The sequence below is a fragment of the Calliphora vicina genome, chromosome 4 (genome assembly GCF_958450345.1).
Source record: "Calliphora vicina chromosome 4, idCalVici1.1, whole genome shotgun sequence".
In the NCBI taxonomy this organism is placed as follows: domain Eukaryota; kingdom Metazoa; phylum Arthropoda; class Insecta; order Diptera; family Calliphoridae; genus Calliphora; species Calliphora vicina.
The window spans coordinates 32804876-32876964 of NC_088783.1; the positions used below are offsets into that span (position 1 = coordinate 32804876).

At 29.8% G+C, this 72089-nt stretch overlaps 5 protein-coding genes across 5 annotated transcripts in view; 3 read left to right on the forward strand and 2 right to left on the reverse strand.

The window, feature by feature from the left end:
- The window catches only part of LOC135958330 (protein sisterless A-like), a 603-nt gene extending 39 nt beyond the window's left edge, over nucleotides 1-564 (reverse strand). Inside the window, exon 1 of the mRNA XM_065509235.1 lies at nucleotides 1-564. This exon is cut by the window's left edge and continues 39 nt beyond it. Coding sequence (XP_065365307.1) covers nucleotides 1-564 — 564 coding nt within the window.
- A 7252-nt stretch (nucleotides 565-7816) lies between these two features.
- Nucleotides 7817-8578, forward strand: LOC135958331 (protein sisterless A-like). The gene has a single exon (XM_065509236.1). The coding sequence runs from the start codon at nucleotides 7817-7819 to the stop codon at nucleotides 8576-8578; it is 762 nt and encodes a 253-aa protein (XP_065365308.1).
- Nucleotides 8579-34445: 25867 nt separating this feature from the next.
- On the forward strand, nucleotides 34446-35402 carry Spase25 (Signal peptidase complex subunit Spase25). Its single transcript, XM_065508347.1, has 2 exons — nucleotides 34446-34604; nucleotides 34741-35402. The coding sequence occupies exons 1-2, from the start codon at nucleotides 34566-34568 to the stop codon at nucleotides 35278-35280; spliced, it is 579 nt and encodes a 192-aa protein (XP_065364419.1). The 5' UTR covers nucleotides 34446-34565; the 3' UTR covers nucleotides 35281-35402.
- Nucleotides 35403-39433: 4031 nt separating this feature from the next.
- Nucleotides 39434-40278, reverse strand: LOC135957579 (selenoprotein BthD-like). The gene is made up of 2 exons (XM_065508356.1): nucleotides 40185-40278; nucleotides 39434-40120 (listed from the first exon to the last, which is right to left on the reverse strand). Exons 1-2 carry the CDS (start codon nucleotides 40215-40217, stop codon nucleotides 39632-39634), a joined length of 522 nt encoding a protein of 173 aa, XP_065364428.1. The 5' UTR covers nucleotides 40218-40278; the 3' UTR covers nucleotides 39434-39631.
- Nucleotides 40279-43723: 3445 nt separating this feature from the next.
- Nucleotides 43724-48770, forward strand: Tom40 (Translocase of outer membrane 40). Its single transcript, XM_065507800.1, has 4 exons — nucleotides 43724-44181; nucleotides 44360-44622; nucleotides 44691-45108; nucleotides 47543-48770. Exons 1-4 carry the CDS (start codon nucleotides 43989-43991, stop codon nucleotides 47680-47682), a joined length of 1014 nt encoding a protein of 337 aa, XP_065363872.1. The 5' UTR covers nucleotides 43724-43988; the 3' UTR covers nucleotides 47683-48770.
- The last annotated feature ends 23319 nt before the right edge of the window (nucleotides 48771-72089 follow it).

A 72089-nucleotide genomic window follows, 5' to 3' on the forward strand; every position in this document is an offset into this window, starting at 1 on the left:
AGTTTCATTAGCTTTGTCAATGTTGTAGTTATTACGCAATGCCAGAAGAGTATCTGCGTCCATGCCATTGCTAAGTAAATATGTCTCAGTTTGGGCGATTAATTCCTGGATGCAATCGTACATTTTAGTGCTTTGCATTAATTTCTGGGTCATGAATTTATGACGGTACATCGTTTTAGCTTTTCTGACTTTATTGTTGTAGCGGGAACGGCGGCAAGCATCGGCACGTTGTTGTTGCATGTCCCGTTTTGAGGTGGAGGCGACAGTTACGACATCTACCATCTCATCGTCACTAGATGCTGGCTGAGGATTGTTGTTGCTGGTGCGTCTCTCAATTGTTATGGGATTTTCCAGTAGCATTTGCTCCACATACTGTTCTTCTTTGCGTAAGCAGTTTTCCTTAATACGTTTCATTTCGACCCCAACGATGTAGCCGATATTGTGTGGTTTAACAACCCTGACATTTTCCATTGATGCTGGATTGAATGGTTGCATCTGGAAGTCCTTTGTTAACGATGAATAGACTTGTCTTAGGAAGTATCCGGCCTCTGGAGATTGTTCCATGATGAATGTTTGTTTATTGAAAATATTAAAATATAGTTTAGTTAAATAGCTGATGTCGTTTTCTCTTGAAGGATGTTGAAGGAATGTATGTTTTCCTCAACGCGCTGTTGGTTTTTATACAAATTCACTGTTGATACCTGCTACCTGTTTCCTTTTTTTCCAGTTTAGGTAAAAGAATTTTACAATTTTGTTTTTCCATATCCTGTTTTTATGACTTTGTTTTTTCTCTTTTTCGTTTTCTGGAAAACACTTAAGGATTAACACAGGCAACCGCAACTGTACAAATGTCTATTCTCTCAACGCCTAATTAAATGTTGGGAATTTCCTAATTTAGGCAACAGGAAAACAAAAACATGTTACAGTATTTTAGAGTTAGAAAACTGAAGCACCATAATTATTTCATAATTGTTCATACGTATACATATTTAAAGTATGTTCTTAGTTTCATTATTCCGATAGTAATTACGTTTCCATGTTAATTGACATAAATATAGTATCTAATAAGAATTTATGATTATACTTTAAAAATTCTCTTGAACTTTTCTAATAACTTAAATATCAAAATTGATTCATTATTCTTCAATTTCCTATTGTATCTAATAGGAGTAGATGATCATACTTTAATAATTATTTTCTAATAACCAATTCCAATTGCTTATTCGAACCATATTAACAGCTGCAACTTGAGAAGTTTTCTTTTGAATACCAATAAATTGTAAAAATAAAATGTAAGACAAATCAGACACACTGTACACGTACATAAAAAGCCTGGTTTTGATATGATCACAATATATTGTAATATGTTGCTCACAGATTATGATAACTAGAGTTTCCAACAAAAAGAAGAATTTCAAAACCGCGGTTTCGGGTTTAAAAAATTGAAAAACGATCGGTTTCGGTTTAGTGATAATTTATTAAATATTAAGTGTTATAGAAACAAAATCAGCTGATAATATAGGAAATGATATAACAATTTTAAATTCAAGCTTGACGGATTTTCAGGAGGATAAATGAAGATTGGTAATTTTTTCTTTTAATGGTACTTTTATAATATATTATTATAATCTGAAAAAGGGACACACACGTACTTTTTTCCAAACAATAATACTGTTACGTTTTAACCTTTTCAAAACGTTGGTTTATTTCCTTTAAATAAACCGGATACTTTCGATTGCAAATAAAAGCCGTTTAGTAGTTTAAAAATTGTAACAACTCTTTATTTATTTAAAATGTACAACAACCACAGAATTAAATAGTCACTCAATGTTTTTTATACACATTTGTAAATTCGCAGAAATAAAGACACACTTTATAATGTACACGAATTCACTTTAAAATACAGCACACTTTAAGGCACTCAGTTGATGTTTATTCAAATAGCGTTTCTGATAAACTCACTAACGACTGCAACCTCTGCCACTGTTTATAACACTGCCATCTGCACTCTAGATTGCTCTTTAGCTGTCTAGAGCTTTATAATACATACGCCATCTGTGAAGTACTTTCTACAATGTTCTTTAACTGAATATTCGAATTCGAATATGCGGTCGCAGCAAACAGCGTTGCCGTACTTACGATCAATGGTTAACTGAAAGCTTTTATTCAATGTTAATAATGCCCACAGATATGTTACAGTTTGCTATTACAGCACTGCTATTTGAAAGCATTATGCTACTTTTAAATCAGCCGTTAAAATCGTTATATTTGAATTCAAGTACAATTTCGTAACAATGCTTTTTGAATATATTATAACGAAACGCGAAATTAAGACTTATGGTTATTTCTTAATTGTAATTGTACTTTTTGAATATTTTATAATAATAAATTAGCACACATGATTCTAAATGAGTAAGAATTCACAAAAGGGGACTTTAGTGATACCTTTCTTTAGTATTTTCTATAGTAATGAACACAGATATATGAAATTAGACACTCATGATTCTGAGTGGGAATAGAAATTGTGGGTCTTTATGGTACTTTTGTATTCTAATAATACGTTTCGAATGAGCTAGAATCCACATTACAATGAACCAATAAACATGAAACTACACAGAAAAAACTATTTCTTAAACCTTTTCAATTCAAATATTTGTCACATATTGAACTGGTTTCAATGAAAACACATTTTTGTTATTTTTTGTGTTTCAATTACGAAAATTATATATTCAATAATTTTTGTATTTGAAATTCAACCAATAACGAAAATTGTATATTCAATTGTCAAAATAATCAAATTCAAAGCAAATGAATACTTGATTTAATTATGAAATAATTGAAACCAGTCCAATATGGGATAAATATTTGAATTGAAATATAATTTTTTCTGTGTAGAGACATGTTATACTGATGTGTAAGAATTTACAAAGCTTGACTTAATAGTACTTTTTATTTCTTCTAATTGGCTTGGCGAAGCGAACAGTGTCAGCTAGCATTCGATACTTTTATAGGTTATCGAAAAATAACTAAGACTTTTTTTATTGAAATTTTGCATTATTTTTTTGAAAAATTAAATAATGGTCAGGAAATACTCGTATGATCATTATTTTTAAACCAGTTTGTGTCATTCTTTATTAAAAGGTTTCCTAGCCTGCTACATCATCTGAAGCAATTATTGTAATGCAATTTAAAGATATTCACTGTTTTTTCCATACAAATAAAAAGTTTGTTTTTAAATTTTTCAACAGAAAATAGTTCACAATGGCATATCATTTAAACGCAGTTTTTGATTTCAATAACTTATCTGTCATTTAGAAGGGTACATATCTGTCATTTATTCTCACTTAGTGAAAATATAGTGTAAACAACAAAGTTTTTTTGCTTCGAAAATGTCGAATCGTGCGGAAAGTTTTGCTTTACTTCTTCAATTTTACAAAAAGTGCAGCTGAAGCCCACCGATGGCTCACCAAAGCTTATGTTGAATGTGTTCCATCAATTTCAACGTGTGAAAGATGTTTCGTTCAGTACATAATTGGTGATTTTGACACGGAGTTCGCCCAGACAAAAGGGTCCTATCTAGGGTTGACAGACGGGCTGGACTTAGCTGGATTGTCCAGCTTCTTTGATGCCTGTCCAGTTTCAAGCTAAAATTGAATTTGTCGAGCTAAATAGACAATAATAATAATAAATATATTTTTTAAGTGAAAAATGCTAATTTTTTTGTTTTAAACAACTCACGAAAAATCTCAAATGGCAGAAATTGTTCAGGTTTATTACTTTGTCGCAAAAACGTATATACATAATAGCAACAAAATAGTATATCGAACATAAAAATCGATTGATTCTTTTCAAATTTATTCACAATTAAGTAAATTCGACCATTTTCAAAAAAAAAACATTTGTATGATATACATAAAATTGAGTAGTTAATGTTCTTCTTTCGATTGCTTGAATTTTGAAAACATTTTTCCCATGCTATGTACAAATTTTCACATATATCTTGCGTTTCAATCGGCTTAGTAGTTTCGGAGTTGTAATAACAAATTGAAGCAAAAAATATATTTTTTTGCGTGAAAATAAAAATTTTTTGTTGTAAAAAAATCATGAAAAATCGAAAATGGGAGAAATTGTTCAGATTTATTGCTTTATCGCAAAGCCACATGTAATAGAAACAAAATGAGATTCGATCATAAAAATCGATGGATTCTTTTCGAATTTATTCACTATTAAGTGAATTCGCTCATTTTCCTGGTTTTTTATACTGCAGCACCGTGTACAATGGATATAAATATATGTTTAAAGAAATATTTACACAAAATCAAAATTAACATTGTCTCGGTCATATTTTTAATGTCCAGTTTTTTTTTTGATTTGTCCATCTTTTTAAAACCCAATGTCCAGCTTTTTTGCGAATCTGAATCTGGCATCCTAGTCCTATCTGTTATGAGCTGTTGAAATCTGACCAGACCATCACAGAGAACTTATACCGAATGCAACTGATCCATTTGAAGTGAACATTGCCTGAAAAATGCCCAGAATATGCGTCCAGACATGAAACATCATACACATGTCTGTTTTTTTCTCCTCTAACAAAATTTATTGGTCGGACCTTGTAATTTTGGAAAAAAATTGATTTTGTTGTATAGTGTAAGTCATACAAAAAAAACTGAAATTAAATATTGGAAAATAAGCTACAAAATATATTAAAAATATAGAAATTTGTGACCAAAAACTAAATTTCTTTGAATTCTCCTAATTTTAAATCGATCCTCACGCTATCCCATAATTGATAATCCTTATCTAGAATCCACAACTGAATAAAGTCTTAAAATTTAAATTTTTGGTATTTTTTTTATATTTCATGCAAATTTTAGGACTCTTTTCCACAAAATATTTTAAATTTTATTAACTTACGATTTAGAGCAAATTTTTGACTTCGTATTAAATATTAATTATATTTAAGTTCTATTTAAATACAAAAATTAGTTTTTCAGTGCTTTTTTAAATGATACTTAAATGACCAATGTTTGTCATTTAAAATCTATTTAAGTTTCATAAACTACTATTGTAGCGCTGTATTTTTTACAGCATCCAGCGAAAACTCTACTTCCGATGCGGGGAAATTGGGGCTTCTTTTGGTATTTTCTTACCAATAATTTTATTTTATTTATTGGGCAAACGTATCAAATTTTATTTTATGCAAAACTATTGATAATTTTTTGATATTTAGTAGTGCTACCATGCTTTTGGCGGCATGAAATAACCCCCCACGAAAATGAAATAACTCCCCAAACACAGTGAAGGTGATCAAAAATAAAGCTGACTAAATTAAAATCTTAATAATTTTTATTTATTTAAATGTGAGGAGATAAATTGAATTACTTCCTCGAAATGCAACAATAGGAAATAGAACAATATTTTTTAACTTACTAAAATACAACTCAAATCTTATTAAGCTCATTGGAGAGGTATGGCCCTTAATATTCCTGGAAGATCTTCGCATTCGTCCTTAATTATATTAAGAGCCTTTAACTCCTTATACAATTCTTCTTCGTTCTTGTGGTTGTGCTCAACATAATTATTGGCAAGTAAACAGTTACCAGCTGTTATCACACTTACTCTTGCCTTGCAAGTTTTATTCCGGTACTCTTATTTACTGGTACTACTATTGTATACCGACTCTTTGACATTCTGACCCAGTTTAAATTTCAAAATTAATTTTTATTCTTTACAACTTTCTTTGCACTGCGAAATTATCACGATCTTAACTCTGCGAAATTATCACTTAACATTTTTTTTTTTGTGAATGGTAAATGGTTGTTAATACATCGGGAAATAATTAACAGATTTTAAGTTTTCTTTATATATTAAAAAATGAAATTATCCCCCAAAATTTATATTGGGGACTTATTTCATAATGATTTTGTGGGGTATTATTTCATATGAAATAATCCCCCAATTCAAAAAATGAAATAATAACCCAAAAAATTAAATAACCCCCCAAAAATCGTTGTTGTTGCTCTCTGTGCTAATTTTTGGGGGGTTATTTCATTTTATTTTTGGGGGGTTATTTCATGCCGCCATGCTTTTATCTTATTTAAATAAGAAAAATTATATAGCACTTAAAAACTCAAACTGTATTTAAATACAACTTAATTTTAAGTAAAAACAAGTAAGAGAGCTATATTCGGCTGTGCCAAATCTTATATACCCTTCACCAAATTATACTTTAAAATAATTTTTTTTAAATATTAAAAAAAAAATTTATTATATTTTTTAATTTTTATTGAAAAAGTTTTTCCAAATTTTTTTTTAATTTTTTAAAAAAAGAATTTATGACAAAAATTTTTTGATGAAAAAAAATTCAGATTAAACAATATTCCCATTTGACCCATTGTAGGTCCACCTTACCATAGCCTTATATACATCGTTGCAATTGACTTTGAAATATCTATCATTAGATATCCATATTAATGACTTAGTAATCCAGATATAGATAAAAAATAGGCTAAAAATCGAGGTTGTCCCGGTTTTTTCCTTATATCTCAGCCATTTTTGGAGCAATTTTGTCGATTTTAAATAGCAATCGAGCCGGAAGAATTCCTTATACGATATTGATGTATGAATCATGTATGTAAGTTATTTAGGGGCTACATTAAGTTGATTTCAACATACATACGTACAGACGGACATGGCTATATCGACTTCGTTATCTATAATGATCCAGAATATACATACATATATACTTTGTGGGGTCGCAAATGAAAAATGTAGAAATTACAAATGGAATGACAAACTTATATGTATATACCAATGCCACTCATGCTGAAGGGGTATAATTAATAATTCATCGAATCATACATATTATGACATGAGACCATTTTAATTTCGTAAAACTTAAAAATTTCTATAAATTATTCTTACAAATTGGCCTGGAAAGTATAAAAAATATTATTTTTGTTGCTCCACTTAAATGGTCAAACTATCAAACTTCATACTAAATCCAATTGGCCTTTATTGGCTTAATAATATAGCATTTTTCTAACCGAAACATGGTTTAGTTATTAGTAAATTTCCATTATTAAAATACAAATTATACATTAGTAAATGCATACGTGCTGATAAACACGTAGTACAGATTGTCTTCTCAACAAAACAGGTATCAATAACATGCATGAACATGTCATATACAAAATTCATAATTTAACCCTATGCTAATAAACAGATTAATAAACTAAAATAGACAAACAAGGATTCGCAATGCCAGCATTCAAACAGCAAATAAGAAATGAAAATAAGCAAATAACAAAATCTTTTATTGTCCACAAAAAAAGCAGGTAGATACATAAACAGACAAACAGACGACTTATCCCAATTTCCAGCATCAAAACAACATTTGTCAAACAGAAAAACATTTTACAAATAACACAAATATGTACTAAGTGCAAAAATAACAATTGAACGGAAAATTTTTTTGTAGACAACAAAACAACAATCATAAAAATTCTTATAAATGCAAACAATACCTGCTGGGAGAGACATCATCATCATCAGATGTCTGTCTCATAATCTTATACAAGATACATTATCTAAATCATATAATGATGACAACAACAAAAGTCACTACATAACACTGGAAATGTTTGGAAATTGATTGAAATTTTATCAACTAAATTATGAAATCAAACTGTGCCCTGTGGCTTGGCTGTCTGGTTGCTAAGGCGATGATGTGTAAATGATAAACTACAGGCTACTACTACTACGATACTACTACATAGTAGCTGGTCAATTTAGATAAGAAATAAAGTCATATAAAATGCATTTACCAAACCCATTTGACATCTTAGTAATTACAATCAATTCAAAAGTTCAACACTTCTACAGCAAAGAAGAAAACTCTACTACTCGACAAACATACTGCAAATCGTACAAACATTCAACACAAATGAATCACCACCATCGCCAACAGCAGCAGCAGCAACAGCAACATCCTGTAGAAAAACCAACAGGCCTGATTTTACAGGATGCATGTTCAAGCTTAACACAAAATCTCCAAATGCAATCCATCAATTCCTATCAAGACATAAGCTCTCAATATATTGATCAGGTTGTGGAAATTGAAATGAAACGTTTAAAAGCCAATTGCATGCGAGAAGAAGAAAATTATGTCGAACAAATGCTTTTGGAAAATCCCATAATTGTCGAAAGACGTCCAACACCCACAACATTACCAGCATCATCTCTACTAACTGAGGCAAATAATGATGATGGTGCCACTGATTACTGCCACTCTAATGTAATGCTAGCTGATGCTGGCAACGACGAAGAAACACTATTCCAACAGCAACGTTCAGAGTCTTGTCGTCGTTCTCGCATCAATAACAAAATTAAAAAAGCCCAAACTAAATATCGTCATAAGTTTATGTCGAATAAGCTGCTGCAAAGTGCCAACGTGTTGGAATGCTTACAGAAGCTGATTGAACAAACGGAAAATCAACTCATCAATCAGGGATTCGATGCGTTGCAATTGCTTCAATTAAGAAAAGTTTTTTATAATGATTTTACGGATGCGGAGTAAATCTAATAATTAAATAGTGTGAAAGAACGTAAAAAAAATCTAAAATAAAAAAGTGTTTTACTATTGATATATGAGCTGTTAAAAAATATATTTTCTTGACTGTTTTATTTTGATTAGTGTTAAAGTATTTGACTAAAAACCTAACCATGAGCTCTTTTCTTTGACATTTAATAAGTGATAGTATTGTTTCTCAACATATATTTATGTATACATAGAAAAATTTTGCAGTTCTTTAAATGGATGGATCACTTTTTAAAATTTTACAGGAGAGAGAAAAAACTTAATAAAATTAAAAGTCGTTATTTTTAAAAATATAAAAATAAAAAAAATTGTGAAGACGTGTGCCTTGACGCGCTATACTAGGCTCTTAAGGATTAATATTATATGTTTCTTAAGTTTCATCAAAATCGGTCCAAAAATATATAATATTTCGCTATCTCTCCATTAAAAATTCCAAAAATTTTGACTCTCAAGATTTAAGGCTTAGCGATTTCCGATTTAAGTAAAACATTCAGACTATATTTAAATTCGCCTGGACTATAATATTCTGAATTGGTTTTACTTAAAATTAATACCAGTAAGGAAATTTGGCTCATTCGCCAAAATATGGCCAAAAAATTTGTTTTTCTCGAAAATCGCAAAATTTAAATCGCAGGTACGGAAAAACTATAGGAGGTATTGACATACTTTTTCCACATTTTTATTCCCTATTATGTTGTTAATAAATCCCCATGTGATGATCAAAAAATTCTGAAATTTGTTTAACAAAATTTTTAAAAATTTGAAATTGGAGTTTTGAAACTGCCGTTAAAAAAAATATTTTTTTTGGTTGTACCTGCGAATAGGTATCCTATGAAGACAAAAACTCATATACAAGTACATATAGATATATTTTAAGTAAAAATAAACTTTTGTTTTAATATTTCACAAAATATGTCAATTTTGTTCCTACATTTCTTGTTCTAGTGGCCTGAGACACGTTAATGGCCTGGCGATTTTTTTTTTAACAATTACGTACACATTTCGATTCTTTTAAATTAAATTGAAAAAGTCATTATTTAATGGCAAAATTTTTAAAAAAAAAAACTGAAAAAATGCATTTTTCCCCCTTGTAAATGCACCTCAAAACTAAATCGAAAGTCGGCACGGGTTGCCCTTCTTAGAACAAGCTAAAAATTTTTTTGGTGGTATTTTAGGTCATTATGAAAGTTTTCAAGGGGTACCGTTTCAACATTTCAAAAAATTTAATTCAAAGGGACACTCATACACAATTAAGTAAACAATAATGTGTTTGTAAAATATTTTTTTAATTTTAATAGAAAATAGAAAGAATTTCTAAACAGCAAAATTATGAAGATCAATAAAACGCAATTGTTATATTTTAGTATTTAAAATTGGTTTAGAATTTCATTCTCTGTTTTGGTTTTATTATAACTAGTATATCCCGGTGCACTTCGCTACCCCTATCCTAGTAAAATTAAACTATGTACAATGGTATGATAATAACACAAAATATTGAGAATCTCTCAATTACTGTTTACTTGATATTCAAACATTAACTAATTTGGTATGGTATTATCCCACCCATTTTTATGTATTTTATGTAAAAAAATAACTCATATTAAGCTTCACTTTAACTTTACTTTATATGGGAGGCGTCATTCCAACTAAGCCGATCATGTTTAGCTAAACTTTGTAAAAGGATCAAGAATAAATTCGTTTTTAATATGGTAATAAATTGATTGATATACATTTTAAATACTTTTAGAATTATAGTTCTCCAGATATTCGAAATTAATTATTTACTTTGTATGAGAGGTGCCACCACTAATGCAATCCCGACCACTTCCAGCCAATCTCTGTAAAATGGTAATAGAGCTATGCGGACAAAGTTTGAAGAATCATGTAATTATAACATTGTATGGGAGGTGACTCACATCATTTTCCGACTCTCCCATTTTGGTTACCCAGACATTCGAAATTAATATTTACTTTGTATGGGAGGTGCTACGTCCTCTAATCTAATTTCGCCTTTTTTCAGCTAACTCCGCACAGTAATAAATTAATTCGTAAAAAGCTTAAAGACTTTTATATTTGTAATAGTTCTCCAGATATTCGAAATTAAATATTTACTTTGTATATTTAATTCCAATCCCGAAAATTTTCAGCGAAACTATGCAAAATGATAAAAGAGCCATATAGACAAAGTTTGAAAAATCTTGAAATTATAGTTCACAAAATATTTAAAAATAACTATTTACTTTGTATGGGAGGTGACTCGCCACCTGTTCCGATCCATCTCATTTATGGTTAAACTTCATGCAGTGATAATAAATTGATTCGTATAAAGTTTAAAGCCCTTCGCAATTATAGTTCTGCAGATATTATAAAATAACTATTTACTCACAATTACATATTGAGAAAATAAAAAAAACCTTCAAAATATTTCTTTCGAGCGACTTTAAATTATTAAAATCTTCTTCTTCATTGTTTTCTATAACAACTCTCACTTAAAACAGAGCGAAATCAATACTGTTTAATTGTTTCTCTTATTTATTTACAACAACAACACGCATTGCTTTGTTTACTTTTTAGCTTAAGGTTCACATGTACACGTTTTTGCATATGTGTTAGTAACATCTTTAAACGCTTATAACTCTTAAAACTGAACCGATTTCAATAAAATATATATTCTGCACTTCTGTGAATAAATCCCTTTAAAATGGTATATTTCTTTCCCAAATTGAATGTATAATGTGAGCGTAAAAGGGGTCTAAAGAAATCGACTTGCCTATTAATATTATGATTTATTTCTTTTGTTGACGTTTCGCTTGCATTTGACACAAAATTACTGGAAATATTCCAGTGTGTTTTCGCATTCAAATACAGAAACACTTTTTTCTCACACATCGAGAAACGATGGAATTTTTTGTTTCACACTTCATGTGAGAAATTTTACGATTCGATAAATACAGAAACGGGCTACTGGTTCCATTATTGTCAAATATTGCGTCGACAAATATCATCGAAACACACAAATTTAGCTACATTCATATATGAAAACTAATTAACATTTAAAATATTAGCGTCTTATTTAATTTTTTTGGGAAATATTTCATTGGGCTTTATTTCCATATTTTTTGGGAGTTATTTCATAACGAAATAAAGCCCAATTTTTGAAAATTACATAGTATATTTCCTTAAATTTGGGTGATTTTTAATTTTTTTTTATTTGGAAGTTGTTTCATATTTATTGGATGTTATTTCGTTGGGAGTAATTTCATTTTCTTAATTGGGTGTTATTTCGTGTCGCCGCTATACTAATATCATTAAAAACTCAAATTTGAATTGTTTGGTTGTTAGTAACAACCAAACAATTCAAATTTGAGAACAACTTGTTACGCTCTTTTATATTTCAGGTGACGATATATAGAATTTGTAAGCTTAATAAAAAAAACTTTAAATATTGGTAGACTATTTAAGAGTTATGCCATCCGAGAATCGCTAGCAAATATCTCAAATTTAATATTTCAATACTTATGTAATTAGTGGAAATTTCCCTCATATCGTCCCCTTAATAAAACAATAGTGTATAATTTTTTTGTCATTTCGAAATAATTCAGTCTAAAATGTTTATGTTAGTAGACATCTAGAACAAAAGTAATATTTCAATTGATCTTTTGATCCACTTTGTGGAGGTAGAATTTCACCAAATTTTGACCACATATAGAATCAGTTATGTAGATTATTATTATTATTATGCAATAGAAAATAATAGTGTGTATGCTTATAGGTACACTATTGTTTTATTAAGGGGACGAGATAAGGCATCCCATATAAGGCATTGTTGTAGAATTTATATACCTTTTCTGATGTAACCTCATGAGTAAAATCTTTGAAGTCTGCTAGATATTCAGTTGTAGGGATTTATAGAAGATGTCCCAAAATGCTCTCAAGATTTAAATTGAATAAAAACCACAGCATTTGTGTGTGATTATTTTTTTAAATCAAAGTTTTACTAACTTGTAGCCGCCCGTTCTATTCGAAATATTTTTTATTAGTTCTTTTTCATTGGTTTTTCAATAAAATCGTATCATAATACTTTGTCAAAATCTTCCATAACCAGCATTAAGGTCCAATGATAAATTTAGCTCAAAATCTCACAGTGACCCGGATCTGGATGCCTTTATTTTTCTATGATACACCACAGGGTGCTGTGGCTTAATTGGTTAGCGCGTTTGATCATTAAGCATGATATGGTATTTGTGGCCTGGGTTCGATTCCCAGCCGCTGCCAATCAACAACATCAGTTTATAATAATTATTAGTTTACTAATAACTAATATTTATCACAGCGCCCTCCTTCGGTAAAATAATTAAATAAAGGTTGTTGGCTTGACTAATGCGCCATCTCACCACCACAGACGCTGCAACCTGCACTAATAACAAACATAACGCGCAATTGCAGAGTTGTCAATTAAAAAGCTTTTCTCCTCCTTTCACCACCTTTTCTTCTACACTCTATCCCCTTTCCAAAGAAAGTAACACAATTATATATAGGCATATTAATTGCCTGAGTGTTACTACTCTTTTTTAAAAAAAAAAAAAAAATTTGGATGATTTATAAAGTCATCAAAGCGAAAATGTATTTCATTACTTAGGATGATTTTGCTCTTTATTTTAGAAATATTCTTCAACATAGAAAACACGTTGATCGCTCGTGTAATGCTAACCCTAGCTGTCAAACTTTTTAGCAGCCATGGATCGAATGGTAGAGTCTAAGCAAAAAGTGTTTCCATTACGGTAAGCGTTTTATATCAAGCGCTTTCAATGCAGATATTTCTTAAACATCATTTGGCCGGACCCATAGGATTTTTTGTTCAGCCCTTCATCATGCCAGGTTCGGGATACGTATGAAGCTAGTTAACCTGTTTAATGTAAAAACGAAAACATCACCAGTGTCCATTAAGGCGCCTCTGAGCCATTTTGCTCTGCTAGTCGCCTAAAGTAAATTGGTCGTATCTAAGACCACAATGCCCGGTAAATACTCCAGTAAAAATTCTCAATCGCTCTTTCCGAGCGATAGCAACTTTTGCGATCTACTTTTGGACAGAGTAATGAATCGTTTAGCCTGTCTGAGTCCAGTTAAGTTACCCCAATGGCAAATTCCGATCAACCCAATGTCGAATTCTTTCTATAGAGTATTTCCGCGGGATACCAAAGAATGATTCAGTTCCAATGAAAGTGCGTTCTTTCCCCTCGTGAATCTTATGACCTGATAATTCCAGATCTTTATACATAGCGAGCTTATTCAAAGATGTAACGCAATTCATGACGACTCCAGACCTAACTTCACAGAAAGATAATGCCCTAAGTGTCGTTAAGATTGTCATCTGACATAATAAGATTGTCATCCGACCTCATTAACATGTTTGAGACAGGGACCGTAAATAACGGTTATCCAGAAAATTTAAACTCAAAAACTCTCTTCACGCAGAGAAAAAAATATAGTTATGTATGTTTACTGTAACCATTTCAATATTGTTACAAGTTTTTTAACAATATATAGTTACAGTAACTATTTACATGATAGTGGTAACCATAGTATGATTAATTTACGATTCACATGATTGTATCAATCATATATATGGTTACAGTAAACAAGTATATGTTTGTGACAACCATTTATATGATGAAAGACTTATCATATTATGTTGCTCTCGGCTTCTGGATATCATAATTTGAAAACAACATATTATGATAGAATTATTCATCATAAATATAGTTGTCACAAACATATATTTGTTTACTGTAACCATATATATGATTGATACAATCATGTTAATCGTAAATTAATCATACTATGGTTACCACTATCATGTAAATAGTTACTGTAACTATATATTGTTAAAAAACTTGTAACAATGTTGAAACAGTAACCATACACAACTATATTTTTTCTCTGCGTGTTTGTTAGAGTCAACGAAGACCTATATTGTCATATACCTATAGATTCGTATTGATCACCCAGTCAAGTCCACTTTATTTTACCATAATAAGGCGATACTGTATCAAAAGAATAGTAAATAATCATGACTATTACAATAATTACACTGTACAACACAAACAAAAAATACAATATCCGACCAATAAATTTTGATAGAGGAGACAAAAAAATACACGTGTATCGGCGTTTTGAAAGTTTACATCGGGGGGGTTACTCTCTATTTCGATGCGAAAGCAATTTCGATGCGAAAGGTAAATGCGTTATGTACTCTGTATCGTCTACGCAAACGCTTTCGCAAAAAGAAGCAATACTGGCACCACAAAATAAACAATAGCGAAGAATGACAAAATGAAATGTCAAAACTTGTAAATAAAAACTTGTAAAAAATAAAAAAAAATTTAAACTAATTTTTTGTGCGATGCGAAAACGCAATAAAGGGTACCAATTGTAACATTTTTCTTTCGCATCGCAATAGAGAGTAACCCCCCTGAATTTCACTTGAGGGGGAGTCAAATTTTCCCAACTCTGGCACATTCTTATTGCTAATCGGCATAATAAACCTTGTGGTATAAAATGTGTTCAGGAAATTTATGTAAAATGTTATGGAGACCATTTTTATAGAATATATTAAATCTCGAAATCCTCAAGGCATGGGTCTTTTTTGTCCTTCTTTTAAAAAAGAGCAAAAAACTCCATTAAAACAGGGGTTAAAGGGGTTAAGGGGTTAAAATGTTCCTCAAAAATATTATCCGTGAAATTTTAATATAAGTCCCGGAAAACACCAATACGGAAAATTCAACCAGAAAGTCAGAAATAAGACATAACAAAAGAGAGCTTAGGGTTAGTTTCGCATTTATTAAGAATTTTATTTTAAAGAACCACAAAAATTTAGCATGAAAAAAAATAGTTCAAATTTAAATAAAAATTCCTAATATATCTATTATTTTACCTTCGATAGCAAATTCATTAATTACATTTTTTAGCTCCACTTCATTACCATACAAATTTCAGCATATTTCAGCAGATGAGCAAATGATTTAACATGGTTGAAGGTTCATTCAATATAAAACGTATTTCGATTTTTAAGAGTTTTCAAATTTATATTGTCCTTTTATTCCTCAATAATAAAAATAAATAAAACATTGTTTTTTTTTGTTTATTCGATTTAAAACAAAATGTAAACGAATTTTCTAATTCTCAAACACAAAACAAATAACTCACATTGTTCTCTACGTCCAGCTACATACAAAAAAAGACTCAAGGAAACAAATACAAACATGAAACCATCATGATTTGGTAACTTATTCAGTCAACTTTTTTTATATTGTTTTTATTTTTGTTGTACTCATGCATATAAATGTTAAAGTTAAACTCGTAAATATCCTTAACATGTTCAGACATCCAAACATACTCTCAACGTACATGCATATGTATGTATGCATGTAAGGATATTCTTCATTTTATATTTTATTCCTGTGTTTCTTCTTCTTTGGCGTCTTAAAAAAGGATAAAACAGTGTGTGTTCATGTGTCAGTTGGAATATATTCCAACATGCTTTTGTACGAGAGTACCGAGTATTTTGGCATGTTCATGACCGTTAAGCTTTCTTGTCTAATGTTAAGTCATGTTGCATGCAACATTATTGCAATAAAACATATTTATATGCATTTTGTATATATAAATGTACGTGTTTGTGTGTCACTATCTGTGTTTATATATTTATAAAGACTTACGTGTATCAAAGCTATATGTATGTAACTTGTTGTTGTTAATGTTTTACAGCCCAACAACAAAAGGACATGTGGCAATAAATTTACACACACGCTCGCTTTTACATTCACACAAAACAACCAAAATCTCCACAAGGAAATACATGCAGAAATAAACTTTAAAAAATAAAACTCAATTTTATTATGCAAAAAGAAATGAAATGAGACAACTTTGTTGGGTGGATCTTACATATTCGAAATTTAAATTTTCAGGTGAGAAGTTGATTTTAAGGAAAACGTGAAGGACATTAAATGACTATTTGGAAAATCGAATTAAATTTAATTCAATGTCTTTGGTTTTAGTAATTGAATCCATCTAACGCTCTTAAGAAACCTTCGCATTATTCTCAATTGTTCTTTTGATGTTACATAAGTATTACAATAGATATTTTAATGAAATTGCACTCATCAATTCGAACGTAACGGGTTTTAACGGCTGGTTTCAATAGTATGCAACATGATCATTCTAGAGATGTCTCTGGAACATGCTGGAAATCGTCAAAAGATGACTCTAGTGTATATAAATAGTTATAGCGCGTTGCTGAACTAGTCAGTTTATCGTAATTGGGTAAATGTTGAACGTATAAATAAAGACTCTGATTTATTTAAAAGAAATAAACCATCGTTTTAGAAAGGTAAAAACATAACAATGTAAATACAAAATACAAAAAACAGTTTAATGCATTTTTAAACATTTGTTAAAAGGAAATTGTATGACTTAAAACTGCGGGATTTACAATAAATGGCGTATCTTTTAAAGGCGGTTTTTATTTTTAAAATTTATATGTAATTTTGAAGGGTACATATATGTCATTTATTCTAACTTAGTTATTGAACATTATAGTGTAAACAACAAAGTTTTTTTTGCTTCGAAAATGTCGAAATTTGTGCCAACAATGCGTCATATGCGGGAAGTTTTGCTTTACTTCTTTAATTTGAAATAAATGTCGCTGAAGCACACCTATTGCTCATCAAAGCTTATGATGAATGTGTTCCATTATTTTCAACGTGGGATAGATGATTTGTGCGGTTCAGAAGAGTTGATTTTGACACGGAAGACAAATATCGCCCAGGCCAGCCAAAGAAGTTTGAAGACCAAGAATTGAAAATTGTTGTCAAACTCAACAAGAGCTTTCAAAATCATTGGGAGCTACTCAATCATCACTTTCAAAATGTTTGCGAGCAGGATTCATCCAAAAGAAGAACAAATTTAAGCTGCGAGACCTACAATATTGTTACGTTTTAACCTTTTCAAAACGCTGGTTTATTTCCTTTAAATAAACCGGATACTTTTGATTGCAAATAAAAGCTGTTTAGTAGTTTGAAAATTGTAACAACTCTTTATTTATTTAAAATGTACAACAACCACAGAACTAAATAGTCACTCAATGTTTTTTTTATACACGTTTATAAATTCTCAGAAATACAGACACTTTATAATGTATACGAATCACTTGAAAAATACAGCACACTTTAAGGCACTCAGTTGATGTTTATTCGAATAGCGTCTTTGATAAACTCACTCACGACTGCAACCTCTGCCACTATTTATAACACTGCATTACCATCTAGAAAGCTCTATTTCTACAATGTTCTTTAACTGAATATTCGAATTCGAATACAGCGTTGCCAACTTACGATCAAATCTACTGAAAGCTTTTATTTAATAATGCCCACAGATATGTTACAGTTTGCTATTACAGCACTGTTATTTGAAAGCATTATGCTACTTTTAAATCAGCCCTTAAAATCGTTATATTTGAATTCAAGTACAATTTCGTAACAATATGCTATAAAAGAAAATTTTTGCATCGAATCATTACTTGCCATGAAAAATGGATTCATTACGATAATCCCAAGCGTATGAGATCGTATGTGAAACCCGGCTAACCAGCCGAATCGAAATCAAAGCCAAATATAAATGGCGCTATGGCATTTTCATCCCAATTATTATCGTAATGAAAAATGGATTCATTACGATAATTCCAAGCGTATGAGATCGTATGTGAAACCCGGCCAACCATCCGAAGCGAAATCAAAGCCAAATATCCATGGCGCTATGGCATTGCTCTGTATTTGATGGGACCAAAAAGGTCCTACCTATTATGAGCTGCTACCGAACGCAACTGTTTCGTTTGAAGCTAGCATTGGCCAAAAAACGCCCAGACATGAAACCGCAATATTCTATCATGACAACGCTAGGCCACATTTTATGGACTGCTGGACATCCTTGAGTAAACAGTGTGCACAATGAACTCACCTTGTGTGGGGAACCAGGCCACGATGGTAATGAAGGAGCTGATTTTCTGGCCAACAGTGGCACCCGACCCTCGTTCATAGGTCCATAACCGTTCTTTGGCATCCCACGAGGATACACTATGGAACGTTTTAAGTTCATGGGTTGAATCGGAATTTTCCCGATTTTGGGGTAATTTACCTGAAATTAGATATTCCAAACGGTTCATTACTTTATCCAAACGTAGATCTCAATTATTGCTATCGCTCGGTAAAGGTGACTTGAGAATACTTTTAAGGTATGTATCATCAATTTGTTTAAAGTAATATTGAGAATAAACAGTGAAAGTTTTGTGAATTTGATGGTGACACCTCTGAACATGTTCTATGCGACTGCCCAATGCTGGCAATGTGCTGAATTAAATGTATCGGAAATGTCTTTTTGATCTGTCATGAAATAGAATAATTGGCTTCATATGTAGCCTAAATCTGTTGCGATGAAAAATCTAAGGCTGCACAAAAGATTATATGGGTCGCAGTGCAAGAAGCCCCGCTAATAATAATAATAGGCCACATGTTGCAATATCTGTTGAAAACTATTTAGAAAGAACTGTTTGGGAAGTTTTGCCTCAGCCGCTTTATAGTCCAGACCTTGCCCCGTCCAACTACTATTTGTTTCGATCGATGTAGAGTGCTCTCTGGAATACGCTTCACTTTAGAACAGAGTATCCGAAATTGGCTTGTTTCATTCTTGGCCTCAAAATAAAAGCAGTTCTTTTGTGTCGGAATCCATATGTTGCCAGAAAGATTAGATAATGTCATAGCTAACAATGACAAATACTTTCAATAAATTTATAAAGTACAAATGTTTCACAATAAAATTTTTCAAAAAAAAATCCGCATTTTTAAATCTTACACCCAATAATATAATTACTGCTATTGAAGATTTGATAATTTTTTAATTTTTCATATTAAAAGTTGATTTTTGGACAGAAATTTAAGTGATCAAATATTGAGTTTTTTTTTCAATTTAAACGATTTTTAACAAAGTTATTGATTTTTAAAGAATTGTTGAGTTTTTATATTAAAATTAGATTTTTGAACACAAATACAAGTGATAACAGATTGAGTTTCTTTCTCAATTTAAAAGCTTTTTAACAAAGCTATTGACATTTTAAGAATTTTAGAGTTTTTCATATGAAAATATTAATTTTTGGGCAGAAATACAATATAAGTGATCACATATTGAAATTACTTTTCCATTTAAATGCTTTTTAACAAAAGTTATGGAAAAGTATTGTCTTTTTATCAGAAATATGTATGTGTGATCAGTGATCACTGTTTGTTGATCAGAAATATAAGTGATCACAGATTCTGCTTATGTGCTGTTTTTCTATAGCGAATGAGCGTTTTGAGTGGACGTTTTACATGTATTTTGTTTTTGTTACAATAACAAAACACATGTTACATTTCCACTCAAAGTACTCGTTCGCTATAGAAAAACAGCACATTAATGTTCTATTTTAATGCTTTTGAACAAAATTATTGACGGTTTAAAAGTTCTTAATGTTGTCAATAGAAAAAGTCGATTTTTGGAGAGCGAGTTTTTCATATGAAAAATCGATTATCAGTGATCATCATATTGAGGTTATTTTTCCATCAAACGCATATCTATAATGAATGAGTGAAAAACTTATAATTTCATAAATGTTCTTTAAAAACAATAACATAAAATATGTATCCTTGCAACACCATGGTGTAAAAACCAGCTATACTTATATCCTCAAGGATAATCTTATACTCACACACATTTTTATATAAGTCATGTTTACTGAAACTAAGTAGAACATTTCTTCTACACTGTTTTTTTTAGTGTCATTAAGAAATTGCTATTATATTCAAAAACAAAACTGAAATCCTTTTTTAATGAGATCCTACTATTGCTACACTAATTAAAAAGAAATGTCATACCAAACCAAACAAACAAACACAGCATCAGTAATAGTTGCAGCAATAACGATTGAAGCAGCAGTTGCTGCAACATTAAAAACACTTGTAATTATTTGTAATTTTCAACCATTCAACTTATATTCAACAACAAGTATTCATGACACTATTCTTTCCCTTCAAGAAAAAATAAAAAACACAAGATTATTGCAAGTCAAAAAATCAAACTTATAGCTGGTGAAAATGACAGCAACACTTGAAACAGCAGCTGCAGCAACAACACTTGATAATTACACTCTTGCACTTGTGCAACACTTTTCTTGAAATTCTATAGAAAAAGACAGCTTTTTAAACAATTGTTTGTTACTTTAACAATTTAAGAAGCAAGAAAAAATAATAAACCACAAAAAATATACTGAATAATAAAAGATGCATGCATTTGAGTATTTTATGTAAGTTAATTATGACCATCATGATTTTTAACCCCAACCACCCCACAAAAGTGAAAACCTTAAACAACAGTGAACTGGAGCATTACAAGAGCAAACAGCGTTGTGCCTTGGAAAGCACAGATATCCCTGTAATGTTAACAGATTATTATTTTCATTCATAAAACTGCTGAGAAGAATAAACCACAGAGTTCAATGACAATGAGTATGGTACCAAGGCAGCTACAATTGTCACTTATGAAGGAAATGATTTTTATCAAATAGATATTAAAACAAGTAAGAAAGTATGGTCGGTCAAGCCCGACTATATAATACCCTACACCAAGTAAATGAGTAAAAATATTTTTCTTTTAAAATATCAATAATTTATATTTTTGAGTGATTTTCGGAAGTGGGCCTTATATGGGAGTTATGACCAATTATGGACCGATCACCATAAAATTAGGTCGTGTGATTTATGTCTATATTAAAGTTAACTATGTTAAATTTTGTGTGTATACCAACATTTTTAAGCGATTTATGCACGTTAAAGTGATTTTCGGAAGCGGGTCTATATGGGAGCTATGACTAATTATGGACCGATCGTAACAAAATTTGGTGACATGAATTTTGTAAATATAAAACTTATTTGGAGCGAAATTTGTGTAGATACATAGATAAATTAAACATTTATGACCGATAAAGTCCAATTTCGAGGGGACATTTGTATGGGGGCTAGGTGAAATAATGGACCGATTTCAGCCAGTTTCAATAGGCTTGGTCCTTGAGCCGAAAAAGTAATATGTACCAAATTTGATCGAAATATCTTCAAAATTTCGACCTGTACTCTGCGCACAAGGTTTACATGGACAGCCAGCCAGCCAACCAGACGGACGGACGGACATCGTTTAATCGACTCAGAAAGTGATTCTAAGTCGATCGGTATACTTTAAGGTGGGTGTTAGACTAATATTTTTGGGCGTTACAAACATCTGCACAAACGCATTATACCCTCCCCACTATGGTGGTGTAGGGTATAAATATGTTAAACTAGCAAACCCGGTTCGCTTCACCAATCATAGTAAAACTATGAAAGGATATAAAAAAATTTATTAAAACTCGATTTTGGGTATAAAATATGAGTGATCACAGATTGAGCTTATTTCCCTTAATATCACAGTATTTACAAAGTTATTCACGATTTAAAATATTTGAGTTTTTTATACAAAAAATCGGTTTTTGGTATAAAATATAAGTGATCACAGATTGAGCTTAGTTTCATTAAAATCACAGTATTTACAAAGTTATTCACGATTTAAAATATTTGAGTTTTTTTATACTAAAAATAGATTTTTGTTTCATTAAAATCACAGTATTTTCAAAGTTATTAACGATTTAAGATATTTGAGTTTTTTATACTAAAAATAGATTTTTGGTATAAAATTTGAGTTATCACTGATTCAGCTTAGATTCCTTAAAATCGCTGTATTTACGAAGTTATTAACAATTTAAGATATTTGAGGTTTTTTATACTAAAAATCCATTTCCTTAAAATCACAATTTACAAAGATATTTACGATTTAAGATATTTGAGTTTTTTATACTAAAAATCGATTTTGGGTATAAAATATGGGTGATCTCAGATTGAGCTTGCTTTCCTTAAAATCACAGTATTTACAAAGATATTAACGATTTAAGATATTTGAGTTTTTTATACTTAAAATCGATTTTTGGTATAAAACATGAGTGATTACAGATTGAGCTTAGTTTCTTTAAAATCACTGTATTTACGAAGTTATTAACAATTTAAGATATTTGAGGTTTTTTATACAAAAAATCGATATTTGGTATAAAATATGAGTGATCACAGATTGAGCTTATTTTCCTTAAAATCACAGTATTTACAAAGTTATTAACGATTGAAGATATTTGAGTTTTTTATACTAAAAACCGATTTTTGTTATAAAATATAAATGATCACGATTTTTGGTATAAATTTGAGTGATCACTGATTCAGCTTAGATTCCTTAAAATCGCAGTATTTACGAAGTTATTAACAATTTAAGATATTTGAGGTTTTTTATACTAAAAATCCATTTTTGGTATTAAAATTAAGTGATCACAGATTAAGTTTATTTTAACTAAAATCACAGTATTTGCATAGTTATTAACAATTTAAGATATTTGAGTTTTTTATACCACAAATCGATTTTGGGTATAAAATATGAGTGATCTCAGATTGAGCTTGCTTTCCTTAAAATCACTCTATTTACAAAGATATTAACGATTTAAGATATTTGAGTTTTTTATACTTAAAATCGATTTTTGGTATAAAACATGAGTGATTACAGATTGAGCTTAGTTTCTTTAAAATCGCAGTATTTACAAAGTTATTAGCGATTTAAAATATTTGAAATTTTTATACTAAAAATCGATTTTGGGTATAAAATATGAGTGATCTCAGATTGAGCTTGCTTTCCTTAAAATCACGGTATTTAGAAAGTTATTAACGATTTAAGATATTACAGTTTTTTACATTAAAAACCGATTATTGCTATAAAATATGAGTGATCACAGATTGAGCTTGTTTTCCTTAAAATCACAGTATTTACAAAGATATTAACGATTTAAGATATTTGAGTTTTTTATGCTTAAAATCGATTTTTGGTATAAAACATGAGTGATCACAGATTGAGCTTAGTTTCTTTAAAGTCGCAGTATTTACAAAGTTATTAGCGATTTAAGATATTTGAAGTTTTTATACTAAAAATCGATTTTTGGTATAAAAACTAAGTGATCACAGATTGAGCTTATTTTCCTTAAAATCACAGTATTTACAAAGTTATTAAATATTGAAGATATTTGAGTTTTTTATACTAAAAACCGATTTTTGTTATAAAATCTAAATGATCACAGATTGAGCTTAGATTCCTTAAAATCGCAGTATTTACGAAGTTATTAACAATTTAAGATATTTGAGGTTTTTTATACTAAAAATCGATTTTTGGTATAAAGTATGAGTGATCACAGATTGAGCTTATTTTCCTTAAAATCACAGTATTTACAAAGATATTAACGATTTAAGACATTTGAGTTTTTTTATACTAAAATTTTTTTTTTTTTTGTATAAAATATGAGTGATCTCAGATTGAACATTTAAATGCTTTTTACCAAAGTTATTAATGTTTTAGAATTTTTAAGTTTTTTATATAAAATAGGATATTTTGTCAAACATACCGTAAGTTTTTTAAACACACAGAGAAAACAGATTCATAATAGCAACCGAATTTGTAGCCAATCGAATGATCTTAGTGACCGAATTTTACATATTTTTAGAAGGGGTAACAAAAGTTTGGTTGCTTCAACCGAAATTCTTCTTTATCAAATGACTTTCTGTTGATAGAACCAAAATATTCTATGTGTGCAACCGAATCATTCGATTGGCAACAAATTCGGTTGCTAATACGAATCTGTTTTCTCTGTGCAGTTACTTAATTCTTTAATGCTTTCTTAAGGGTCCTGTTGTGTACCAACCTATTGTTGATGTTTTTAAAAATTCTCTTTTTTTTTTTGGTCAGTCATCTTCACTTTAATGAAATTCATTAAATATGCAAAAGATTTTTAGCATTATCGCCATGACTGGTTCAATTGTAGTTTTATAACATTATTTATTACTATTTTATTTATATATAGAATTTAGAATTTAACATCAAGTGCTTTCCTTTATATATGGCTTTATTTTTTTTTGTATTGTTAGTAGAACCTTGTTTAAAATAAAAAATAGATTTAGCATTTGAGCATGCTTTTTAAGTTGTAAAGTTTTTTTGTTGTGCTTCCTTTTCAACTAGTTCTTACTTACTTGTAAAATTGTATTTTTGGTGTGTCATATATAAAAATCATACTATTTTTTAGCATTTTAAATTTGACACTACGTGTAAAAAATGAGATTTTGTTTGTAAACAACTTCAATTCAATTACATTCATGAGTGTACGAAAAATCATGCAAAACAAAGTTGTTGAATTTTAGTTTGATTTTTTGTTTATATGCTTGAGTTTTTAGTATTTTGGTAATGAAAGAAAAATAGGCTGGAAAGTTGGTTCAAAAAACAATATATGTAGATAAACAATATGGTTATTTTGGAATAAATGAATCTTAAAGTATTTATAGTGTAAGTAACCCCCTTGTTCATAATGAAACTTGTAATTTTATTAAAGGTTTATAAACAAATTTTATATGGAAATTTTGTTTTAAAAATCTGTAACCAAATAGAAATTTAATTATGAACATGATTGTAAAAAAAATTACAAATTTACCTTTTTTTAAGTAGTTCAACAGCAAGTCAGCAGTAGATTTTGAGATATTTGGAATTGGAATTATTTCATATTTAATTAAATCACTAAAAACACATCTTGCATTTTTCTATTGATTATGTTTTCACAAAACAGGCCATTGATTTTTACTTTCAGATTTTATTTATAATTTTTTTTAATATATATTTTTTAATAAATTTTTTCTCTCATTGGGAAATTTTAACATTTCGCTTTCTTCATTACATTTTGAGAGACATATATTTGAAATATATTAACTCATAGATATTTAGTAACACTTTTAATTATTTAATAATTTAATAATTTAACTTTTTAATATTTTTTTGATATTACGACTCGGAATTTAAAAGATTTTTAAATAGATAGTTGATTTAGGTTTTATTTTTTTTTTAATTTTATTATTTTTTTTTTATTTTTTGTATAAAATATGAGTGATCACAGATTGAGCTTATTTTCCTTAAAATTGCAGTATTTACAAAGTTATTCACTATTTAAGATAATTGTGTTTTTTAATCTAAAAATCGATTTGATAACATATGAGTGATCACCAGGGAAACCAAAATATGCAAATGCATGTTTTTTCTGGTGAGTCTAATGAGCACATGGATAAGATATTTACACGTTTCAGAACTATTTTGAAATTTTGGCATCGATTTGTTAGTGCATATTTTTGCATATTTTACCCTTAAATGCACATTTTTGCATATATTTGTTTTTAGAGCATATTTATGTCATATTTTTGCGTTTTTAGAGCATATTTTACTGTTTAATAGCATATTTTGACTTTATCAAAAACAAATTTTGTCATACTTATTTTTCGCTGTTGTGTTACAGGTTTTTACTTCCTTTGTTTAAAATTCAAAATTGAAAAATAGATGGTTTTCACCAAAAAAAAAATTTAAAAAACAAAAAAAAATTTTTTAAAATTTAAAAAAACAATTCGAAAAATTTTTTTTTCCAAAAAAATTAAAAAAACTGAAAAAAATGTTTGTTCAGCCAAAAATATTTAAATTTTTTATTTTGAAGTATAATTTGGTGAAGGGTATATAAGATTCGGCACAGCCGAATATAGCTCTCTTACTTGTTTTAATATAAAATAAGCACTATTTTAATAATAGCGCCATCTAAATATCAAATTTTAGTTCTAATTCAAACATAACCGTTCTAAGTGTTAAAGAATATTGTCATTGAAATTTGCTCCTATAACATCAGCTGATGTCGAAAGAACATTTTCTATGTATAAAAATGTTTTCAGATCCAATAGACAACGATTTTTATTTGAAAATTTAAGTCAATATTTTGTAATTTATTGCAATAATAACCTTAATTGAAGAAGTGACTTTATATTTATATAAAATATCATCAAAAAATACCTCTCGAGGCCTTTTCATAGCTTATGTTCCTATAGTTTTTATGCTGTATTTATTTTTTGTTATTCTTGTTTTAGTTCATGTTATTTTTGTTTATTTTATGTTACTTTACCTTTTTAGAAATGAATTGTATTGATTTTTTTAAATAAAAGTATATTTTTTGGTTAAAAATTATGTAAAAGTTTGTTTTTTTAAGAGCATATTTTTTAAATTTTAAGAGCATAATTTAAAGTTTTTACTGCATATTTAAAGCGCTTAAAACGCTTTTTTTAGAGCATATTTCCGGTTTCCCTGGTGATCACATTATCGTATTATCGATAATGATCTATGTACGCAACACTGTGTCTTTGCTAACACTCTTACTGTGTCTCAGCTAAAGGCTTTGAAATTTAAAAGGTATTTCGTCACATGGCAAAAAATGATTTTTCTAGAAAAACAATGAGGAAAATTTAGTGGATCCACAAGTTATCCTCTAATTACCTTTCAAGCAAAAAATTTCCTAAAATAATACGAGGTATGTGACTTTTTAAATTTCCCGGCTGTTAACTGAAAGGGTGTCTAACTGCTGCTGTCAAAATTTCAGCAAGCTGCGTCATTAAGTTTGTGTTTGACAGCCATTGATACAAGACTACCTCGTGACTTGAGAAGAAATTGGAAATTGACTCATTATGCATTATTTTTGGCGAAAAAAGCCATTACTCAAATAAAGGCTAAGCTTGATAAATACTATGGGGACTCTGCACCATCAATTTCAATGGTAAAAAAGTGGTTTAATAAATTTCGTTGTGGCCTTAAAAGCACAGAAGATGCCAAACATTCTGGACACCCGAAACAATTCAAAGAAATCACGATATGGTTTTGGCCGATCGGAGATTGAAAGTGCGAGATATTGTGCAACCAATAGGCATATCACATGCCTCAGTAGTTTCAATTTGAATGATCACATGGGTATGAGAAAGCTTTCCGCAAGGTGGCTGTATGTATTTGTATTTGTATATATTTTTAAAGCAGACGACTAAATGTTAATTATAAAATATTATGGTTGCGGCAATTAAATGAATGATTATGTTTGTCATAATATTGTAGAATAACTTGTATTCGTGTTGAAAAATTGACTGTAATCATCGCAACCATGTATTTTCTCTAGACAAAAAAGAAATACTTTTTTCATAAAATCTCAATTTCACATTAAAAAATCTGTCAACATCTTTACCACTTGTAAAATTCTAGCAGTCCAAAAAGAACACAATTTATAATTTCTCCTTATGTACGTACTACGTACTAAAGTCATAAATTTTACAACAAATTAAAATTTAATTGTCTGGGCAAAAGCTAAAGACATAAAGTTTTTAGACATTTCCCAAAAACAAAAAAACAAAAATATTAAAAGACACTTAAATTGTTTAATAAATATGCCATTAAATGCTACAAGTTTACTATAGCTGTGATCCCCCAACAATGTTGCCATTGCCATTATAAATATTTTTTTAACATTAAACAGAAACAGCTTGTAATTATTAGTCTGTTTAAATGTAATTAAATTCACATAATTTAACATAAATATACGAGTATTTTTGAAAATAGTAAGAAAACATGATTATTAAGTACACAATAATTACCAGCACCACATAAAATAAATAAATATTGTAATATTTTTATTAAAGAAAACAATAAATTCTTTTTTATGTCGTTTTAATTAAATTCACAATTTCTTCAATGACCTTTTGTGTAGAAATGTGTGAAAAGGGGAAAATAATGCAAATACAAAGAAAAAACTTGTCGTAATAAATAATAAAAAAAAAACAAGTAAGAGTGCTATATTCGGCTGTGCCGAATCTTATATACCCTTCACCAAATTATACTTCAAAATTTTAAATATTTTTAGGTAAACAAAATTTAATTTTTTTTCCAGTTGTTTTTTGAATTTTTTGAAAAAAAAAAATTTTTCGATTGTTATTTTAAATTTAATTTTTTTTTTTTTTTAAATTTAAATTTTTTTTTTTTAAATTTTAAAAAATTTTTTTTTTTAAATTTAAAAATTTTTTTTTTTTTTAAATTTTAAAATTTTTTTTTTTGTTTTTTCAATTTTTTTAAAAAAAAAAAAAATTCGGGTTCAAAATTTTTTTCCCGATTTTGACCCATTGTAGGTCCAACTTACTATGGTCTTATATACGTCGTTGCAAATGTCTTTGAAATATCTATTATTAGATATCCATATTGTCTATATTAATGTCTTAGTAATCCAGATATAGGTAAAAAATAGGTCAAAAATAGAGGTTGTCTTGGTTTTTTCCTCATATCTCAGCCATTTGTGGACCGATTTTGCTGATTTTAAATAGCAAAATTCTCGAAAGCATGTCTGACCGAATTATTGAAGATTTGGATCCCGAAGATATCTGGGGTCTTCAGAAAACTGATTTCAACAGACAGACAGACAGACAGACGGACAGACAGACAGACAGACAGACAGACAGACAGACAGACAGACAGACAGACGGACATGGCTTAATCGACTCCGCTATCTATAAGGATCCAGAATATATATACTTTATAGGGTCGGAAATGAAAAATGTAGAAATTACAAACGGAATGACAAACTTATATATACCCTTCTCACGAAGCTGAAGGGTATAATAAAATTTAAAAGTAAAACTAAGTTTTTAATACTATTTTAAGGATTAGTTGTAATAAATTATCTCAAGGAATTTAAATTAACACCAAGCACAAAATGAACTTACAAGGGAGCGAAAAAGTAATCGAATTTTATATTTATATCAAAGCACTTAAAAAAGTAGCAACAGAAGCAATGAATTTAATAACGAATTTGAATGCAATGAAAATGACAATAATGACAATAAGTATGTTATCAACCTATCCATCTGTATGTTGAAATCAACTTTCCGTAGCCGCCAAATAACCTACATACATATGTATATGATTCATATATCAATATATTCGATATAGTCCCAGTTCAGTTGCTATTTAAAATCGAGAAAATCGGTCCACAAATGACTGAGATCCAAAAAAACACGACTACATCGATTTTTTTCACTTACAAATGGTGCAATCGACTTAGATACATCCACTACTTGTAATACTGCTGGGAAATAATACAAGTACATATATAAAACATATACAAGTAAGTATATAAATAAGTATGTGGTTTATAAGCTTTATTATACAAGTGAAATAAATTAATTTACCATGGTAAAAACCACAAAAAAGGGGAATTCCTTTATATAAACATAATTATAGCGTCAGTAGAGTAAGTTGCAAAAAGTAACGACATAGAGCCGGTAACGATATCGTTTGTAATTACAAGACAAAACATGTTCTTAATAAAATTAATTAAATATGAAAAACATTTCGTACAACTTTGTTAAAGGTATTTATAGACGGCAATACTGAGTATTAATATTTGTCAAAAACTCAAGTATCATAATACAATTTTATCGTCTAAACAAAATTTGTATTAGATTTTCAAAAAATACAAATGATTTTTTTGATTTACGGTCGGTATTGAAAATTTGTTTAAAACAATTCAAAAACTTTTTATTTTCATATGTATCGGGTATGTATTTATAAATACAAATAAGGCAAACAAAAATGTCATGAAAATATAAAATAAAAATAAAGTTTGCAGAAAAATATCAATCAACAAAGAAATAAAATATTTGTAATACTATCGTGTAAACAAAATATGTTTTTTCGAAACGATTTTTTTAAATACCGAATGATTTCAATAATATTTTAAATTTGAAAAGTGTTAATACAATATTATGACCACTGTAATCATCAATATGACTGCCGCAACCATATTATGTCACAGTTGCTATTCACTTGAATGCTGTAATGAACTATTTTATCATACAATTTTTTGAATATGTCACGTTCTCTATCGTACGTTTATCTTTTTTTAAATACAAATATGTTGCTACTCGGGGAAAATTAAAATAGATCCACTAAACTATAAAGAATATTGCAATAAAGAGCTGAGAAGAAACCGTGAATTATCAAAAAAAATTTAGCTTTTGAAATTATGCTAAAGAAAATTAAAAGTTTGTAAAGAAGCATTAGGAAAGGCAGTAACGATGACAGCAAATGAATTACCAGTGGGATTAGTTAAGGAGTTTAAAATTATGTCGCGCTATAAATGTCGCATTCTGAATCATACGAAAGATTGAAAAAATGCAAATGCTAATACATATTTCAATCTGAAAGCTATTACGGTTAAAAAAAATGTTTAAATTTTTGCATTTTTCTAAGTGCAGTCGAAAACGAGTTCTATTTTTTTGTAGCGTTCTGGATTCCACGTTTATTACTAATATGTAAGTACATATGTATAATTGAAAACAACAAGAAAGGAACAAGAGAAACATTTTAAGATTTCTTAATTTTTTTCAATACATACAAAGTTTTGCGAATGTCACGTTATGGACCATGAAAAAGTATATGGAAATTTTTTCTATAACTTGGAAATTTTAGAATTTTCTTACTCAATTTTTCAATTAATTTCACATACATATAAGTTTCAAATTACCATTATTTGAATAAATATTGTAAAATCTGAAGAAAAAAAACCCACACATTTGGGAAATTCAAACTTTCCAGTTGGGTTGGATTTTTTTAATTCTATTCAATACATTATATACAAGTAAATGTAAATATCATCCTATGATCAGTTTTAGAACAAAACTAATATGGAAAATCTTATATTTAAAATTTTAGACACGTCAAAATCCAAAATATTTTTATAGGATTATTTTCAGTAAATAATTTTATTGTGTAATGACTTAAAAGCTCAACAAAATATTGTTACGTTTTAACCTTTTCAAAACGTTGGATTATTTCCTTTAAATAAACCGGATACTTTTGATTGCAAATAATAGCCGTTTAGTAGTTTGAAAATTGTAACAACTCTTTATTTATTTAAAATGTACAACCAAAGAATTAAATAGTCACTCAATGTTTTTTATACACGTTTATAAATTCGCAGAAATACAGACACACTTTATAATGTACACGAATTCACTTGAAAATACAGCACACTTTAAGGCACTCAGTTGATGTTTATTCGAATAGCGTCTCTGATAAACTCACTAACGACTGCAACCTCTGCCACTATTTATAACACTGCCATCTGCACTCTAGATTGCTCTTTAACTGTCTAGAGCTTTCTAATACATGCGCCATCTGTGGTGTACTTTCTACAATGTTCTTTAACTGAATATTCGAATACGAATATACGGTCGCAGCAAACAGCGTTGCCATACTTACGATCAATGGTCAACTGAAAGCTTTTTATTCAATGTTAATAATGCCCACAGATATGTTATAGTTTGCTATTACAGCACTACTATTTGAAAGCATTATGCTACTTTTAAATCAGCCGTTAAAATCGTTATATTTGAATTCAAGTACAATTTCGTAACAATATTTTAAATATGATAATTTTTAAATGACATTTTATATAAAACTTTTTTGAGGAGATAACAGCTGTTATTATCTTACTTCATACGGATCGTGTAAAAGCAACAGTCAACCTTAATACTCTTCCCATTTTGGTGTTGGCAAAAAAATCACAAAAATCTTTTTTTTTGCACTAAATTCAAATTTTTTTTTCTATAATTTCAAATTCATCAACCTATGCTAATTCACTTGTTCGCATTTCGCGTCTATTGTAATTTTGCACTTGAAAGGTTTATGAAAAAATGTTTGTGACAATTATACAAAAGAATTACATATATTATTACCCTTTTTATACTTGTTTTAAATAAAATTCATATTTATGTGAAAGTGCTGTAGGCTTAAAGGAATCATGTGTTCTTTACACTTTGATGACAGTCGGCCACATTCTTTCTTATAGCGTAGGGAACATTTAGTCGAAACTGAGTTAGGTCTTTGACAAGGTTTCCGATCTATGTCTAATCTAATACGTGATAATTTGTACTATTTTCCAATATATTGTTTATTGAAAATATATATCAAGTAAATAAACAAATTTTAAAAGAAGGAAATCGGAATGTGTGTTTGATATTTTAGCAGGAGAAAGGGAAAACTATTCAAGGAAGCTGGTCTAGAATATTAATTGGATCTTAATGAAGGTCTTTAAAAGGCCCTGATATTGATGACCTAATGATGTATACTGCTTGATAATTTCTAGTTTGCCGCACTCAATATTTTTTATGAAAATTGAGTTTGAAATCGGTTATGTAGTGTATCCACTTTTGACATCAAATTTTTTCGCATTTTGTTAAAAATATTAAGCATTGTATTGGAGATGTTGGGACTGGTACATTTATAAAATGATAACTATATAATGCTGAAGTGCATTTAAGATTCGATCTAGACAGCCAATTATTTGTACTCTCCTGACTTACTTCATAATTCTTTGTTAAATTATTTTTTTTATTTTATATTCAAGGTTACCACAATAAACTTTTGTGTTTTTGATAGGGAAATGTAACAGCAATGTTTATTATGAGATGAGAAAGGATTTAATTTACAGAAAATTAATTAAATTATAAAGTAATTTCATTATATAAAGGAATTGCGTTTTATTTAATATCATAGAAAGCAAAAGGGTTTTAGGAACATTCCAATGTTTCAGTTGCTTTATAAAAATTCTTGCTGTTTTGTTTAAATTTTGTAAAGAATTTTGTCATTACTTGCAATTAAATGAGTTTAATTGAGTTAATTATGTATAATAAATTGAAATACTTGAAAATGTAAAGGGAGAAAGTTTGTGCGGTTTTTAGTTACTTAAAACGCGAAAATTATCATGTCATTCTATAAGGAATTTTAAATGTAAAATCTCATTTTCAATTGTTCTTTTCTGAATATGAGCATTTCAAATCAAGATCGTTTAAAAGAAGTACGCAATCTTTTATGTGAAGTGAACTATAATTAATTGATCAACTGATTGATTCTAACTTCTAGGAATTGATTATGAAATTCTTCAGCATAAATGTAGATCGGTTGGTTTAAAATATTTCAAGCCCGTCTTAACAAAAATCTATTTTATGTTTGCACACTTATTTATCTCCTGTTATAATCGGCAAGTAAACCATGGCATTTTTCAATGCTATTCATTCAAGAGTTTTTAAATCAGAAGCACTTCCAAACTTAAGTTTTTCTAGAACTTTTTTTTAAAATGGAGTTAACACACTGTTACAAAAAACTAGAGATAATAAAATGTTATCAAGCTCGCAACTTTATACTCCTCCTCCGGCTCAACGGTGGCAAGTAAACTACTATAAACAACAATGTGGCAACACATCCAAACAATTTTTCAAACACCAACCAAAACCATGAATTAGTAAATTTTTCAACCCTCAATAAACATTTAAAACAACAGCAAATTCCTGAACCTGTTATCCAAGTTATTCGAATACCCTATTTATCAAGCCAGTAATAAAATGAAATTTCAATACCTTTTTTCACAACTGTGCATTATTAACTAATGACACACACATCCAATGATATTTGCTAATTTGCAACACTTTTTCCAATTGGATTTTTTCGCATAATTCCACAATTTCCAAACAAAAAACATATGAATTTAATAAAACATACTCTATTCTATATTTTCCGACACTTTTTAAAATTACACAAACATTTTTAACTCATTATTTCATAATTAAAAACTCACACAAAGTTTACGCGGTTAAACCGAACCGGACGCGAACAAAATTTCCAACTAATATGAATTTTGACATTTCCGTGCAGCGTTGTATACACAAGTACCATTGATAGTTGCAAATTTTATACCACGACAATACAACTCTATGCGGCTTTTAATCTAAAAAACAACTGTGTGTCGCGTTGTCACTTTTTTTGTAGCACAAACAAAAAAAAAATTCTGCATTTTCTTAATAAATTTTATTGAATTTTACTTTTAAATATGTCTAAAAATAATGAAAAACAACAAATGGAAGAAGTTGTAAGTTCATATTTTTGAAATGTTTCAAAAAATATATAAAGTTAAATACGAAACAAAGTATTTTTCATCGACCACGTCATGTTTGTGGTTAGTATGGCAGAATTTTTTAATAATAGTATTTAATTTTTCATTGTAGGAAGTAAAAGTAAACAAATGGGATGCCACAGCCGTCAAGCATGCCTTAGATGATGCCGTTAAGAATGCCTTATTCGCCACCAGACCACAATTGAAGGAACAGTTTGGTTTAATCAATACCCGCCTGGTTCTCTGCACTTTGGCTGTGGGAGTAGCAATTTTGGCCCATGGCTGGGATTTCACACATCCATTCCCTGAATCGAAACCAGTACTAATGTTCTGCGTTGTCGCCTACTTTGTATTAATGGGCATTTTAACTTTACACACCACATTCCGTGAAAAGGGCACCTTTGCGGTGGCCGTTGAAAAGTCTTCGAATGGCAGTCAAAAAATCTGGGAAGCCAGTTCAGATATGAAGAAATATGATGACAAATATACCTTGGTGCTTTCCGTAAAAGACACAAAATCTCTGAGAGAGGCTACTAGTGTTAAATCTTGTGCTAATTTTGTGGATGCTAATGGTATTATTGTTGATAAATTGGTTGCCAATGAGGTGAATCGTTTGTATAACTCCTTATCGGCCGAGAAGAAAGAAAAATAGCTCGTTGTTGCTGAAAGCGAGGAATCTTTATTAGAGGAAAGTAAACAGGAGGGCAAATTCGAAGATAATGCTATTCCAACTGAATGTGTTTAAGTTAATAAATAAAAATCTTTTAAAACTTAGTTTTTGTAATAATTTAATTAATTTTAATGGAAATTCAAAATTAAAGAAAAATTTGAGATAAACATATGTTTTTGTTTACAAGATTTTTAAAATTAGGGTTTCCAGTAATTTTGTAGCTAAAAAAATATGCGACATAAAATTGTTTCAGATGTAGCCTACAGCAAGTTCCTCATTTGAGTTCACTTTTAAGCTCCACTGTTTCACGATAAAATTGAAAAATCATAATTGTTAACAGACATAGAGCTAAAGTATTTTTTTAAACCGAGGGGGGTTATTATGTAATTCGAAACGAAACACTCGAACAAACGAATTTCTTTTCGAAAGGAGTTACATAATAACCCCCAGGTTGGCTACCGATTTGAAACTGTTAAAAGATAACGGTAACACCAATTTAGATTATTTTGGTACAGGTATGCTTATGATAACTGTAATATATCGGACAGACTTAATTGATAAAGTTCATAAAAAATAAGCTGACATAGATTGTACTCTATTACATATCGTCACCTACAATGCAAATTTGTTTTTCATAATATTAAATTTAGAGATTAACGGTATTTACGATTATATCGGTAACTTTATTTTATCAATAACTGTAATTGCAGTTATTTCGGTAACGGTAGCTTAGCGGTAATTGTATCGAGTTGAAAGGGTAGTTTAAGGAAACATTTGAGAACATGCTTGTTTTATAATTCAAGATAGTGAATGGTATGAAAAGCTAATAATCGATTTTCGACATTTCGATCAACCATTTTCATTTCGATATACGCTATAATTACGGATTAAAATCATATTTTGGAAGAGTATTATAACTCCTTTATATTGATGTGCTCATTTTATAAACCGTAACGGCAAACATTTGACATCGGAGTATATAATCGATCAAGCAAAAATCGTTTTTAGGCCCTTTAAATCGATTTTCGACCATAATCGTAAAGGATTTACCATTCACTAATTCATACAGACATGCTGTTGTAGCTGCTGTGAATGCTATATAAAAAAAAAATTAAAATAAAAAATATAAATATAAACTTTTTTTCAAGTTACACTAGGGTCTAGATATATAAAAATCATTAATAAAAAACAAAAAAATACGTTTTCCTGTGTTTCTGAAACTAAATTTTTAAAAAGATGTGTATTTACTATATTTCAAGTTATAAGTTAGATATATAAAAATCAATAATAAAAAAAAATATTTCTAAAAATTCAATTCCGTAAAAATTTAAAAAAAAAAAAGTATTTCGGCGGGTGCTGGCGGCTACAATTTTTTACGAGAACATTCCCCAGAAGATTCTTTAAATCATGTATATAGTCATTGGACGGGCTTCGACGGTCTCTTTTTTTGGCAAGCTATATAATATTCTTAGAAAAAAAATATCAGCGTATTTGAGACCCAAGTTTAAAGGACTATATCAGGAAAATGGAGATGCCCATAAATATAAGATATACACTTAATAAAAGCCTATATCAATGTTTATCTATGTTTTGAAGTGTCAATTTCTATATGGTAAAACAATTGAGATATGTATATGTAATTTAGTCAAGCAGTAAAATAGTAAAAAAAATAAACGAAAATATGATTAAAAATTTTTTGAACTTCTGGCGCTTCTCTCGATAAAACAAAATGTCCAATTGAAAAACCTATTTGTATTGGAGGACAGCAGATTGTCAGCTTCCAAAAAAACCTCGTTTTTCCAAATTCTGAAGATACCGATTTTTATAATTTTGTCCACCTAGATTTTGATTTGGAACCACAGTGTTAAGGTTAGAATATAATTTGTTGAAAACCGAATGATTCCATTATATCGAGCCCTTAGCGCCAAATTATCGTAAGCGACAAAACACAAATTTTACAGGAGGTTTTTTCGATTATTTTGAAATTTGTACATAAAATTAAAAATGTTATGATGCGATATAATATAATTTCGTTCAAGCTATTTGTCTATTTTTCAAAAATATTTATAACTTTTGGCAATTAAAAATTCATGGAATACTTTATTGAAAAATATGACAAAAAAAAGTTTTTTATTGAATTTTTGCATAGATACAAATTTTTCGAATTGAAATAAAATTGTTATTTATGAATAGTTTTTAATGAAATTTCACAGTTATGTAAAATTTTCTATTCAAAATGGAAAAATAAAAACGAATTTTTAAATTTATTATCAGCAATTCCCAAAAAATTCTTGAAAAATCCCAAAAATGGAATTTTTAGTATTTTGGCTGAGTTATCGGAACCCTTTACAAAATAATTAAAAGCATATTGGGCCATCTAAAATCGGTTACTATATTTTGATATCGAATATGCGATTTCAGAATTTTTGCCCTAAATATTAATTTTACATAAAAAAATAGGTGTTTTTTGAATGGACCTGGTCCCCTCGGTAAGAAAAATTTTTAATTTTTTTTCAATTAAAATATTTTTTGAAAACTTAGCTTTCAAAAAGTATAAATTCCTTATACATCCTCTTAGAATTTTTTTGCGATAACTTAAAAAGAAAAAAAGTTGTTTTTTCCCTTTCTTTAGCGAAAAAATCGGCTTTTTAAAATTTTTTAAATTAAAATGCATATAACTTTGGACTTAGCCATTATTTTTAAACACTTCTTTTTCTATTTGACACATACATATGTTGTTAGTCTAATGAAGGAAAACTGGAGAAAATCGGAAAATATTTGGATACGCTGTTATCAAAAAACTGGAGTAGGCTGGGTAAAACTGTTGAAAATTTAATTTTCGAATATATCCTAAGCTATAAGAGGTAATTGATAGCCACGACTAAGTATTTTGTAGCGCTCGATGAAAAGATTCTATATCTGTAATTTTTTTGAAATCGGAACACAAACTAAGAAATAGGATCGTTTTAAAAATGTAACATACCCGAGGTGTCCTACTTTGAGGACCCTTGGTCACGCCCCTGGTGGGCCCATGAGGTCCACATTCAGAACTTAAACTTAACAGCACTTCTTCTTTGCGCATGTGAAATTTCATTTAAACCAATCTAATCATTTAGAAGTTACAGATTTATTTCCCTCTTTTTTTTCTATACCACTGTGTGTCGCTTACGATAAAATTCGTTTACTGTAAAATGTAAACATTGACTTACGATAAAATCTTACCCCCTATAATTTTGAAGTTATTAACAATTTTGATATTCTGAGAACGCTAAAACATGAGTCGGTCCATAAAATTTAAATTTTTGCAATAAAAAAAATTTTGAAAATGTCGCTTACGATAATTTGGCGCTAAGGGCTCGATATTTACAGATTTTTTCTATTCCAGTAACATTATCTGTTACAGTTGGCAAATAAACATTACATTTAAAATAATTGGATTTCTGTCTCTCAACTACAATTTTTCACGTACTGCAGAACAATTCGGTCATTAAGAATGAATCGAATTGAAATTTTATGTTATTAAATGAATTATTAAGGTCACTAACATAACAACTTCTAGGATATTCATATTTAGATAAAATATTTTTTTTATATACTATCTGGTAAAAGTCTATGAAAATTACTTAGGTAACTTATCAGAATTTTAAACATAGTTAAGGCTAATCAATGTTTAAATATAATTTTTTGTATGAATAGGAAAATGGGAAAAACCTGCCACGGATTTTTTATTCATTGAGAATTATAAGTGTGGAACATCATTGGAAAACCAAAAACATTTTCTTATTCGAAAAACTTATCTGGGTTTTGACTTAATTTTGTATTACAAAATTCATGGGAATGAAAATATTGTATATTTTCCGGTTATGGAAAAAGTCCCTGAAATTAAGAATCCTACTTGTTAATTTTCAGGAGAAACATAACCTAACCTTACATTTTCCACTTTTTCTTAATTCTATTTTACTTGTTTCTCCCGTTTCATTTAAAACATTTGATAGTCGGTCATATTCCGGAGGAATACTGGTGAATACTTCGAGAACAATTTTAGTTCAATGAAACAATGGCTTAAATAGAGGCAAGCAAATTAAATAACATTTTAGACCCCATTTAGCTCATTAAGAAATGAAAGTCAACAAAGTTTTGTTTTAATAAACAGTATATAAACATATTTTAATTAATAAACATGTCCTATAAGTTTTGTATGTCCATTTCTCTCAACATTCAACTAAAAAAAGCTTCGTTTAGTAGAGCTCCCATTTACAGGTTTTACCACTACTAAAGTCATAAAAGTTATAAAATGTAAAGATTAACAAACGAAAATACTTATTAGACAAAGTTACTTCTTAGGTCTACCGCGTTTGGCCTTTTTGGTGGAAGTAGCCTCAACAGGTTTTTCCTCATTCTCAGCAACGTCTTTACTGTTTAAAGACGCAAGAGACTCATCTTTCAATTCATCGGCTTCCTCTAATTTCAAAAATTCCTTAAGATCTTGGACAATATTTGCTGGTGACGGAAATTTTGCTGCTCTTGGTGTATTCTTCAAGCCAGTCCATATTAAAGAACGTTCCTCAACATCACTGGATGGTACATTAGCTATTGAAACTTCAAATGAGCCACGACGCGGCGGTCCATCAGCGTTTATGGCCAGCTGTAATTCTAAATCAGATTTGAGTGGCATCAATAAACTAGTTATATCGCGGTGCAATGCTTCTGCCCGCCTTTTAAACACCGATCAGGATCGACAGCATTCGATGTATAAAACCGGTTGATTATTGTTTAATTTTGTTGCCTCCTCGGCTGTCTTGGCTTTTTTGGAAGCTGGAGCCTAGAAAAAAATGAAATTGTTTTAATACTAGTTGAAGAAATATTAAATATAAATTCTTTTATACTTTAGATGTCCCGCCTTTTCTTTTTGGAGGCATTTTTAAATGCTTTTCATTCAAGATTTATTAAATCAGAAGCACTTACAAAATTATGTATTTTTCGAACTTTTTTTTAAAATGGAGTTGCCAACGTTACAAAATACTAGTAATAATAAAATGCTATCAATCTGGCAACTTTATACGCCTTCTCCGTCTGACATCAGCCAAATTGGCTGACATCAGCCGCTCACATATGTATTTCTTTTGAGAATGTTTGGCTCATAAACCCTACAAATCTAAACCGTAAAAACTTCATATAAAAAAATGGTTTTGCTGTTGTCAGCCGCTGAAGTCAGCAGTGGTGTTGCCACTGGCCGGCCAGTCGTGATGAATTTTACACAGCGGTTGATTTTATTTGAAAATACAAAAATGATTTGTTTTTTATTCATACACTTAAAATAATTTTGTGTGCAAATGATTTAAATAATTTTATAACAAATTCAAATGTCTACATACCAATATTTATAGCCATATATAATATTTAAGAATTTTATTATCAACAAATCAAACACAATCAGTAAAACTCTATAATACAGAACATTAATGTATTACTAAACTGTCTAATTTAAGTTTAAAATTCATTTGTTTTAAAAATTTTAGTTTTTTAACTCATTGATAAAAATACAGTATGTATTGTATTTTGAAAATCTAATTAGATTTTAGAAAATCTCATTTCAAACTATGTATATTGCGAAATAATGGTTCAAACTTTTTTTGAAGAAATAATGTTCAACATAAACTGCCAAATCAAGAAATAAAGTTAATTATAACGTTAAGAAATAAAAATTAATCTGTATATATATTGTTTTGCTCGAAAACAATATATATACGAGCAAAACAATATATATACAGATTAATTTTTATTTCTTAACGTTATAATTAACTTTATTTCTTGATTTGGCAGTTTATGTTGAACATTATTTCTTCAAAAAAAGTTTGAACCATTATTTCGCAATATACAGTAGTGGTCAAAACATTTGGAACTGAAATCGGATTTTAACTTTTCATTGATTAATTTTCTCCAAATCACATTTCGTTGCTAAAATTTTTTTTCATGTCATCATACATGTATGTATTCAAAATGCAGCTCTTCATAATATTTGCAACTCGTATTAGTCTTACTCTTAACTATACTATTAACAGTAACAAATGTTAGGAAATAACGGTAATCGCATTACTTTTATTAATTCGTGATTTAGATCTTTGCATTTTATTAAAAAACTCATTATAATTATTTTGCATAAGAGTTGTAATAAGATATTGGAAGCATTAACATCGTAAGAATTACTTTTGTGAAAAATGGCAGGAAACGAATACAATTCTGATTTCAAGGTCAATGTTTTAAATGATTCTAAAAATGGACTTTCTCAAAAGGACATTTCCTTAAAATATTCCGTTCCAAAAACAACAATTTGTCGCATTGTTAATAGTGGCAACATCCATACAACTCACAAAGGAAGAAGACCCCGTATTACTACTTTAAGAGAAGATTGGAAAATTAAGAATTTTTTCACGAAATATCCTAAAGATATCCTTTCAACCATTAAAAGAAGAGCCCGGGAATATGGCCTTTGAAGTTTCAGATGCACAACAAATCCTTTGTGTCGGAAAAAAATACAAAATCACGGCTTAACTTTGCCCGCACCTATTTAAATTTGACTCAACAGCAATGGAAGGACGTACTATGGCCCGATGATTTGAATTTAAATAGGTGCGGACAATTAATAAAAGCAATGCGATTACCGTTATTTCCTAACATTTGTTACTGTTAAGAGTAAGACTAATAAGAGTTGCAAATGTTTTGAACAGTTGAATTTTGAATACATCTTTTAAAATTAATTTTTTGTTGTTTTACTTTAACGGAATTTGTAATTTTTTTTTAATATTTTTAACAAAAACAATGCATGATGAAATGAAAAAAAAAAAATTTGGTAACGAAGTTAAAATCCGTTTTCAGTTCCAAATGTTTTGGCCACTACTGTATGTACAAATAACAACGTGAACAAAAGAATTTGACAGTTGAGTACATAATTATTTTCAAAATTGCACGTGGAGACCCCTTGTAATACTTTTCGTATGACCTTTGGAACAGTAACACAATAGGGGTATACACGGCATGTATTGCTTGTGTATTGGGACATGTATTCGATACATATGGAATTCCATGTGTATATCAAACTTCACGTTATACATACGATTCATAATTTCCACGTTCACACGTACATATTTACCGTCTGACCCACCTTTTAAATACATGTGTGTTACTTGTCACATGCAATTACATATGTACGTGTGAACTTGGAAATTATGAATGTTATGTATAACGTGAATTTTGCATATTTTTTTTTAAATTATTATTTATACAATTTTATTATAATGATGGAACCGAATATTTCGTATATTCAAAAAAAAATTGGGGAAATATTTCTGTTTTATGTACCATAAATTCTATAGTAATTAACTTAAAAATAAAATTGTTCAAAAAGTACGGGACTTTATAGTTTTGTATAAAAAATGGTTTTTAGTTAACTCTAAGACAAATTTTACCATTTGTAAATATACAAATTGATTTATTAATATTTTATTTTCATTATTTTAATACATAAAACAGGATATATTTTTTTAAAAATTTGATTTATTCATTGTTCGCTTTTTATTCCAAAGTTACAGTAAGCTTATTGTTTCATAGCTAACTTTAGAGTTTCTGATTAATATTACATATTTCTGTGATTATATCCCGCCTTTCAGATTGAATAAGAGTAGATTTATTTTTATATTAACTTTAAGTCAATTTTTGTATGAAACAGTCAGTATAACTTTAGGTTAAAACATAACTATACATTGTGATAATGGGGGTTAAATAGATTTAACATTTTAAATAAATAGCAGAATTGCTCATAAAACATATTGAATAATAGCCATATTCTATTGAAATGGTGGGACGAATCAAACCTGATCCAGAGACAAATAGGAAGAATTGCAATTTTATCTGAACAACAACAATGGATTCAAATTTAGATTTCAGCTCAGACCAAACTAAATAAAATTAATTAGACTTACTGTCAGTTCATTAAACATTGAAGATTACAATAAATAATTGGAATATGTTTTTAACATTTTACTGATGACATAATTATAAGCTCAAAAACCGTTAATATTTTTGTCTGCTTTCTTTGTTTAGGAGTTATTGGAATTTTAAGTCAATATATATAGTAAATATTTAGAATATTATCGTTGAATTATGCTTCAAAATATCTTTTATATGATATACATATAATATGCTACTGTTTATTAACATTGTGTACCAGAAAATATGAATATTAACGTAAAACCAATTATGAAAATATAAACTGTTACTGGGAAAATATAAACTGTTACTATTTCTCTCACTGTAATTGTGCAGTCAATTAGATTACAGCGGCTTATTTTCCATTATCATTACAATTTCACCACGCACGTGTCATTAGTGCAAAATATCATTCATACCCACCTCACAACTGTCATATGGAGTTTTTGCTCTTTTCGTAGAAATTTTTTTCTTATATGAATGTTAGAAAAATTGTTTCCCAATTTTTATCGGTGCGACGGGAATAGTTAAAACGTTGAAAGCGTGCAATTTCTGTTAAAAATTACACAAAAATTCCCTTAAATCGGAAAACGACCAGTCGAAGAGGAATTGAATAAAAATTCAGTGCGGTGTGTGTGTGCGGGTGTAAATAAGTTTCGAACAGCAGATATCAATCAGAATAAAAGTTAAAAACAAGCAGCAGAATGGGTAATGTTATGGCAGCATCTTCGACGCCGAGCAGCGCAGCCGCCTCTTTGGACAAAGCGGCTAAATTGGGAATGCCAGAACCAGCAGCTCCCGGCAGCTACACAGGTGCCCAGGCGGTGGAGAATGTTGTGAAAGAAACTAAATTAGATAATCCAGGAACAGTGGAAGAATTGCACAAAAAATGTAAAGGTATGTATGCGCGGTTGATAAAATGAAAACAAAAACATGAATTAGCAGAGCAGGTAGGGGTTAGTGTCTTCGCTGCTGATGACATAACCTACAAGCATGTGAATGGAAAATTATGAAAAAATGAATGAAATTGATGTAAATTTTTGGAATTGAATAAATAATTGAACAATTATTGCAGATATACAGGCCATGACCTTCGAGGGTGCCAAAGTCATGTTGAACAAAGGTCTCAGTAATCACTTCCAAGTATCGCATACACTTAACTTGTGCAGCACACAACCCAGTGGCTATCGTTTTGGTGCCACTTATGTAGGCACTAAACAATTCAGTCCCTCTGAAGCCTTTCCAGTTCTGTTGGGTGATATTGATCCATCGGGTAATTTGAATGCCAATGTTATTCATCAATTCTCACCACGTATTCGTTGTAAATTTGCCTCGCAGGTTGGTTTGATTAGCATTACATATTTGTAATTTTGTTTGTTTTTATTTGAAAATTGTGTTTGTTTTAGATCCAAGAATCAAAAATTACCGCCGCCCAATTGACCACAGATTATCGTGGTGATGATTTTACTGCATCATTGACCGTGGGCAATCCCAATATCTTTAACAATTCCGGTGTTTTTGTGGGTCACTATTTGCAATCGGTGACCCAGAAGATTGCATTGGGTGCTGAACTCGCCTATCAATATGGTCCCAATGTTCCTGGTGGTCAAATCGCTGTTCTTTCTGCTGTCGGTCGTTATACTAGCGGCGATTCAACATGGTCGGGCACCTTGGGACCCGGTGGCGTACACGTTTGCTACTACCAAAAGGCCAGTGAACAATTACAAATTGGTGTGGAAGTCGAAACTAGTCTGAGAATGCAAGAGTCCGTTGCTACTCTAGGTTATCAAGTGGACTTGCCCAAAGCTGATGTTGTGTTCAGAGGTGAGTTGAAAAAATGGGATACATAGTTATATATTAGTTTTTGTAAAGATGGGGGTTTGGTGGGAGGAATAGTTATTTAGAGTTTGTTTACTGTATTGATAGATTTTACATTTATTTCACGTAGGTTCATATGTTTATACAACAACAACGGCATTGTCTCGTTTTACTAAATGAGACTTTCTGTAATAACAATTGTATGCTGTTATTATGTAAATATAAATATAAGAAATATGATTTAAAGATCCCTTAAAGATTTTTTGAAATTAGAGTTTTTTCCCATTGATTTATGTTTTAGTTTATTTAAACGAGTAATTTAAATTTGTAGAGACCTTTGGTTTTTTCATTATTTTACAACTTTTCATTTAAAATTAGGAATTTTTTAATTAACATTTTTGTTTGTTCAAGTTTTTTTTTTTTTTTGTATTGCGAAATTCCATTTTTTTATCTTATCAGTGTTTTGCTTTTCTAAATTAGTTTTTTTTTGTGAAAAAGATTTTACTTCATATCTCCAATATCTAATATATACAATTATGAACCGATTATTTGATCTAAAATAGATTTGTGGGCCGTAAGTTGTCTGGGATTTTTAAAAGTTTAGTTTTGTTTACAAATTTCGTGAACTGAAACATTTTTGAGTTTTAAAAGGATATAAATTCTTATAAGAAAATATAAATTTGTCCAAGGCCCTTTCACAGCATGAACATTAGGTAGGCCCTTATTTTTCGCTTTTGGAATTTTCGATGTACCCAAGGTCTGACCCTATAAAATGTTTAACAGGGTCCAAAGAAGCAATCTCAAATTAAGTATTATAAAATAGGCTAAGCCATAGTTTTTAAGAATTTATTTTTTTATCAAATGTGTGAGCAACAACAAAATTTTCTCCAAATACGCCAATTTCAAATCGGTCCCTACGCTAGCCCATAATAGGTATAATCGTTAAAATTTGAATTTTTATAAATCATTTGGAATGTTTTTTAATTTTGTGAAATTTCGTTTAAAAAAGAATTTTGAAAATTTTAGATATAAAATATATTTTTTGTATTTTTACTTTATGCAGTTTCAAATTTAATCAAAATTGACTTCATTGAAACCACTGAGTCAAGTGAGATGCCTATGACATCGTAATATTTTTCAATTGATTCGGGCGTCCAGAATGTTCGACATATTCCGTGCTTGTACGGCCACAACGAAATTCAGTAAACCACTTTTTTGCCATTGAAATTTATTGTTCAAAGTTCTCATAGTATTTGTCAAGCTTAACCTTTATTTCAGTGATGGTTTTTACCACCAAAAACAATGCTTAATGAACAGATGTAATTTCCCGTTTTTACCCAGTTTAAATTACATTTGAATTTATTCGAAAAGAGCACACTATACCATTTCTGTCGGATAGGCATATATAGAATAATTCCGGGAGACTTTAAGATGGTAATGCGGTATTCACTGACGTATCAAAAATGGAAATAGGCACAGTTTCAGACGTCTACATTATTGAGACGGATACTAAAATGTCGTTCAGACTTTCTGATAAATGTAGTGTCATTCACTGTCAAGTTATCGTGATTGATTAGATTTTGCTCCGGAATAACCGGCCATATGAACTAGATTTAACACTTCAGGTACCATAATGCTACTGGAACTGAACAAGAGTAGTGTTATAGAGATCATAGGTATGATTACTGGTCACTGTCCATTTAGGGCAAAGACGAACAGATAATAGAAAGGCACTCCGGACTGTTCTAGAATATGCTGGGACGAAGAGGAGTGAGAATCTGCAGCATATTATCGACAATGCGGAGACTTCAATGTCACAGATTGAGGAGGCTGGGTCGACAATTGCATGGAGGATTAGAAGATGTTGGGGGCTGTATAGCAGAGAACATTCATTAAGAAAATGGGTCAGAATTATGGTAGATAATTATATTAGATTAGAAAGGGAAGTTCATTTTAGTATTCTCCAGACGTTCTGTTCTACAGCATTTCTTGGTATTTTTAATTCTATTTGTTACTTCTTTCTCTTTTATTTCTATCATATTTTTCTATCTTAACATCCTTCTTATTTGAAGTGAATCGGGAAGTGCAAGGGTGGAAGTGTACTTTTTATACACTACACTTATAAATTAAACTACACAAACAACTTTTCAATAACGTTCGTCATAATAAATTTAATAATTCAACTTTATTGTCGTAAAGGTCGATTGGCAAACAAGTTTGTGCCCTCTATAAATATTCTAAGGCATTTTTATGAGTATTGCCAAAGCTAATAAACTAATTGTTGAATAATTAATTTTACAAAATCTTTTATATCTTATAAACAAAAATGCCAATACATTTTTCAAACTTGAATTAATACATTTATTTTTACAATAAAACCTTGAACATAATTTGTTTTATTTTATACTAATTTCACTAATTTCTTTTTTTTTATTTTCAGGCTCCTTTGACTCTAACTGGAATGTGTGCGGTGTATTAGAGAAACGTTTGCAGCCATTGCCATTTTCATTTGCTTTAAGTGGACGTTTAAATCATACCAAAAATCAATTTAGATTAGGTTGTGGTCTTATTATTGGTTAACCTTAAGTACTGAAAACAAAAAAAAACTAAAAAACACTGAAAAGAAACAAACAAAACTATAAAATGATTTCAATAATAATAGGGAATTGGTTAAAAATTATTAACAAATCAGCAGAAACAAACAAAATAAAACAAAAACCAAATAAACTTTAACAAAATAACAACGTAGAAGAAAATTGGAAATAACAAAATTCTTTGCAAAAAAAAAGACCACCAGCAACCAACGAATCAAGCTTTCCTTTTTTGCCCATTGCCTAGATTCCTTAACACTTGATTAAAAAAAAGAAAAACTTGCTGCAAACAAGGCCCTCAAATGGAAAGCTTTTATTTTCAAAATTTTCTTAACTTTTGTTTAGAAAAGCAGTAATTTTAAGAAATTTGTATTGACATATATTTAATTTCTTTACATTTTCGCTGGAAATAAATTCAAACAATATAAATTTCTTAAGATTAGGATGCTCCTCAGCATTGGAGACTTTTATGTGCAAAACAAAAACCACCCACAAATAAACTCTTAAGAAGCCATCAACACCGCCAGTTATAATTATTTAATTATTATTTTTTCTTATGTACAATTTTTTTTAATTGTAAAATTGCATTTGTTTAGGTTTAATGTAAACTTTTGTATTTCTAATACTCTTGTCTAAAGAAAACTAAAAAACAACAACTTTCCCCATTGTGTGTGCTAGTAATTATCTAGGTTCCCAGTTCTTCCTTAACTGAAGTAATCAGGTATGTGATGAAAATCGATTTCGAAAACGAAAAAAGATGTGATGTATTTATTGTTTTCGTTTTGTAAATTGTTTAACCTTTATCACGTTTCATGCATAAATTCTTTTAAATTAGTAGCTTTTTGTCATCTGGGCTTTTGATTAAAAAAATATTCTTTAAATCGATCGAAATTCATCGCACTTTTTCAAATTGATCGATTTTCATCACCTACCTGAATGTCACACTAATATTTTTAACATCTAACAAACAAACAATGAAACATGTCCAAATAAACCTCATCATATTGCTGCAATTGTGTTATGTTTTAATAAAACTATTGTAAATTGTAATAATTAAAGAAAATGTTTGAACCAAAAGTAATCAACCCTCCCTATTATTTGCTGCTTTCGTTATAGTGTTTTTTCTTCATACTTTCTTTACTGTTTGGTCAGTTTTCGTTTTGAAATTGTTTTAACTAAATAAATTATGTTTCCAATACATAATTTTAAAAGCAAATTTCTTTTTTAATCCTTACAAAGCATTTGACTTGCTTTACAATTACAAGAAAAGCAATCAAATAAATCATTTTAATAAATAATTCAATTATTTTAAAGTTTGCTTAAAACTAATTACATTTCTAGCCCTGCTAGCTTATGTTGACTTTTAATTATTTCACATTTGTTAAGTTAATTTTAGTAAAGAAAAGACCTCAAAGGAAACAAACAAAAAGTAAAAAACAACTGAAATTAGTAGTTTTAATGAAAATTTATTTAAAATTATTTAACATTAACACTTAATAAAAAAAATAATGTTTTGTTGACCGAATATAAAAAAGTGTTATAATATTTTAATGAATTGGGGGTTAATTTAACCCTTATTTCGATTGTCGAATATTACAAAATTCCAATATATTTTATATTGTCGTGCAAAATTTTAGATGATTCCGTTGGTAATTTACAGATATTTTATATTTTATTTTATACATATACAGTGTTGCAAAAAATAATAGAAACGAGTGTTTTTTCCAAATTTTTTAAGTATAATTTTAGTTTTGTTCATGACACAATATAAGGTACACTCAGCAGAAAATAAATTCACAATTATACAATTCTTGTAACGTCAAACAAAAGAAAATATAAAAAAATATGAAAAAAATCAAAATCAAAGTTTGACGTTATAGGGCTAAATATTGAAAACTTTCCCTAGTGATTTTACCTTCTACAATTATTGTATCATGGATTGTTAAAAAAATGTATATGAAGTTTTGTTTATCAGACATACAAAAGGCCTTGATATCATCCCAGGCATCAGCCATATTTCAAAGGATTCTTTATTAAAAAATTCTTTAATGTTTTTCATAAAATTGCAAAATTATAAAAGTAAACTCGTAAAAACTACATTCTGCCGCTTTTTTTTGTTGATTTAACATAATAACGCCAAAGTCGTGTCAATAGAAAATAAAAACAAAGAAAATTGTTGAATATTTAATCAATCTGGCAACTTTATACTTCTGCTGCGGCTCACGCGGCTGATATCAGCAGCTCACATCCTCATGCCTGTGTATTTCTTATGGGAATGTTTGGCTCATAGACCCCCCAAATCTAAATCGTAAAAACTTCATATAAAAAAAATGGTTTTGCTGATGTCAGCCGCGGTGTTGCCATTGTATAACACAATTTAAAAATTAACTTAGTCGAGACATCAATCCACATGAGACATTTGTAGAGGGCGCTATTTTTAGGAATGTTAAATTTAACAGAGTTGCCAGAGGTTGTTTGTAATTTCAAATAGTTGAATATTCGAGTTTTTCATCCTTTAACAATTGTAGCAATAAATCTTATCTCAGGCCAAAACCTTTTATCTATAGGAATATTAATTGTGTTATCAAGTCATTTCGATAACGGTAATCAGACTTTCCACATTTATAAAACAATTACACTGTGCACGAAATTGACACTCTTTTTTCTGTCAAGAAGGGCACCCAGTGGAAGGGTATTAACTAATACCCTTCACCTTCGTGAGAAGGGTATATATAAGTTTGTCATTCCGTTTGTAATTTCCACAATATAATTTTCCGACCCTATAAAGTATATATATTTTGGATCCTTATAGATAGCGGAGTCGATTAAGACATGTCCGTCTGTCTGTTGAAATCAATTTTCTGAAGAGCACAGATATCTTCGGGATCCAAATTTTCAATAATTCTGTCAGACATGCTTTCGAGAAGCTTCCTATTTAAAATAAGCAAAATCGGTCCACAAATGGATCAAAAAAAATTTAAAAAAGAAAAAAGTTTTTTTTTTTTTAAAATAAAAAATTTGAAAAAGTTTTTTTTTTAAATTTAAAAAAGAAAAAATTTTAAAATGTAAAAAAAAATTAAATTTTTAAAATTTGAAAAAAAAATTTCCAAAAAATTAAAAAAACAACTTTGGAAAAAAAAATAAATTTTGTTTACCTAAAAATATTTAAAATTTATATTTTGAAGTATAATTGTATATAAGATTCGGCACAGCCGAATATATCTCTCTTACTTGTGTTTAGGTTAGCTCGTATTTTCGAGATATACCGTTATTTCGAAAATGGAGGAGGTTGCACATCACATATTCGCGTAACTCAAAAACGGTTTAGTTTCATGAATAAACCGAAAAAACAGAAATTCCGCAATAAAATTACCTTTAAGTAGGGCTTAACATGTTTTTAATCTTCGCAATCGTTTTAGAAATATAATTTTTTTTCGGAAATTTTTTTTTAGAAAATTTTTTCCAAATAAAACACGTCCTAAATGATTAAAATCTGTCAACAACTTTTAATTTTATTCACAAAATATAAGATACATAACTCGTAGTAATTAGCTACATCGTGCAGTGTTTTCTATGTTTAGTACTGCAATAGTCGGCAATGCAGTGCCGTTTTTACAAAACGGCAAGATTCTGTAAATTTTCTGTTTGTTGTTGATATTGAATCCATAAATTTGACTAGTGGAAAAGATAAGATATATATATTATATATCAACTTATAGGAAATTGTGTCTTCTTTTCAAAAATGTATACAATTTTTAAGAATTAAAAAATGTATAGAAGACTGCAAAAATATGTAAAAAAATTTTAAAATGTTATTAGGAGATATTTTCTTTACCTTTTGTTTATAAAATCAAAACTTGTTTACAGATTTTAATCATTTAGAGCTTGTTTTATTTGGATATTTAACAGTATAGCTTCATTTTCCAATTTTTCATGCCGTTTTAACCCCCCATTAGTCGCAATCATTTTCAATCGAGACTAGTCGCAATGTATCAAAATGATATCAATAATAAATGCGCGTTTGAAAATAATCTCTTCACTTTTTATGTATTTAAAAAAGTAATAAAAAAAACTTGCAGTAAAAATATTATTTTATCAAAAAATAGCTTAACCCTTAAATGCATGATTTTTACTTTTATTTTTCTATAAAGTATCAAATATTTAGTTGATTTTAATTTATTATGTTTCCTTTAGCTTTAGTTTGATTTAGAATTTCTTTAGCTGAAACATTTCGTATTCCATTTGATTTTTCGGAATTAGAATCTGAATTAGTATCAATCTTATATTCGTCTAAAATTAAGTTGAACTGGAATGTAGACAATTGGCAACAATATGCATAAAGGGTTAAAATGTAGGGTGTTTAAAAAAATTTGCAATAAAAAATTGTTTGCCTGTATCAACCAGATCAGTTACGAGTAACGGATGGTTAAAAAAAAATTTCGAAATTTTGCTAAAAAATAATTTTTTGTTTGCCAAAAAAAATTTATATATATTTCTCAAAAACGACTGCAAAGATTAAAAACATGTTAAGTCTTACTTAAAGCTAAGGCCTACTATGGTGGTGTAGGGTATAAAAAATGCCAAATTTTTAATTTTTTTGCAAAATCAGAGATTTGTAACACATTTATAAGTTATGAATGTAGAATGTTTATATCATTGAAATACCGTAACTTCAGGAACTTCGAAAATTCGACCATTCTAAACAATTTCTTTCAATCTTAAGTAATATAATTTTAACATCATCTAATATAATTTTTTTTGAATGTCAAAAGTTATAAATAAATAACCAAAAATAATACACATTTCTTTAAGATAAATAAATCGCCACAATTCACTATTAACATAATTAATACTTGAAGTTATTAGTTTAACCTGCATTTAGTTTTAAAATACAATCTAAGTATTTTGCATTCTTCGTAATATTACTTTAGTTGAAGTGTTCTTTCGAGGAGTGTTACATCCTTTTCTGCAATATTTGCTTTAAGTGAATTCGCCTTATGAGCTGGTTAGTCCTTGATGGTGGCTTGTTAGCGCGTTGGTGTTTTAAATTTAATGAGTTTTCTACTTCCCGCACTTCTCATCCATAAAGCACTGCTGCTAGTTAGTAATTACTTTTCTTAAGCATAATCCTTAACTTTGGCTACTTAACATGTTAATTACTTCGTTTAGTTTTATTTCATTTTGTAGCATAAATGCGAGTACATAGCAAAGGGATACTTGAAATTCTATTTTAATCTTAAAAAAAAAGTCTTAGTAGCATTTGTTGTGAAAAAGCCAAGCTATAAAGAACATTCTTACATACATTTTGGTATGTTAGTGTATATTTAATTTTTATTTAGAATTTAAATATTTTATGCATAAATGTGTGTCTGTATGTCAGTACCTACATTTTTTTCTTGCTAAATATTTTTCTTCCATAAAGATTGTTTCTATACTATTTCCTTTTTTGTTTGAGTTGCTTTAAATACCTATTTTTTCTTTTACTACGGATGCCTTCTATTGTTTTCAAACTATATTTGCATGTATTCTTCTTTATAATTGTTTGTATGAGTTCATATGCTATTTTTTTCTCTCATTTTGGTTTAACTTTAAAAGTTTAAACTATTTTGCATAAATTGTTGGAAAAGCCACATAAACGCTTTTGTACAAGAGTTTTATAAAAGCCTTTTCCCCAAAAATCTGTTGGTACTAAAGTGAAGTTGTCTTTATGAAACCATATGTAGGGAATGTATGTTTGTGCATAAATATGTATGTGGAAATACCCACTCACCTACAAAGAGGCAAAGTATGGTGAAACATACTTTCAGACATATGTATGTGGACGGACGGACAGATAGATAGTTACTTACCATAAGAATGTAACCTGTTTCCGTAACAATTTTTGTAAGGCTTTAAGATAAAGGAAACGGAAATAGTTTTACTTAAAATAAAAGGGAATAAATACATACATTTTGCATCTAAACACACAAACGCATATTTACAATGTGACAAATATTAAGTGACACATGTGCAGCACTTGGTTTAAAGCAATAAAGAAACTTTATTAAAGTGCCAACATATTTGAGTTAGAATGACATTTAGTTTTTAGGGTAACTTTTTATATATAACTTTTATGATGTCAGGTGAATTTAAAATTTACTAAATTACTTGGTTAACGTGTCAGAATTAGGTTGAAAAATGCAAAGCTAAAATTTAATTTTAGGTGTCCTTAATATTCAGATAGAACATACATCTTTTACTTTTATAATTGATTTAGAAGTAGTAAATAGTAGTCTATGAATTCCTGTACCGTGTGTCACATTTTGTTTATTATTTGATACATTTATCATATCAGAAAAAATGTAATATATATTTTAATTTTTTTTAAATGTACTTGCGAATAATTTTATAACAAAAAAAAAAAATTTCCGAAAAAAAAGTCGGCGTAAAAAATAATTTTTTTTATCGATTTTGATCAATTGTAGGTCCGACTTACTTTGGTGTTATATAAGCCGTTTCAATGGTCTTCGAAATATGTATGTATCTATTATTGGATATCCACAATAATAGGTAAAAATAGGTAAAAAATCGAGGTTGTCCTGGTTTTTCCAAACCAACAAGTTAGCTCATTTCGTCTGTGCCCTATTGTGTTTTGATCAGACAGACAGACGGATGGACATAGCTAGATCGTCTTAGAATTTCATAAGGACCCAAAATATATACATATATTTTTCGGGATTTGCGATGAATATTTCAATGTATTACAAACTGAATAACAAAAACCCCTTATCTTTTTTGAAAAGATGCCCAAAAATATTGGTAAGCCAATAACGAATCAAGCCAATATCGGATACTCAAGCGTATTTCAGAGAGTGTGTTCTACATCGATCGAAACAAATAGTAGTCGGATGGAACGCGGTCTAAACTATAAAGCGTGTGAGGCAGAACTTCCCAACCACTTCATTCTAAATAGTTTTTAACAGATATTACAACATGTGGCCGAGCGTATCTGGCTTTGCTGTCGATTCGGCTGGTAGGCTTCACCTACGATCTCTTATGCATCGGCTTATCGTAATGGATCCATTTTTCATCGCATGTAATGAGTCGGTGCAAAAATGATTTTCTTTTATAGCATTCAAGCATCATTTCAGATATGTATGGTACCCAATTTCCAAGTTTTTGGATGAATCCTACTGCTCTCAAATGTTTTTAAATCGCAGATCGAGTAGCTGCAAATGATTTTGCAAGATCATGTTGAGTTTGACAACATTATTTAAAAATATTGGTCTATCACCCACCTCAAATTATACCGATCGACTTAGAATCTGAGTCGATTAAACGATGTCCGTCCGTCCGTCCGTCTGGTCGGCTGGCTGGCTGTCCATGTAAACCTTGTGCGCAGAGTACAGGTCGCAATTTTAAAGATATTTCGATCAAATTTGGTACACATTATTTTTTCGGTCCAAGGACCAAGCCTATTGAAACTGGCTGAAATCGGTCCATTATTTCACCTAGCCCCCATACAAATGTCCTTCCGAAATTGGACTTTATCGGTCATAAATGTTTAATTTAAATATGTATCTCCACAAATTCCGCTCCAAATAAGTTTTATATATACAAAATTCATGTCACCAAATTTTGTTACAATCGGTCCATAATTAGTCATAGCTCCCATATAGACCCGCTTCCGAAAATCACTTTAACGTTCATAAATCGCTTAAAAATTTTGGTATACACACAAAATTCAACATAGTTAACTTTAATATTGACATAAATCACACGACCTAATTTCATGGTGATCGGTCCATAATTGGTCATAGCCCCCATATAAGGCCCACTTCCAAAAATCACTCAAAAATATAAATTATTGAAATTTCAAAAGAAAAATGTTTTTGCTCTTTTACTTAGTGTAGGGTATTATATGGTCGGGCTTGAAACTGTTATTTTGTGAAAATATGTTATGTTACAAAGTAATGTTAACTTAAAGAGTAACAAGGGGATTAATAAATTCAATTCCAAACAACACTTTCTTATGACAATAATTTTACAATAGGGTATCTTCAGGATGCACTTCACTACTCACTTGCGACCATGTTTTGTTGTTCCCCACATTTTTTTTTTTTTTAATTACACACACTTTAGAAGACTAAAGTGTTTGATGATGATGATGTTGTTGCTGATTTTACAATGTCTGTAGTCGTCTAATGAAATCCTTAAACATTTTATGAGGAGAATGAGAGATATATTTGACCAATTTATGTACAGACATTCCAACACTATTGCACCATCCCATTATACATGCAGACACATACACAGAGATAGATGATGCCCAAATGTGTTTGGATGCATCTAAAACTTTATGTACCGCCTGCCTATGTTGTCCTGTATCTAACACTTACATGTAAGAGTATGTAGCAAGTTAGTATATTGTTCTTGTTGTTTTGGGTAATGGTGCAACTAATTGCTTGATCATTGATTTACAAATTACTTACATACAAACATGAACATCGCAAATACTTAAACAAAGTACATACATTCATTTATCTACTGTATGTGTGTGTGTATTTGTAGTACATTTTCACATAAATACACAACATCTTACTTATAAATGTTGTTACTTTTTAAATACGATACTTAGACGTGCATAGATACATGTATGTATATGTTATGTATACATATATGTATCTATGTAATCTAGTAAGTCTGTATTTGCTGGTGTCACGTATACTAGCAGTTCTGGGTGACTACCCCGAACTAGTGATTTTACCCATTATTTAGAGTGACCACTACTTAAATATATCGCTAAGCTGTGGCTCAATTGATCCTACATAGATTCTAAATAGACTGCCTAAAACTAGTTATTTTAAGATAAGCGGAAGCTAATTGAAATCGAATAGTCAGTCTAAAAGATATCTGATAGGCCTATAACCGATTGTTTGTAAACAAACCTTCTTATGACTACTCTCCAATAGATTACTTCTGATGGGTAAAATAACTACTTTATAAAGTGCAGTAGAAAATATACTTTTATAGTGACTACACTCTGGATTACTAAGAGACACTAAAGTGATAATTAACTTCATGCTAGATTACCAGGGATGTATAAAGTAAGTAATTGACTTCTCTATACACTCAAATGACTCAACATATATAAATTGGTGTCAGCCAGTGATCAACCATTAGTTACAATTATTGTCTCAATGGGCTACATTGTCTACTAGAAAAACTGTTGGGTTATGTCTGCTTCAAATGGGAGTTTGCTTGTAATGTGTTAAATTTCATGTTCTACATAAATTTTCAATTAAACAAATAAATGCTATTTTTTTTTGTTAAATTATTTTTTTTTGCTGGCTTTAAATTATTGAAGAATTGCAGTTTTATGTTTATTTAATGTTAAAAACATAGAATAGTACAACATGTAATATTAAATAAGATTAAATTAAATATACATATTGTACATAAATGGTTAAATATAAGAAGGAAATAAAAAATGTTCGATAAGGAATCGGACCTTATCCATTCTATCTATCCATAAATTCGGATTGGGTTGTCTTTTAGGTTCAGGGTTCAGAGTTCAAATTTTAAGTTAGACACATATACACAGGTAAAATTTTGTTCATAAATGGAATACCATGCCTTTAATTGGATTGAGTTCATATTTGGAAAATGCTGTTTTGAGATATACTTTGCTCAAGGACGATTTTCTATGCTATATCCTGTTTGGATGAGAGGCGGATTTCTAGAAAAAAATATTAAAATTCATCAGCTTTGATATGAGACAAAATCTGACTAACAGTTCTACAGTTATAAACAGTTTTACTGTATGTATTTTGCAAGCATCTATTAAACAAAATGAACTTTGAACATATATAAAAACCAAACTTAAGCGAATTTTGAAATTCTGAAGAACTTTAAATTGTACGATTCGTTCTTATAGAAAGATGTGAATTGGATTCTTTTCAAATCAAAAAAACTATTTTCTAAAAAAGCGGTTGGCCAACCAAAATACAAATTTGAGGCAATTCTCCATGAAGATTTTTGTAAAACTCAACAAAAGCTTGCAAAATCATTGGGAGCTACTTAAGCATCAATTTCAAAACGTTTGCGAGCAGCAGGATTCATCCAAAAGCAGGAAAATTGCACAGAGAAAACAGATTCGTGATAGCAACCGAATTTGTTGCCAATCGAATGATTCTACCTTAGTGACCGAATTTTCAGTTGTGGCTACAATATTTTAGAAGGGGTAACACAAGTTTGGTTTATTCAACCGAAATTCTTCTTTATCAACTGAATTTATGTTGATAGGCCCGAAAAATTCTATGTGTGCAACCGAATCATTCGATTGGCAACAAATTCGGTTGCAATCCCGAATCTGTTTTCTCTGTGTGGGTACCATACGAATTGAAGCCGACAGACCTTGAAAGACTATTTTGTATGTCCGAAATGATGCTTGAACGAGATAAAAGAATCATTACTTGCAATGGAAATTGGATCCATTACAATAATCCGAACCGTAAGAGAACGTATGTGAATCCCGGCCAACTAGCCGAATCGTCACCAAAGCTAAATATCCATGCACTTGAATCTAAGGTAATTCTATGTATTTGGTGGAAGCAAAAGGGTCCTTTCTATTACAAGGTGCTGAAATCTGTCTGGTCAGACATCACAAGCAACGCTCTCCGCCACATGTTACAATACCTGTTAAAATGTATTTACTATTTGTTTCGATCGATGCAGAACAGAGTATCCGATATTGGCTTGATTCGTTCTTGGGCTCAAAAGATGAGCAGTTCTTTTGGCGCGGATAGCTAATAATGGCCAATACTTTGAATAAACTTATATTGTACAAAAAAATAGAAGACAAAGAAAAATTTTTACTGTAATTTTTATTATAATCAATTTTTTCTTTCATATCCACGAAAGTTGTATTAATTTTCCAGTTAGTAGACCAAAAGCCTTATTCATAATTAATTTTTAAATTTATAAAATATGATTATGAATATGGGGGCAAGTCTATTAAATTATATACAAATTTCTATTCTTGTAAAAGCATAGTTGGCATATTTTCTATTAAACATTTTTCTCTTTTCTTGGGAATTTTCAGGATGGATATTTTCAATAGAAAATTTTAGCATTTTCAGAGAGGTAAATTTTCTTCAAAAAATTTCTTTTCGGCATGTATTATACTATTTGGCTTTTAAGGGAACACATTTTATATACAAAATTTGACTCTCTTCAGGAGGCATATTTCCATAAAAAGTTTTGCTCTATTTTAGAGATACATTTCCTATGTAAAACAATCAAACATATTTAATAAAGTAGTGAGCTTTTTCTAGTTTCTGTAAACATTTATTTGTTTATTTATTAAATATTTTTAATATGTATTTGATTTGCGTAGAAAATGTAGAAAAAACCTTTATTTAATGTTATTAAAAACCCTCTTCATTTAAAAATCACAGGCCGACAAAATTTTTTTGTTTTCTTTTTTTTTTGTTTGACATGTTGACCATACAAAATAAAGGTGACCACCACAGACCTCCTTCAACATAAAAATTACCTTCATACATGACACATTAGGAATTGTTAAAGAATTTAATAAAACAAATGGAATGACAAGGGATGTTTCATACCTAAATATAAAACAATGTACTTAAAATTAGTACACATGTATGTTATGTACTCGACATAATTTTAATCGAGAAATGCTTTTTAATAACATTTAATTCTAAGTGACACTTAAAAATCATGACATATAGAAATTTAATTTATTAATATTAAAACTGCTTTTCGAAGTCATTGTGTTAAAGTAATTTAATCAAAAGAAATCAGGCTTTTTTTCAATTTATGAAAAAATAAAATGTCTTTCTTTACATTATATAAATAAAATACTGAGCACTTGAGTAAAAATCATAAATTTCATAATACAGAAATATAATTTAATTATTACTTTAAAAACAAAATTTTGTAAGATTTATGTAATAAATCTTATTTTTATTTAAGTAAAATATCATATTTGTATTTTAACAAAGTTTTATAAACTGAATTATTTACAAAACTAGAATGTTGTTTATGTTGCAAATATTGTAAACAAAAAAATATTACAAAATAAATGCATCAAAATTCTTGACAGACAAAAACATATGAATATAAGAATTGCATGCGTAATATAGAAAACATAGTTTTATACAAGAATGGAAAGTAGATTATGAAATTTCTTTCTATTCAGAAAAAAAACTCTGTGAAAAAATAATCAACAACGCAACAAACTTAATTCACTGACAATGAAAGATGATGTTGGTGTTGTTGCCGTTGTTATAGGGAAGAAAAAAAGGCAACAAATTGTCATTGGCATTAGACGAAGTCAAATTATGTTATATCAGATTTTTATAGCAAAGAAACTAGGCCGTCTGAAAAGAGTCAAATTTTTAATAGAAAAAACTATGCCTCTTAAAAATAGAAAAATTTTCTGTAGAAAAAATATGCCACTTAAAAGAGAGAGACCAACATTTTCTATCGAAAAAATGAATCTTAAAAGAATACCAATTTTCTATAGAATTGTTTCCTGAAAATATTAAAATTTTTTAAGTAACAAGGCCTCCTGAAAAGAACCAAGGCCTCTTAAATGGTGGAAAAATTTAAAATTTTTTGTAGAAAATAACAGCGAAATTTTCTATAGACAATAAAATATATTTAAAAGAGCCTAATTTTTTTTATAGAAAATAAGACTCTATAAAAGAGCCAAATTTTCTATAGAAAATAACACTCTTTATAAGGGCCAAATTTTTTATAGAAAATAAAACTCTTTAAAAGAGCCTAATTTGTAATAGAATATAACACTCTTTAATAGAGACTAATTTTTTATTGAAAATAAGACTCTTTAAAAGAGCCAAATTTTTTATAGCAAGTAAGACCTCTTTAATAGAGCCACATTTTTATACCCAACACCACCATAGTGGGGAAAGAAACGCCCAAAAATATTAGTCTAAACCTTAAAGTATACCGATCGACTGAGAATCACTTTCTGAGTCGATTAAACAATGTCCGTCCGCCCGTCCGTCTGGAAGGTCGACTGGCTGGCTGTCCATGCAAACCTTGTGCGCAGAATACAGGTCACAATTTTGAAGATATTTTGATCCAATTTGTTACATATAATTTTTTGGCCCATTATTTTTTTGGCTGAAATCGGTCCATTATTTCACCTAGCCCCCATACAAATGTCCTTCCGAAATTGGACTTTATCGGTCATAAATGTTTAATTTATATATGTATCTCCACAAATTTTGCTCCAAATAAGTTTTATATATACAAAATTCATGTCACCAAATGTTGTTACGATCGTTCCATAATTAGTCATTGCTCCCATATAGACCCGCTTCCGAAAATCACTTTAAAGTGCATAAATCGCTTAATAATGTTGGTATACACACAAAATTCAACACATTTAACTTTCATATAGACATAAATCACACGACCTAATTTCATGGTAATCAGTCCATAATTGGTCATAGCTCCCATATAAGGCACACTTCCGAAAATCACTCAAAAATATAAATTATTGAAATTTTAAAAGAAAAATGTTTTTGCCCTTTTACTTAGTGTAGGGTATTATATGGTCGGGATTGATCATAATTTCTTACTAAGACTCTTTAAAATAAGTAAATTTTCAATAGAAAATGAGATTCTTAAAAAGAAGCAATTTTTTTTATAGAAAATAACACTATGTATTTAAAAACTAAATTTTTTTTCTTTAAAAGAGTTAAATAATCTATAGAAAATAACCCTATTTATAAGAGCCAAATTTTTTATAGAAAATAACACCAAAATTCCTATAGAAAATAACACTCTTCTAAAGAGGCAAATTTTCTATAGAAAAGATCCAAATTTTCTGTAGAAATTAAAGATCTAAATTTTCTATAAAAAATAACACTCTTGAAAAGATCCAAATTTTCTATATTAAAAAGAACCAAATTTTCTATAGAAAATTACACTCTTAAAAATATCCAAATTTTCTATAGAAAATTACACTCCTAAAAAGAGCCATTCCCAGCGGGAAAAAATGATAGGACTTCAGTTTGTAGGCCTTCTAAAAGGCATACTTGCACATTCTAAAAGATCCGATACTCATTCCACACTGCCTGCTCTTAGAAGGTGTTCAAGAAGGCCTATGAATCCCCTTTTAATAACAAGTGGTTCAATAAAAATAGTCTACATCAAAACATAAAATACTCTGCATCTCTTTGATTAACTCTCTTTACAAAATTTACAACAATAAATTGATTGATGTGGCTTCTTATTTATTTTTGTTGTTTTTTAAGTATATAATCAGAAATTATCATGTTTCAAAAAATTAAACAAACAAAATAGGTCTTCCATGGTAAACGTTCTATAAAACTTGAAAATGCACGACTTTTCATAGGCTGGCCTTTGATGCCTTATTCTAATGCTTTTTTTCTCTTTTAGCCACTTTATTAGGCCTTCTCATGTAGCCTTTCCATAAGACTTTGCAGGCTTTGCAGTAGTCCTACCTTTCTAGACATTCCATATGACATTCCTCTATAGGCCTTTCATTATATCAGTAATAACAGGTTTTTGTACAGGCATAAGACCATATAGCAGCCATGCGAATAGCCCTTCCAAAGTAGACCTTCTAATAGCTCTTCCCAATTAGGCCTTCTAGAAGCCCTTGCAAAGTAGGCCTTCTAGTAGCCCTTCCTAAGTAGGCCTTCTCTTAGCCCTCTAACAGCAGCGAGTGCGCAAGGCCTTGGCTCGCAATGACACACCGTGTAAAATTTAAATGATTTTGCAATGCGGTTAGAAGTCCTTATGTCTGCAAAAGAAGGCCTTTAGGAAGGCCTCTTTACTACATCTTTTTCCCGCTGGGATTACTATAGAAAATAACGTATAGAAAATAAGACTCTTGAAAAGACTCAAATTTTCTATAGAAAATAAGATTCTTGAAAAGAGCAAAATTTTTTATAGGAAATAACAATCTTAGAAAATAAAAATTATGCTCATTTTACTTTGAATAATACTTTTTATATAAATTAGTTTTTTTTATTCAAACTAAATTTTCTTAAACACTTTATTTATTGCCTTACAGATTTATATGAATTGTAGCAAACAGAAACACGAACTAAATGATTTGTTCTTCTTGTGAAGGATTTGAAAAAGAAAACTATAAATATAACACTTGCAATTCAAACAAGTTGCACATGCCACAAATTCTTAACATACAAGTAAATAACGAAGTAAAAAACAAAATATTTTAAGTAGACAAAAACAGACAGCTGAATGCATGCGAGTCCTACCAACAACCAATGTACGTACACATATACAAACATTCATAAAAAATAAGAATATTCCTTATAGTTTAAACAGGAAGTCCAAAGCTATGTATGTATGTATAAATGTGTTCATGTAAGTGTAGAAATAAGTGTGTATGTAAGTGTATTTGCTGAACAAGATAAGAATGTTGTTGACGTATGCAATGTTAAATATTTTTTTTGCTTTTCTTTACTTTGCTTCACAAACAAACGGTTGCATATTTGCTTTTTTTTGGCTTAATTTTCTTGAAATTTTATTTAAATCAAGTAGGAAAAATAGTATTCAAATATAATTATGTATATTATTATTATTATTATTTTTTCCCTCCATCAAGTGCAATATACGAGTATGTATGTATTCTTTCTGCTGATGTCATGGATAATTTTTTTGTCCTTATGTCTGTACACTTGGAATAACTTGCATTAGTATTCTCACTAGGTTTTCTTATTTAGTATGTTTTGTATATCTTTGGCATAATTTTCTTTAGTGTAGTTAGAATTTATATTAAAGGCTTAGGTTTTTTTTCTTCTGCTGGTCTTGCCACAAATTGCTTTATGCTTGTGCCACTAGTTACATTATTTTAAGCACTTAGCAACCATAATTGTACATTTCGCTGCTCAAGTGGTTTATTTGTCACTAGCAGATAAAATAATTTTCTTTTGAACATGGTTTAAGTAATTGAATTAATTTAATTCTATTACAGTGTAGTATATATGTTGATATTTCTTATAATAATACAAGTAGTGAGAGTATATACTTTCATACTCATGCATTAATTTGCCATTAGCGAAATTTGAACAAATCTTTTTTAGTGAAAACAATATATTTTGAATGGATACACATCAGTTTGGATCTTCAATAATGTGTTATTACCAAAAACAAACAATGAAAACAGAGACTTAACGAATATTTTATCCTAATTGCACTCAAGACTAAGTCTGACCCCAAGATAATTTATCACTGTAGAGAATTTAATAGTCGAGACGTTTTCAAAAACGGCTTAGTAAGCCTCAGTTACCTGCTTCTTGTGAATGGTACAGAAATAGTCTTAGTCTGTTGCACTATTTGTAGGTGAGATCTATAACCTGATGATTTGTTTCCGATATCGTTACGTCATTAAATCCTTTTACAAATATAACATGATCATCAACGTAGTCATATATACGGAAATCCATGTTATTATGTACATCAATCAAACTATCGTTTACTATTGCCCATGATCACTATAATGTGTCGTGCGGTTGATACTCAAATTTATAGCAAATGGGTGTGATCTGCGTGATAGTCGTGTGCTCCGAATGATTATGTCTGCTGAACAACACTCGTGATATTATCTGTAAAATAAGGATAAGGTGCCCACAATCCGAATATGTTCTAAAGTCACCCGGTCACCCGGTTTATCGAACCCGGCCCTTCTTTGAACCCGGTCCATCAGCTCTAGACTTGACCTTGCAGCTCCGGCCCATATGTGGGAATTATATTCCGAATGAAGATAGTGTATATACGAAGAAGATCGGAAGGGAGAAATATGTCCGATACCGTCTCAGGAAACGCAAGCAACATCGAATATTTGACGATTCCAACGGACGTCACACTGTATTCTTTTACCTAGAATCAACGACAGTTTACACGGCCAAGGGCTGTCAACTCAGATATCACTGCTGCTATAACAACAACAACCTAGAATCAAGAGGTTATCTGAAACTCCAACAGTTGCGTTACCCATACAAAGAATTGAATGTGGTGAAATCTCAAGACGTTTGTTTGTCAATTTTTTAGTGCATTGAAATTAACTCGGTTCAATTCACCCCATCTGGAGATTCTTGTAAGGTAACGATTTATCGAGTCATCTATATTCATTCTTGAGATTTTAATCTCAGAAAGAGTTGGTCTATGGTCAAATGAACATTAGTGACAGATGCCACAACCGGTCAAATGCTTTCGAAATGTGGAGAATGACTACCTTAATCTCTCCCATGCTGTGTATTGATTGACACCTCTGAACAGTGGCCGAAATACCCAAACTAGCTGTGCTTTAGCGAAATTTTAAAATTCAGAAACGCCATTAGGTCCTCAGTTGAACGACTACTATGGAAGCCATATTGTCAGAAAGAAACGTCATTAGATCTCCAGTTGAACGACTACTACGGCAGCCATATTGTCTGTCATTCAGAAGTTTATTCGATTCTAAATAATTGACAAGGTGATAGTTTAACATCCTCTCCATAACCTTCAAGAGCGCCGATCAAATTGGGATGGGGCGATAATTATCTGGATTGGTGAGGTCGCTTTTTTTGGGGATCGGCTGGACGTTGGTAACCTTCCAAAAATTGGGGGAAATCCCAGATTGATATGAAAGGTAGAAAAGGTTCCTAAGTGGTCGGCCAGCGATAATGAAAATTTTTTTGAAACAAGTTCTGGAATACAATCTGAACCAGGGGATGTATTGAACCAACATTTGTGCGTTGATTTTCTGGAAATTTTCATTCTTGGTATGAAGAGTTTCATGCCCAGCAGAACCGTGTTCACTAACATCTCGGCAGCTGAGTCAATGTTATCGAATGAGAGGTCAAATAGAAGTGAAGTATGTTACCTTTCACCCCAACACTGTTTGGGTGAAAGGTGGCATATTCGTTCTTGGCTGAAGTATGGCTAGAGTGTACAATCCAGGAGATATTATATACATTGAAGTCACCAGCTATTTTGATTTCTGTGTCTGGATGTACTTCAAAATTCTGGAGATGGTATTGGAGAGTGCATCGAATACATTCTGGGAAACATCTCTTTCTATGTTTGGACTCCGGTACGGAAAACACATACATATTTGGTCTGTGAGCAGATCTTGAGTTTTAGCCAAATAGTGATAAACTCGGGGTCAGCGTTATTTAAGTGGTTCTGGGTTCAGTAATGTGATATCCGGGTACTAGAAAATCAGATGAACCGACCGATTCACTAACTTGAGATTCGCAAACAGCCATGATGGCATGTCTGTAGTAATTCATATGGGCGTAAAGAGAAACAAATTTGGTCTTAGGCCACGAAATTTACTAGACATATTCAGATCTTACTGAAGTTGACTTGCATCAGTAAGATACAACAGTACAATTATTAAAATTTATTTTTTTAATCCTCAAAATTTATTACATTCGAGGAAAAATTGTTCAACTTTCAAAATTTATTTAAATGTTTAAACAGAATGAAACACCTTTTTATACCCTTACCTTCGTGAGAAGAGTATACATATATAAGTGTGTCATTTCGTTATTAATTAATTCCACAATTTATTTTACCAACCCTATAAAGTATATATATTCTAGATCCTTATAGATAGATAGCGTAGTCGATTAAGCCATGCCTGTCCTTCCGTCTGTCTGTTAAAATCAACTTTCCGAAGACCCCAGATATCTTCGGGACCCAAATCTTCAATAATTCTGTCAGACATGCTTTCTAGACGTTTGCTATTTAAAATCAGCAAAATCGATCCACAAATGGATGAGATATGTGGAAAAAACTAGGACAACCTCGATGTTTGACCTATTTTTGACCTATATCTGAATTACTAAGTCATTAATATAGACAATATGGATATCTAATGATAGATATCTCAAAGACCTTTGCAACGACGTATATAAGACTATAGTAAGTTGGACCTACAACGGGGTCAAAATCGGAAAAAACATTTTTTAACCCGAATTTTTTTTTCATCAAAAAAAGTAAAATTAAAAAACCAAATTTTTTTTTTAAAATTTAAAAAAAAAATTTTAAATTTAAAAAAATTTAAAAGAAAATTAACACTTCAAAAATTTTGTTTTCCAAAAAATTAAAAAACAACTGGAAAAAAAATGTTGTTTACCTAAAAATATTTTAAATTTGTATTTTGAAGTATAATTTGGTGAAGGATATGTAAGATTCGGCACAGCCGAATATAGCTCTACTACTTGTTTCATATGTGAGAATTTATTCTGTCACAACAAGTTTTTGACATATGGCCTGTCAAGATACTTGATATATTTTTATTTGAGAAGCTCTGCATCATTGCAGAAGACATGGATAAATGCTATCTGGCCCAGGAAACTTTGAATATTTAATGAATGTGAGCTAAACATCTAGACTGTTATAATATCACTATAAGATGTGCATAAGTCTCATGGCTACCTTTTAATATCACTTTCCCTATATCACCCATATTTTGTTCGCTTTTTTTTTGAGGTTTTGTAAAATCAACAAAATTTTCAAATCTTGTATAATGAATAATTGAAAACGTTTAATTTTAAACTATTCTATTCTGAAAACATTTTTAAAGCCTACCATATGAAATGAAAAACAATGAGAATTTTATTTGGGAAGATAAAATAAACATTTATTCCCTTATGAATCCTTGGCAAATATTTAAAATGAAATGTATATATTTTTTTTTCGTTATTCGCCGGCAAACAGAAAGATAATCCCTTGTTTTAAGTCATCCATTTATTTCATTCATTTAATGGATAACATATCTTAGACAATCGCTAAAAATAAAGGAAAAAACCCTTCAAAAAGCAAAAAAAAACATGAAGAGGAAAAGATAAAAATGAAACAAACCAGCGCTTTTGAAACTATAAAAATTTCACTGGATGTAGTTATTGTAGTTGTTGTTATTGTTGTTACAAGCCAAAACTATGAAAATGTATAAAAAATTGCCATGTCCGCAAAATGTAATTGAAAAAATCCCCTTGTAATCCTCTATATGTTCAACATTTTTGTAATGTTGCAATTTCTTTCGTTCACTTTTTTCTCTTTTTTTCAGTTATTTTTTGTAGCTTGTTAAAATATTTTTTTTGGTTTTTGTTTCTTCTGAACATCATACACACGCTAAGCATTGTATTCATACGAGTAAGTATGTAGAACATTCATTCATAGATAACATGAGTTGGTTGGTTTTTGTGTTATTTTTATATGTTTATGCCAGGGTTTTTTGTTTTTTCGTTGAACAAAACTGAATACCAGAAAAAGAGCGAAGTGAAGATAGTACTAATAATAAAAAAAAGAAAAACTTATCATAAATAGAACAAGATTGTAATAAGATTTTTAAGCCCCTTTTATGTTTGAAGATTGTTTAGCTACAAAAAAATTTAGTTTTTCTTATGTTATCAGAAATTTTGGAAAAAATAACAAAAAATGCTTCTTATATTCTTACACAGATATTATTAAAACCTTTTTCTTGAGAATGATTTAAATTATATCTTAAAGAAAATAGCGAAGTTCTGTTTAAACACATAGTACTTGCACATCAAATTAAGGCAGATTTGATCTACGAACATGAGTTATTAGTTGATAGCTACTGGTGCGTATGAGTAATATGTAATTCATTCCGTATGAAGAATTCTAAAACCTGAAGTTTTTAGAAACCAGTTTTTGGGTTATTCGAAAAATTTAATTTTTCAAAAAACTGGTTTCAAATACGGCTTTATCCGGAAAAACTGCTTATGCAGTATTATTAAGTATTATTAAGATGAAATTCGCACCAAGATTAGTCCTATTGGATAGTAATTTAGTCATAATTTTTCAACAAGATCGGTCAAGAGGGTGTGAATGTTTTTTCTCATCCATGTAACTTATTACTTATTGTTCATAGGAAAATTTGTTCCAAAAAAGTTTGTAATTTTTTGCAAAATCACAAACGTTTTTGATTTATTTTGTTAGATATCCCACTCGCATCCCACTAAGCGGCCAAAAATATCTTCAAGGAAAAGACCTAATCTTTCTTTTGAGAAAAAAGTCAAAAATTGTATGTCTTAAGTTACAAAACATTTATTTTGATAGATAGAGAAAAAAGTCAAACATTTTTAATTTTTTTTTAACTATTTGGAACAAAGATTGTTAAGAACAATAGGTAAAAAGTTACATGGATACAGTGTTGCCAATTCATGGTGAACAAAAAGGGCTAAATATAAAAAAAGGCTAAAAAAGGGCTAAAAAGTGGCTAAAAAGGGCTAGCATTTTTAATTAAAACAAGTAAGAAAGTAGGGTATTATAAGGTCAAGCCCGACCATATAATACCCTACACCAAGTAAATGAGTAAAAATATTTTTCTTTTAAAATATCAATAATTTATATTTTTGAGTGATTTTCGGAAGTGGGCCTTATATGGGAGCTATGACCAATTATGGACCAATCACCATAAAATTAGGTCGTGTGATTTATGTCTATATTAAAGTTAACTATGTTGAATTTTGTGTGTATACCAACATTTTTAAGCGATTTATGCACGTTAAAGTGATTTGCGGAAGCGGGTCTATATGGGAGCTATGACTAATTATGGACCGATCGTAACAAAATTTGGTGACATGAATTTTGTGTATATAAAACTTATTTGGAGCGAAATTTGTGTAGATACATAGATAAATTAAACATTTATGACCGATAAAGTCAAATTTCGAGGGGACATTTGTATGGGGGCTAGGTGAAATAATGGACCGATTTCAGCCAGTTTCAATAGGCTTGGTCCTTGGGCCGAAAAAGTAATATGTACCAAATTTGATCGAAATATCTTCAAAATTGCGACCTGTACTCTGCGCACAAGGTTTACATGGACAGCCAGCCAGCCAACCAGACGGACGGACGGACATCGTTTAATCGACTCAGAAAGTGATTCTAAGTCGATCGGTATACTTTAAGGTGGGCGTTAGACTAATATTTTTGGGCGTTACAAACATCTGCACAAACGCATAATACCCTCCCCACTATGGTGGTGTAGGGTATAAAAATACATACATTTGACACAAAAAAACAAGTAAGAAAGTATGGTCGGTCAAGCCCGACCATATAATACCCTACACCAAGTAAATGAGTAAAAATATTTTTCTTTTAAAATATCAATAATTTATATTCATGAGTGATTTTCGGAAGTGGGCCTTTTATGGGAGCTATGACCAATTATGGACCGATCACCATGAAATTAGGTCGTGTGATTTATGTCTATATTAAAGTTAAATATGTTGAATTTTGTGTGTTTACCAACATTTTTAAGCGATTTATGCACGTTAAAGTGATTTTCGGAAGCGGGTCTATATGGGAGCTATGACTAATTATGGACCGATCATAACACAATTTGGTGACATGAATTTTGTGTATATAAAACTTATTTGGAGCCAAATTTGTGGAGATACATATATAAATTAAACATTTATGACCGATAAAGTCCAATTTCGGGAGGACATTTGTATGGGGGCTAGGTGAAATAGTGGACCGATTTCAGCCAGTTTCAATAGGCTTGGTCATTGAGCCGAAAAAATAATATGTACCAAATTTGATCGAAATATCTTCAAAATTGCGACCTGTACTCTGCGCACAAGGTTTACATGGACAGCCAGCCAGCCAGCCAGCCAGCCAACCAGACGGACGGACGGACGGACGGACGGACGGACATCGCTTAATCGACTCAGAAAGTGATTCTAAGTCGATCGGTATACTTTAAGGTGGGTGTTAGACTAATATTTTTGGGCGTTACAAACATCTGCACAAACGCATAATACCCTCCCCACTATGGTGGTGTAGGGTATAAAAACTTAGAATTAGGGTATTCGAATTATTCGATTTTTCTCTTGTTCGAATAAAACGAATAATTCGATTAAGAGATTTTAACTTGTTCGAATAGTTCGATCAGACGTTTTAAATTAATCGAATTATTCGAATAATTTCATTTTTTCTATAAAAAGTAAAGAATTAAGTTTTTATGTAGGTTTTATGTTAATGAAAAACCCAAAATTACATTAAAGTTAACAATTCAAGTATTGATAATGTTAAAAAACATTCGAAAGCAAATTTCATCATTAAATTTTCATCAGAAATATCTTGATCAGATATCCTCCCGAAGAGTCTACAAAATTATTGACTAGCAAACTGTTTAGTTTCCATTGTTTACTGTAACCATATATATGGTTGATACAATCATGTGAATCGTAAATTAACCATATTATGGTTACCACAATCATGTAAATGGTTACTGTGACTATAATATAGTTAAAAAACTTGTAACAATATTGAAATGGTTACAGTAACCATGCCCAAATATATTTTTTCTCTGCGTGTGGATAAGACAAAACACATGTTTGACCAAAATATCAAATTTTGACCCAGACAGTTCTTGACCGATCTTTTTAAAAAAACCTTCAGGATTTCATTCCGGAAGACATTGGTTTCAAAAGTTGTGTAACTTGATATGAAACCCCCCATATACTTTTGTGGGTCTGTGATGAATATTTCGATGTGTTACAAACGAAATGATGGTGGCTAGAAAAAACCGGTTAACCCGTATCCAGTTTCGGTTTATATAAAAAATATAAATATTTAAATTAACCCGTTATGCAAAAATTTCATGTATACAATATTTTACATTTAATTTTTCTTTTTTTTTTTAGTAATTTCCAAAAAATGAAAAAAAAAGTTTTCGATCATTATAAATGTTAAATGATAGCTTGGAAAATGTTAAAATTTTTCTTATAAAAAAGTTAAATTTTTTATAAATTTTTTTTCGATTTTTTAAAAAAAATTATTTTGTCCGTATTCATAATCGATATCGAGTAAAACTGATAAAATTTTGAAAAAAATTGTTCAGGTATTCCAAAATTTTGTCCAGGTATTCGTATGCACTTAAATTAGGAAATTACCCTAGGGACTCATGGTCGAGGAGTAAGTACTCACGCCAATTTGTATGTTAAACTTGAAACCACTAAAATCTGTGTCAGTGTGTTTTTTTTTAATTTATTGAGTAGACGTTGTTTTTGTATACAAACATTCTAAATAATTGATTGTGATTGTTTTATAAATTTTTTAACTTTTGGTACCAATCGTCCAGACAGAGTGTATGAAAAGAACTCCTAATATATTTTGGTTATATCGATGTTTAATTAGTCAATTCTGACCATTAGTAGGGGAGTCAAAAATGTATGTGCGAAAATATTCCTTTAAAGCCCTATGTTACTTTAGAGTTCTGTATACATATGATTTATATGACAGCTATCTTGTTACTGCAGAACTTAAATGTTTACGGTTTCTAATTTAAAGGCATTTTTTAGTTCCTGAAATTTAGATAATCTTTTTGAGCTTCAACAA

Coding starts and splice junctions, on each gene's coding strand:
- Tom40 (XM_065507800.1), top strand. CDS start 43,989: ATGGGTAATGTTATGGCAGCATCTTCGACGCCGAGCAGCGCAGCCGCC. Junction 44,623..44,690: donor GTTGTAAATTTGCCTCGCAG/GTTGGTTTGATT, acceptor TGTTTGTTTTAG/ATCCAAGAATCAAAAATTAC. Junction 45,109..47,542: donor AGCTGATGTTGTGTTCAGAG/GTGAGTTGAAAA, acceptor TTTTATTTTCAG/GCTCCTTTGACTCTAACTGG.
- Spase25 (XM_065508347.1), top strand. CDS start 34,566: ATGTCTAAAAATAATGAAAAACAACAAATGGAAGAAGTT. Junction 34,605..34,740: donor AACAACAAATGGAAGAAGTT/GTAAGTTCATAT, acceptor TTTTCATTGTAG/GAAGTAAAAGTAAACAAATG.
- LOC135958331 (XM_065509236.1), top strand. CDS start 7,817: ATGCATTTACCAAACCCATTTGACATCTTAGTAATTACAATCAATTCA.